Source organism: Triticum urartu, chromosome 2A (assembly GCF_056163025.1).
Source record: "Triticum urartu cultivar PI428250 chromosome 2A, HENAU_Tu73, whole genome shotgun sequence".
Taxonomy (NCBI): domain Eukaryota; kingdom Viridiplantae; phylum Streptophyta; class Magnoliopsida; order Poales; family Poaceae; genus Triticum; species Triticum urartu.
In genome coordinates this window covers 593,655,445-593,726,161 of record NC_141874.1, presented here as the reverse complement: position 1 = coordinate 593,726,161, position 70,717 = coordinate 593,655,445, and the positions used below count along the sequence as shown (strand labels likewise).

The window sequence follows — 70,717 nt, the reverse complement described above, 5'->3', positions numbered from 1 at the left end:
AGCAAATGGCCAGGGAGGTGGGCTCTCTCTTCTCTCTCTCTGACTCTAAAGAAAAAAACAAAACAGAGATAAGAAAGAAAAGAAAGGGAGGTTAGGGGAAGAAGTTGGACACGCGGATAATTTTCCCGGACTCGCAAAAATGTGAGGAATTTAAATAAAATGGCAAGAGGATTTTTGGAGAACAAAAGATTCGCACATGTTGAATTTAATTCAACATGTTTGAATTTTGAAACCCATTCGAAAGGACTCTAAATGGGCTGAGATTTTTTTGAGGAGCCTCGATAAAAGAGATGAGAAATATTGGCAAGGTTTGAAGGTCAAACTCGAAGAGGAATAGACATGGAAAATATTTTGCACGTGTGTTATGGGTAATTCCGAAGATGGAATATTTAATATAGCTCCCTAATATCGGGAGGATATGTTATAAAGAGAATCACCATGTGAATTCCCTCGATTTAAATGGATCAAAGATCCATGCCATTTATTTAGTTGAGTTAAGAAAAGAAATGACATGATGACATGATGCAATGCATATGATGCAATGATGAATGAAATGAACCAAACAAATCACACGACGAATCCCGAAAACCCTGGAAGGCATCTAAAACTCCGGTCTTGGGGCGTGACAGTCACCTCCTTCATTGCTTCCACACTACCACTGCACACTGTAGGACAAAATATGAGTATTATAAAAAACAAAATATGTATCTGGCACACATATCTTTTGGACACATCTAACTGGCGGTCGGCTGCCCACTAGTCCTTCGTGGTGGCCGGACGAAAAAGGTAAGTTTTTGTCTCCCTGACACATATTAGAAAAAGTAAATAGGTTTGGACATATGTGAAGAGGATAAATAATTGCAAAACATCCATATGAACGGATGGGAACGCACTTAATTCGTGTTTTCAGTTTTTTAAAAAAACCATAACTTTCAAATCGCGCACCAAAATTAAGATCCGCTTGCACTATTGGAACCCTCGCGAGACGTGCTCTTCAAAACAAGATCTCGCATGGGTATGTTTCGACGAAATTTTTTTTGTGCAATTTTCTTTCCGTTTTGTGCAACTGCCTAGCCGTCGATGTGCAACTACTTGATAGGGATGTACAACTTTTCTCCTACACCGTAGACGTGCAGTTTTCAATTATGGTACCTTCACCCCAAACTACCTCCTTATAGTGAGATATGCAACTTCGTCTGTTGCCCAGGTCAACTTCATGGTAGTTGATGTGCAACTTTCCCCTGCCCGTGGATGTGCTTCACTGTTTGCTGCATTGGTCAGCGGCCTAACAATGGATGTGCAACTTCGGATACTGCCACGGCCAACTATCTAATAGTGATGTGCAACTTTCTCTCGTACTTCCATGGATGTGTAGTTTCCCCGCTAGCACCCGCCCCATACCACCCCTGCTAGTGAGATTTGCAACTTTAGCACTCTCTTTATATGTAATTTTTCAATACCCTCATGAATGCCAATTTTTCATCATTCAATTGTCTCTGCCTATGAGGTGTGCAATTTCATATGTCGCTCTGGCCAACTACCTAGCAGACTATGTGCAACTCTGTTTGTCGCCCCCGCCAACTAAAAATACATGTCCACAAATAAGAAGGGCAATGAGTTGCACATTGACTAATAGGCAGTTGGCTTGAACAATAGACTAAGTTGCACATATCACTTGTGGGGGGGGGGGTAGGGTGTGCCAACAATGTAAAATTACACATCCACAAGTACGAAGAAGGGTTGCACATCGACTATTAGGTAGTAGGTCGGGACAGTAGACTAGTTGCACATCAAAGTTGTAATGGTTGCTAGATTGCAATCTTATAGGAAGTTAAATCATGCATATCCAAAAATTGGTTTTGAAAAAAATGCACGATGTAGTACTAAAGTTGCACAATACAGTACTAAAGTTGCACCATATACCACCAAAGCTGGCATAAAAAATTCGTCAAAATATACCCATGCGGGATCTAGTTTCAAAGATCTCGTCGCAAGAGTTCAGCAGTGAAAACGGATCTGAATTCTGACGCGTGGTTTGAAAGATGTGACTTTTTAAAATTTGAAACTGAGCAAATAAATGTGTGTATCTGTTTTTTCAAAATGAGGTAATCAATGTAAACGCATTTAATGATAACAGCAACATGCATTAGAAGACAAAAAAATTAACACACGTATGCATACAAGACGAGCCGCTCGTTTCGTCTAGATGATGCACATGCATCGGGAAGAATTTGGGATATCTTTTTGGCAAAACTGTCAAACAACCTGAGGAACGTCAGATCTCTATCGTGCGATCGCGACTGAGTCTCCCGCATGCACTTTGGTTCTGCACGGTCGCGATCAAGGAGCAGTCCCCCAACATACACCCGCTCCGCTGGTCCACCTATACATCTGGTCCCTGCTGGCCACACTGCCTGCATGTTGCGCTTGCTAAAAAAATTGGCACATGAAAATTGAACACTGCATGAGAACTAGGCATCAGTCTAATGGTAAGGCTGGTCGTAATGGGAGTATCATAATTGGTATCATGCATGCCAACTAGGCAATTTAGATGATGTGGCATAGAATTAAATGAAGAAAGAGAAGATTGAGTATCATATTATGATACCGTATCATAATAAATGCTACAATACTATGTGTCATGCATGGTAATAAATAAAGTCATCTATGATACTACTATATGATACTATGCATTAGAGAGGTAGTATCATACACTAGTATCATATGCATGATACTAACTTATGATACTACCCATTACAAGCAGCTTAAGGGTGTGCAGTGGCGCACTCTACGGCTATAGTTTGACTCTCGTCGGAAGCAAATTCCTGGTTCCTCATCCGGATGGGCTGCCTCTATAATAATATTTCCTGGATGTTAGTGCACATGGATTTCATTAAAAAATATGGGAAATGCTAATAATCAACCGGCGGATCACTCGGCCGCATCCACCGCCTGCCCCAATCGTCATGCGTCTTTCTTTAGGCTACACTTAGTCTTATCTCCTTGACTCAGAAGAGTTGTGTGTTCGCTACAGTGAATTATCACCCAAGGTGCTTTTTGCCACACATGTTATGTTACAATGAGGTTCTGCACCAGAATCTATGTTGCAAAAAATGTGCAAAAAAAGTTTCGATTTTTTTCCGCAACTGGACCTCTGTTGCAAAAACACTATGCAACAAGACCTCTGTTGCAAAATTTTCTGCAATATGAGCTTTGTTGCAAAAGTTTCCGTAACATGACATTTGTTGTGAAAGTTTTTGCAACACAGTCGTTGTTGCAATTATAAGAACGCGTCTGAGTCATAAGTTGACACTAGATCTAACGGCTGCCGAGCCAGCAGATATTTTTAAAAAATTCGCCGGCCGACGCCTAGCGTCCCCCAAAAAATATACGCTGTATGCATCAAAGTTTTTTAATTGCTAAAAACTACACGGCCGGGAGTTTACCAGGATTCTAACCTGGACTGCACAGCGCCAGGTTGGCCTGAAATCAGAGGTTACCCCGGCGTGACGTGTGAAAGACGTGTGTGCAGGTGCCCTGCGGCTTCAGCAGTCCACGTGAATAAGGACTAGCAAAATAAGCCGTGTGTTGCAACAGAAGAAAAAAAATTCATAATCTCCAATGCCCATGATCATATTTTTCCGCATCACCGAGATACACTATCCCTCTCATTTTCGTGACATCGTGTTTTTTTTAAATCGTGAACACTTTTTTAAACTTGTGAACATATCTAAAATCATGAACATTTTTCAAATTCATGATTGTTTTACAGATTTCAAACATTTTCGCAAATCATGAACATTTTATACTATTTGAAAACATTTTTAATATATGTGAACAGTTTTTAAACATTTTTTTGAACAGGTGAACATTTCTAGAATCGAAGAACTTTTTTTGGAAATTGTTAGAATAATTTTTGAAATTCATGAACATTTTTTTGATTTAACGAACATTTTTTGAAATGCACGATCATTTTTTGGATCATCCAACATTTTATGAATCAATAAATACTCTATAAGTCACGAACAATTTTTAAATTTTTAGGATATTTTTCAATTCATGAACATTTTTTGAATTCATGATTTTCTTTCAGTTTCATTCACATTTTTAATACGTGATTTTTTAAAAAAAATCTCATGATCATTTTTTGATTTTCACAGTTTTTTTCAGAATGGCGTACATTATTTGAATATGTGAACATTTTCTAAAAATCACGAACATTTTATGAATCCACAAACAATGAATTATTAAACATTTTATTTCAAAATATTCGGTTTATTATGTTTTGGAGGTTTGGAAGTTTTTTGTAGTCCCAAATGATTTAAAGTAGAAAAGGCAAATACGGAAGTGGAAAACGAAAAATAAAAAGTAAAATGTAAAAACAGGCCACCCGGACATATGCCGGCCCAAACAGGCGCGTTGTGTCTTCTACGAGCGTGCAGAACACGGTATAGAAGGTTCCTACTGCATGGGCCGGCCCATGCCGGGATTCCCCTATGAAAACCGTTTTTGTCACTTATAGGTAGCATCAGTGGATAATATTTTGCAACCTTGGGAGTTTCGGTGACGTACCGCCAGAAGCAAGAGTCTCTTTATTATTATTACTTTTTTGAAGTAATTTAATATTATTAGTTAGAAATATAATAAGGCACAGTTTGTTTCTGCCCGTTCACTGACATTAAAAGTGTCCTAAAAATGATAATATTTACCCCCACTGCCATCCGTAAGTGGCAAAAAATATTCCTTTTTTTCGTTAAATTCACCGCCCATTGCGTTTGGTTCATGTAGACAGCTATCACATGATAAATCACAAGTGCACAGGCGTCCTATTGGCAAGAGCCTTACATTAGTACCCGGGAGACTTGAGTTCTATCTCTACTTTCTTCCTTTTTTTCTCCCTTTCTCCTTGATTTCTGGTTGGCGTAAGAAAGAGCTGGCTACTTTCTTTTAAAGTTTTCTTTTTTTGGCAGATTCAAGTATTTTTCAGGAAAAACTATCTTTCAAAACCTAACTTTAAATTTAAAATGTTATATATAAAAATCGCTTAGAAAAATGTGTAGATTCCAAATATGGTATTATCTTGCATGTTAATTATTTCTAAAATTATGTTATGTTGCACCCTTGATTAATACTTATTTTTATATGAAGTAGATTCCAAATATGATATTATTTTGCATGTTAATTATTTCTAGAGTTTATATGGGTTATTTTGAAAATGCATATTCATTATGCATGTTCTTACAGATTGATTGTTTTGGGGGGAAAAATATTATATGTTTGTAACCACATTAAGTCTTGACTTGGATTACAGTTGGAAACACGTATATCAACAAGACAAAAATAATGCTCCTATGCACATGCTTCATTGAGTAGTAAAGTGTGCTTTGCTATTTTCGGCCTAATGCACTGTTTGTTGAGTATCACTGAGGAGGAACATAGCAAAGACATGAATTGATACTGGCAGCTAGGTAGATATATTTGTTGTCTAATGAATTGGACACAACTTCTGTACACTTAAAAAATCGTCCAACCATTTATGTTTGTGCACAACACCACTTATTATGTTGTTTCTTGTATGGCGCCGCGAAAGATTTCAAGTGATTTGTTGATGTCGTCGAGTGTGTGTATGAGAAACGGTTTTTTTCCTCCCGTTGCAACGCACGGACATGTTTGCTAGTTAGATATAGAGATCTTAACCGTCCGACTCCCATGGATTGTTCAGCTGAAGAGATGGCTGTATTTTTTTCAGTTTTCACCTGACCAACACAGAGCGTGCCCCTTTTCACATTGGCTGACAAACCAAACACCTTTATGGATTTTCTTTCGTGGGGACACCTTTATGGCTTTATCATTTTTTAGAAGAAAAGGGCCCAGCCCCGACTCCATTGCATAGCAAAGAAATCAAACCAGTACATCGAAGGATCTACAGTACTAACAGACTACAGCAAACTAAGTATCAGAAAAAGAAAGAGAGCGACTAGCTGCCCAGCTATTACAAGGAAGACAGACTCACATAGAGCTAGGAAAAGAAACTAGCCACCTCCCCTGTCCAGCTACAAATAACAGAGCCACATACTCAACATTGGACAGGAGAAAACTACCACAAACTCCTCAGCCTGGATCCGGCCACATCAGCGGTAACGGAGCTTTGATCAGGATCTCCAGCTCCGGTACCATGTCCTGGATTTGTTTTTTAACAGGGTCTGCAGCCAGCGGTTCCCAACGAGCAGCGTATGAGGCAGTCTTGCGCCATAGTACCTGTATATTAGTCCATTTGGCGCGGTTAAAAATCAAATCATTTCTGGTATTCCAGATGGCCCAAAGGTTGGCTGCATGAACGATATTAGTAGCACTTAATTTATTTCCTCTAGACCAGCAGTCCGCAAAGGATAACATGTAGGTTGTCCCTCTATATCCAGTAATACTAGAAATGTTTCTTCAGAATTCAGTCGCAACATCACAACCAAAAAATAAATGATGGCAAGTTTCGTTACACGAACAAAAAGGGCAAGAAATGTCAGGGACATTTTGTCTTTTACCCAAGTTGACTTTGGTTAAAATCTTGTTGTTGACCACCAACCAAAGAAAAATATGAATCCTGGCAGGGATCTTAATTTTCCACACATCAGGAGTATTATGAGGCAACACACCCCTAAAGTTAACTATATTATACAGGGATTTAACAGAATAAACCCCACTGGAATTAAGGTTCCAGATTAGAGAGTCTTCTGTCTCAGAAAAGGTAATGGATTTAGCAATCTCCAAAAGTTCAAACCAGAGAACAAGAAGCTCACTAGAGAAACATCTCCTAAAAGTAATTTTGAGGTCAGAGCCATCCCACACTTGATCTAAGGTGCAATCATGTTCATTGGCAATATTGTATAAGTCCCAATAAATAGTAGCTAGTGGGGCCGAGCCAAACCAATGGTCCTCCCAAAACCTAACTTTCTTACCATTGCCAATATTCTAGGAGTATCCAAACTTAGTAGCTTGGGCAACCCAAAGAGCACCCTTCCAAAAAGGTGAAGCACCTAGAGATGGACAAGTAAAAATGTTGGGGGACTGGGTGTTGTACTTAGCACCTATTATACTTCTCCAGATCTTTCCCTCATCTCTATTATATCTGCTGACCCAAGAAGCAAGCAGACATAAATTCATATCAGAGAGGTCAGTGATCCCCAACCCTCCATAGGCTTTCTTCATAGTTAATGTCCCCCAGCTAGCCAGATGGTATTTGTGATGCCCTTCATAATCATCCCAAAAGCAATGAGCTACTTGAGAGTTAATGAGCTTAATAGCCCACTTAGGGAATTTGATATAGCCCATAAGATAAGAAGGGATGCTGGCTAGACAAGCTTGGACAAGAATCAGCCTCTTACCAAAAGATAACAGTCTCCCTCTCCAACTAGCAGCTCTTTTAATAACTGTGTCTACCAAAGGCTGGAGTGTTGGGGAACGTAGTAATTTCAAAAAAAATTCTATGCACACGCAAGATCATGGTGATGCATAGCAACGAGAGGGGAGAGTGTTGTCCACGTACCCTCGTAGACCGAAAGTGGAAGCGTTAGCACAACGCGGTTGATGTAGTCGTATGTCTTCATGATCCGACCGATCAAGTACCGAACGTACGGCACCTCCGAGTTCAGCATACGTTCAGCCCGATGACGTCCCTCGAACTCTGATCCAGTCGAGTGTTGAGGGAGAGTTTCGTCAGCACGACGGCGTGGTGACAATGATGATGTTCTACTGACGCAGGGCTTCGCCTAAGCACCGCTACAGTATTATCGAGGTGGACTATGATGGAGGGGGGCACCGCACACGGTTAAAAGATCAAGAGATCAATTGTTGTGTCTTTAGGGTGCCCCCTGCCCCCGTATATAAAGGATCAAGGGGGGAGGTGCGGCCGGCCTAGAGGGGGCATGCCAGGAGGAGTCCTACTCCTACCGGGAGTAGGACTCCCTCCCTTTTCCTTGTTGGACTAGGAGAGGAGGGGGAAAGAGGAGGGAGAGAGGAAGGAAAGGGGGGGCGCCGCCCCCCTCTCCTAGTCCTATTCGGACTAGGGGGGAGGGGCGCGCGGCCTTGCCCTGGCCGCCTCTCCTCTTCTCCACAAGGCGCACTATGGCCCATTAAGCTCCCGGGGGGTTCCGGTAACCTCCCGGTACTCCGGTAAAATCCCGATTTCACCCGGAACACTTCCGATATCCAAACATAGGCTTCCAATATATCAATCTTCATGTCTCGACCATTTCGAGACTCCTCGTCATGTCCGTGATCACATCCGGGACTCCGAACAACCTTTGGTACATCAAAACATATAAACTCATAATATAACTATCATCGAAACGTTAAGCGTGCGGACCCTACGGGTTCGAGAACTATGTAGACATGACCGAGACACGTCTCCGGTCAATAACCAATAGCGGAACCTGGATGCTCATATTGGCTCCCACATATTCTACGAAGATCTTTATCGGTCAGACCGCATAACAACATACGTTGTTCCCTTTGTCATCGGTATGTTACTTGCCCGAGATTCGATCGTCGATATCTCAATACCTAGTTCAATCTCGTTACCGGCAAGTCTCTTTACTCGTTCCGTAATACATCATCCCGCAACTAACTCATTAGTTGCAATGCTTGCAAGGCTTAAGTGATGTGCATTACCGAGAGGGCCCAAAGATACCTCTCCGACAATCGGAGTGACAAATCCTAATCTCAAAATACGCCAACCCAACAAGTACCTTCGGAGACACCTGTAGAGCACCTTTATAATCACCCAGTTACGTTGTGACGTTTGGTAGCACACAAAGTGTTCCTCCGGTAAACGGGAGTTGCATAATCTCATAGTCATAGGAACATGTATAAGTCATGAAGAAAGCAATAGCAACATACTAAACGATCGAGTGCTAAGCTAACGGAATGGGTCAAGTCAATCACATCATTCTCCTAATGATGTGATCTCATTAATCAAATGACAACTCTTTGTCCATGGTTAGGAAACATAACCATCTTCGATCAATGAGCTAGTCAAGTAGAGGCATACTAGTGACACTCTGTTTGTCTATGTATTCACACATGTATCATGTTTCCGGTTAATACAATTCTAGCATGAATAATAAACATTTATCATGATATAAGGAAATAAATAATAACTTTATTATTCCCTCTAGGGCATATTTCCTTCAGTCTCCCACTTGCACTAGAGTCAAAAATCTAGATTACACAGTAATGATTCTAACACCCATGGAGCCTTGGTGCTGATCATGTTTTGCTCGTGGAAGAGGCTTAGTCAACGGGTATACAACATTCAGATCTGTATGTATCTTGCAAATTTCTATGTCTCCCACATGGACTAAATCCCGGATGGAATTCAAGCGTCTCTTGATGTGCTTGGTTCTCTTGTGAAATCTGGATTCCTGTGCCAAGGCAATTGCAGCAGTATTGTCACAAAAGATTTTCATTGGACCCGATGCACTAGGTATGACACCTAGATCGGATATGAACTCCTTCATCCAGACTCCTTCATTTGCTGCTTCCGAAGCAGCTATGTACTCTGTTTCACATGTAGATCCCGCCACAACGCTTTGTTTAGAACTGCACCAACTGACAGCTCCACCGTTCAATGTAAACACGTATCCGGTTTGCGATTTAGAATCGTCCGGATCAGTGTCAAAGCTTGCATCAACGTAACCGTTTACGATGAACTCTTTGTCACCTCCATAAACGAGAAACATATCCTTAGTCCTTTTCTTGTATTTCAGGATGTTCTTGACCGTTGTCCAGTGATCCACTCCTGGATTACTTTGGTACCTCCCTGCTAGACTTATAGCAAGGCACACAGCATTGCATACATGATAGAGCCTATGGCTGAAGCATAGGGAACATCTTTCATTTTCTCTCTATCTTCTGCAGTGGTCGAGCATTGAGTCTTACTCAACTTCACACCTTGTAACACAAGCAAGAACCTTTTCTTTGCTTGATCCATTTTGAACTTCTTCAAAACTTTGTCAAGGCATGTGCTTTGTGCAATTCCAATTAAGCGTCTTGATCTATCTCTATAGATCTTGGTGCCCAATATATAAGCAGCTTCACCGAGGTCTTTCATTGAAAAACTCTTATTCAAGTATCCCTTTATGCTATCCAGAAATTCTATATCATTTCCAATCAACAATATGTCATCCACATATGATATCAGAAATGCTACAGAGCTCCCACTCACTTTCTTGTAAATACAGACTTCTCCAAAAGTCTGTACAAAACCAAATGCTTTGATCACACTATCAAAGCGTTTATTCCATCTCCGAGAGGCTTGCACCAGTCCATAAATGGATCGCTGGAGCTTGCACACTTTGTTAGCTCCCTTTGGATCGACAAAACCTTCCGGCTGCATCATATACAACTCTTCTTCCCGAAATCCATTCAGGAATGCAGTTTTGACATCCATTTGCCAAATTTCATAATCATAAAATGCGGCAATTGCTAACATGATTCGGACAGACTTAAGCATCGCTACGGGTGAGAAAGTCTCATCGTAGTCAATCCCTTGAACTTGTCGAAAACCTTTCGCAGCAAGTCGAGCTTTATAGACAGTAACATTACCATCAGCGTCAGTCTTCTTCTTGAAGATCCATTTGTTCTCAATTGCCTCCCGATCATCTGGCAAGTCAACCAAACTCCACACTTTATTCTCATACATGGATCCCATCTCAGATTTCATGGCCTCAAGCCATTTCACGGAATCTGGGCTCACCATCGCTTATTCATAGTTCGTAGGTTCGTCATGGTCTAGTAACATAACTTCCAGAACATGATTTCCGTACCACTCTAGTGCGGATCTTACTCTGGTTGACCTACGAGCTTCAGTAATAACTTGATCTGAAGTTCCATGATCATCATCATTAACTTCCTCACTAATTGGTGTAGGTATTGCAGAAACTGGTTTCTGCGATGAACTACTTTCCAATAAGGGAGCAGGTATAGTTACCTCATCAAGTTCTACTTTCCTCCCACTCACTTCTTTCGAGAGAAACTCCTCCAGAAAGATTTCAAATTTAGCAACAAAAGTCTTGCCTTCGGATCTGTGATAGAAGGTGTACCCAACAGTCTCCTTGGGGTATCCTATGAAGACACATTTCTCCGATTTGGGTTCGAGCTTATCAGGTTGAAGCTTTTTCACATAAGCATCGCAGCCCCAAACTTTCAGAAACGACAACTTTGGTTTCTTGCCAAACCATAGTTCATAAGGCGTCATATCAACGGATTTCGATGATGCCCTATTTAACGTGAATGCGGCCGTCTCTAAAGCATAACCCCAAAACGATAGCGGTAAATCAGTAAGAGACATCATAGATCGCACCATATCTAGTAGAGTACGATTATGACGTTCGGACACACCATTACACTGTGGTGTTCCGGGTGGCGTGAGTTGCGAATCTATTCCGCATTGTTTCAAATGAAGACCAAACTCATAACTCAAATATTCTCCTCCACGATCAGATCGTAGAAACTTTATTTTCTTGTTACGATGATTTTCAACTTCACTCTAAAATTCTTTGAACTTTTCAAACGTTTCAGACTTATGTTTCATTAAGTAGATATACCCATATCTGCTTAAATCATCTGTGAAGGTGAGAAAATAACGATATCCGCCACGAGCCTCAACATTCATCGGACCACATACATATGTATGTATGATTTCCAACAAATCTGTTGCTCTCTCCATAGTTCCGAAGAACGGTGTTTTAGTCATCTTGCCCATGAGGCACGGTTCGCAAATACCAAGTGATTCATAATCAAGTGGTTCCAAAAGTCCATCAGTATGGAGTTTCTTCATGCGCTTTACACCGATATGACCTAAACGGCAGTGCCACAAATAAGTTGCACTATCATTATCAACTCTGCATCTTTTGACTTCAATATTATGAATATGTGTATCACTACTATCGAGATTCAACAAAAATAGACCACTCTTCAAGGGTGCATGACCATAAAAGATATTACTCATATAAATAGAACAACCATTATTCTCTGATTTAAATGAATAACCGTCTCACATCAAACAAGATTCAGATATAATGTTCATGCTCAACGCTGGCACCAAATAACAATTATTTAGGTCTAATACTAATCCCGAAGGTAGATGTAGAGGTAGCGTGCTGACCGCGATACATCGACTTTGGAACCATTTCCTACGCGCATCGTCACCTCGTCCTTAGCCAATCTTTGCTTAATCCGTAGCCCCTGTTTCGAGTTGCAAATATTAGCAATAGAACCAGTATCAAATCCCCAGGTGCTATTGCGAGCATTAGTAAGGTACACATCAATAACATGTATATCACATATACCTTTGTTCACCTTGCCATCCTTCTTATCCGCCAAATACTTGGGGCAGTTCCGCTTCTAGTGACCAGTCTGCTTGTAGTAGAAGCACTCAGTCTCAGGCTTAGGTCTAGACTTGGGTTTCTTCTCCTGTGTAGCAACTTGCTTGCTGTTCTTCTTGAAGTTTCTCTTCTTCTTCCCTTTGCCCTTTTTCTTGAAACTGGTGGTCTTATTGACCATCAACACTTGATGCTCCTTCTTGATTTCTACCTCCGCAGCCTTTAGCATTGCGAAGAGCTCGGGAATTGTCTTATTCATCCCTTGCATATTATAGTTCATCACGAAGCTCTTGTAGCTTGGTGGCAGTGATTGAAGAATTCTTTCAATGACGCTATCATCCGGAAGATTAACTCCCAGTTGAATCAAGTGATTGCAGTACCCAGACATCTTGAGTATATGCTCACTGACAGAACTATTCTCCTCCATCTTGCAGCTGTAGAACTTATTGGAGACTTCATATCTCTCAATCCGGGCATTTTCTTGAAATATTAACTTCAATTCTTGGAACATCTCATATGCTCCATGACGTTCAAAACGTCATTGAAGTCCTTGTTCTAAGCCGTAAAGCATGGCACATTGAACTATCGAGTAGTCGTCTGCTTTGCTCTGCTAGACATTCTTAACGTCGTCAGCTGCATTTGCAGCAGGCCTGGCACCCAGCGGTGCTTCTAGGACGTAATTCTTCTGTGCAGCAATGAGGATAATCATCAAGTTACAGACCCAGTCCGTGTAATTGCTACCATCATATTTCAACTTTGCTTTCTCAAGGAACGTATTAAAATTCAACAGAACAACAGCACGGGCCATCTATCTACAATCAACATAGACAAGCAAGATACTATCAGGTACTAAGTTCATGATAAATTTAATTTCAATTAATCATATTACTTAAGAACTCCCACTTAGATAGACATCCCTCTAATCCTCTAAGTGATCATGTGATCCAAATCAACTAAACCATGTCCGATCGTCATGTGAGATGGAGTAGTTTCAATGGTGAACATCACTATGTTGATCATATCTACTATATGATTCACGCTTGACCTTTCGGTCTCCGTGTTACGAGGCCATATCTGTTATATGCTAGGCTCGTCAAGTTTAACCTGAGTATTCCGCGTGTGCAACTGTTTTGCACCCATTGTATTTGAACGTAGAGCCTATCATACCCGATCATCACGTGGTGTCTTAGCACGAAGAACTTTCGCAACGGTGCATACTCAGGGAGAACACTTATACTTTGATAATTTAGTGAGGGATCATCTTATAATGCTATCGTCAATCAAAGCAAGATAAGATGCATAAAAGATAAACATCACATGCAATCAATATAAGTGATATGATGTGGCCATCATCATCTTGTGCTTGTGATCTTCATCTCCGAAGCACCGTCATGATCACCATCGTCACTGGCGCGACACCTTGATCTCCATCATAGCATCGTTGTCGTCTCGCCAATCTTATGCTTTTATGACTATCGCTACCGCTTAGTGATAAAGTAAAGCATTACAGGGCGATTGCATTGCATACAATAAAACGACAACCATATGGCTCCTGCCAGTTGCCGATAACTCGGTTACAAAACATGATCATCTCATACAATAAAATTTAGCATCATGTCTTGACCATATCACATCACAACATGCCCTGCAAAAACAAGTTAGACGTCCTTTACTTTGTTGTTGCAAATTTTACGTGGCTGCTACGGGCTTAGCAAGAACCGTTCTTACCTACGCATCAAAACCACAACAATAGTTTGTCAAGTTGGTGTTGTTTTAACCTTAGCAAGGACCGGGCGTAGCCACACTCGGTTCAACTAAAGTTGAAGAAACTGACACCCGCCAGCCACCTGTGTGCAAAGCACGTCGGTAGAACCAGTCTCGCGTAAGCGTACGCGTAATGTCGGTCCGGGCCGCTTCATCCAACAATACCGCCGAACCAAAGTATGACATGCTGGTAAGCAGTATGACTTATATCGCCCACAACACACTTGTGTTCTACTCGTGCATATGACATCTACGCATAAAACCTGGCTCAGATGCCACTGTTGGGGAACGTAGTAATTTCAAAAAATTCCTACGCACACGCAAGATCATGGTGATGCATAGCAACGAGAGGGGAGAGTGTTGTCCACGTACCCTCGTAGACCGAAAGCGGAAGCGTTAGCACAACGCGGTTGATGTAGTCGTACGTCTTCACGATTCGACCGATCAAGTACCGAACGTACGGCACCTCCGAGTTCAGCACACGTTCAGCCCGATGACGTCCCTCGAACTCCGATCCAGCCGAGTGTTGAGGGAGAGTTTCATCAGTACAACGGCGTGGTGACAATGATGATGTTCTACTGACGCAAGGCTTCGCCTAAGCACCGCTACAATATTATCGAGGTGGACTATGGTGGAGGGGGGCACCGCACACGGTTAAAAGATCAAGAGATCAATTGTTGTGTCTCTAGGGTGCCCCCTGCCCCCGTATATAAAGGATCAAGGGGGGAGGTGCAGCCGGCCTAGAGGGGGCGTGCCAGGAGGAGTCCTACTCCTACCGGGAGTAGGACTCCCTCCCTTTTCCTTGTTGGACTAGGAGAGGAGGGGGAAAGAGGCGGGAGAGAGGAAGGAAAGGGGGGCGCCGCCCCCCTCTCCTAGTCCTATTCGGACTAGGGGGAGGGGCGCGCGGCCCTACCCTGGCTGCCTCTCCTCTTCTCCACAAGGCCCACTATGGCCCATTAAGCTCCCGGGGGGTTTCGGTAACCTCCCGGTACTCCGGTAAAATCCCGATTTCACCCGGAACACTTCCGATATCCAAACATAGGCTTCCAATATATCAATCTTCATGTCTCGACCATTTTGAGACTCCTCGTCATTTCTGTGATCACATCCGGGACTCCAAACAACCTTCGGTACATCAAAACATATAAACTCATAATATAACTATCATCGAAACGTTAAGCGTGCGGACCCTACGGGTTCGAGAACTATGTAGACATGACCGAGACACGTCTCCGGTCAATAACCAATAGCAGAACCTGGATGCTCATATTGGCTCCCACATATTCTACGAAGATCTTTATCGGTCAGACCGCATAACAACATACGTTGTTCCCTTTGTCATCGGTATGTTACTTGCCCGAGATTCGATCGTCGGTATCTCAATACCTAGTTCAATCTCGTTACCGGCAAGTCTCTTTACTCGTTCCGTAATACATCATCCCGCAACTAACTCATTAGTTGCAATGCTTGCAAGGCTTAAGTGATGTGCATTACCGAGAGGGCCTAGAGATACCTCTCCGACAATCAGAGTGACAAATCCTAATCTCGAAATACGCCAACCCAACAAGTACCTTCGGAGACACCTGTAGAGCACCTTTATAATCACCCAGTTATGTTGTGAAGTTTGGTAGCACACAAAGTGTTCCTCCGGTAAACGGGAGTTGCATAATCTCATAGTCATAGGAACATGTATAAGTCATGAAGAAAGCAATAGCAACATACTAAACGATCGAGTGCTAAGCTAACGGAATGGGTCAAGTCAATCACATCATTCTCCTAATGATGTGATCTCATTAATCAAATGACAACTCTTTGTCCATGGTTAGGAAACATAACCATCTTCGATCAATGAGCTAGTCAAGTAGAGGCATACTAGTGACACTCTGTTTGTCTATGTATTCACACATGTATCATGTTTCCGGTTAATACAATTCTAGCATGAATAATAAACATTTATCATGATATAAGGAAATAAATAATAACTTTATTATTCCCTCTAGGGCATATTTCCTTCATGGAGGTCCTCTCTTCTAAGCTTTGAATAATGGAGATGGGCACCAAGATACTTAATAGGGAAAGTACTTAGTTTACAACCTAGAGAGTGAGCAAAACTAGTAGCCTCATCTCTATCTATGTTAATAGGCACCAGATCACACTTATGGAAGTTGATCCTCATGCCAGAAAGTTGCTCAAAACAGAAGAGGAACCACTTTAAATTTCTAGCATGGTCTAAATTATTATCTAGAAACAGAAGGGTATCATCCGCATATTGCATGTGAATGACCCCAGCTGGGTTAGAAGGAGGAAAAACCCCAGCAATCATGCTCTGATTAGCTGCTTTTGCTGGTATTCTAGTGAATACATCAACTGCAATATTAAAAGGCAAAGGGGAGGCAGGATCCCCCTGCCTCACACCTTTGCCAGCAATAAAAAACTCACTATTGGTGTCATTAATCCTGACCCCAACAGAGCCATTGTGGAGTAGAGAGCCCAATTTGTACATCCATTTTGGGCCAAAGCCTCTTCTCCTAAGCATGTCTAATAGGAAATCTCTATTCACCATGTCATAAGCTTTCTCATAATCAAGCTTAAAACAAAACCCCTAAAGGTGGTTGCTAGCTACAGCATGCATCACCTCATGGGCAGCTACAATACTCTCTAGAATAAATCTGCCTTTAATAAAAGCAGTTTGGTTGGGGGAAATCAAGTCATTGCAAACTGGGCCTAGCTTACTAGCAGCGCACTTAGCAAAAATCTTGAAACTACAATTGATCATTGCAAGGCGTCTGAATCTGTCCAAAGAAACAACATTAGGTTCTTTAGGGACAAGGGTCAGAAGGGAGAAGTTAAGTCTATAAAAGTCCAACTTCCCATTCTCCCAATCTCTAAAAAAGTGCAAACAGATCACTTTTGATGAGATCCCAGAAATGCTGATAAAATAAAAAAGGAAAACCATCAGGACCAGGAGCACCTTCAGCATAAGAGCCAAAAACTGCATTTTTAATTTCTTCTTCAGAAAAAGGTTTTTCTAAGTACTCAATATGTTCAGCAGTGGCCATGCTAGACTGGTCCCAAAAGTCATCAACTAACTTTAGATTAATAGAAGGAGAGTATCCAAAAATATTCTTATAATAAGCTACTGCATTGGCAATAATACCTTCAGTGTCTTCAACTGGGCCATTAGCAGTTTCCAGAACAGCAATATGCTTCTTCCTTCTCTTCTAGTTGGCCAGGGCTTGAAAGTAGTCAGAGTTCAAATCCCCCTCTTTTATGTCTCTCTCTAGCTCTCTGCCTGGCCTTGATTTCCTCTTTCTTCCATATCTCATTTAGATCACCTGCAATCACTTTCAATCTAGCTTTAGAAACAAGGGAAAAAGGTTGAGTTTCTGCAAGAATGTCTAAACAATTATATTCAGCAACTTAGCCTTGTTTTGAGAGGCCTCATAATTAAGGCTCCACCCTTTGGTGGCTTTCCTAGTATTCCTGATCTTAAACTGCCAAATATCTATGGCAGAGGAGAACTGACATTCAGCATTCCAAGCTTTGTGGACAATCTCATCAAAGCCAGGAATTTCTAGCCACCATTTTTCAAATCTAAAAACTTTATTTTTGGGAATAGCTATAGCATCAGAATTAAAAATAAGGGGGTGTGATCACTCCCAATTCTAGGAAGAGTTTTAACCTGGCTAGCAGGAAAAAGTCTTTCCCAGTCAGCAGGGACAAAAATTCTATCTAAAGCAGCTATGATTAGATTGTCTTGGTTATTGGCCCAAGTATACTTCCTACCAGCATTCTTAATCTCAATGAGTCCAAATTTATTAATCCAGTCATTGAAAAGATCAGCCCAGTGCTGATTAATAAGGCCAGTATTCTTCTCCTCAACAACTCTATTCAAATTAAAGTCTCCTCCCACAATAGTGGGACCAGCCCAGCTATCTAGGAGGTTGTGGAGTTCATTGATAAAATCAAGCTTAAGGTTGTCATAAGCAGAACCATAAACTGAGATTAGCCTCCAAACAGTGTTATTACACTTGTTCTTCAGCAAGCAGGAGATACTAAAAGTATGTGTATCATAAGCTAAAATCTCAAACTTATCTTCCTTAACCCCCACTAATAAACCTCCAGCAGTGTTATTAGCAGGCAACCAATTCCAGATAAAACCATTTCTAGAGTCTATAGCCTCTAGTTGATTAATGCTAAACTCAGTCTTTTTGGTTTCTGACAAACAAATAAAATTAGGGCAGTGAGAACTAATAATCTCCTGCACCTTAAGAGTTTTCAGGAGCATTCAGGCCTCTCACATTCCAAAAGCAGCCCTATCATCTAAACCTAGTAGAAATTTTAGCTTGGCACTTTTTTGACCTCTGACTTTTAACCTCCATCCATAAGGAGGCATCATCATACTCTCTATCCATATTTGAAGCAGAGTGATGGTCAGATTCAGTGTCAAGGGGGCAACATAATTATAAACAGTGCAGTATTCTTCCTTGGTGACATCAATGTCTCCAGGGAGGAACATATCAGGATTGTCCTGTTTAAACTTACCTAATCTATCCAACTCTAGTTTCTTAATAGCTTCAACATTATTGCTAACTTGAGAGGGATTATCTCCCATAACAATGCCAGCTTTGAGGGCTTTAGAAACTAGAACATCATTGTCCAGATAAGCAAAAGAATTATGGAAGATTTTGGGGTTATTACCTCTGGGAATCTCCAAGTTCTTCTTCTACTTAATCTCTTGAGCTTTGATCAAGGATGGTTTCCCATCTCTCTTGATCCTGTTACTCATCCTAGTGGATATAACAGGGCCCCATTTGTCTCCATCAACTTTAAGACTAGCTGTATGAGTAGGGCAGGGAATTAACCCCCCCCCCCAAGAGAAATAGGAATACAATCTTTGTTGGTCCCTCCATCCTTGATAGTAGCTTCAAATTCAGGAAGAAGAATAGTACCAAAATTCTCCACTGGAGTTCTCTTAACAACTTGCAGGTAGCTTTTAGTCAGGGGAGCATCTTGGATTTTCAAGAAAACTGATCTCTCCAAAGGGCTGTTATTATTCACATTCTTTTTGGAGAACAAATTAGGAGGAGAGATAGCAGCCAAGTTGTGGGTTTTGTTTCTAGACCCACTAGGAGCAGAGGCAGGTCTTGGCCTAAAGTTGGGGTTCTTCCTGTTGTTGTCAAGATCATGTTCCATCTCCTCTCCCAATAGTTCATCATTACTGAACTCATCCTCTACCCCCTACTTCTTGTTGTTGTCTTCCTCATTATTCTTGTGGTCAGGGGGATCAAAAGGGTTATCAGAATCCACAGGAGCTTCCTCATCAACTTTGAAAGTGAGCAAGAACAGTTCTTGCTGAATTTCAAAAAGCCTGTCTCTAGGAATCAGAGCAGGATCTCTAACATCAACCTGTACTCTCACCACTTCATAAAAGCTTCTGAAAATGCCATGTCAATCTATATTAGTAATGACACCCAGAGTAGCAGCAACTTGGGCAATTACAGAGCAAGAGCACCAAGCAGGAGGTAGGCCCACAATATCCACCCAAATCTCAGTCAAGGAGTCATAAGCAGGTAGCTCTCCATGCCAGTTCTTGAAGGAAATTGACACACCTTTCTTCTTGAGGTTGATGGAGTCATAAGCAACTAGGTCAGTGTGTTTTTTTGTTGGGAGAAAATCTGACTAGATATTGAGAATTATCGTAAGCTCTGATCTGCCAAGGCCAGTTAGTCTTCCACATACTAGTGAAGCAAGCACCTAGCTCCTCAGCAGAAATATCACCTTCTTCAATAACAACCAGACCCACATTTCCAAAGTTCAGCCAGCCACTGTTGTTTTTTTCTCCAGTCTCAAGATGAAAGAAACCCAGGCCATTCCCAGCACTACCCCAGAATTGAGCAGCTGGGCAAGGTTTTTACCACAAGGGGCAAGCATCCATATGCTGACACGAAACAGAACACATGAAGCAATTCTTTGGGACCTGGCACATACCTACATAGTGCCCAGGCAACCCGCAGTTGTAGCAGGTAGCGCCAATATACTTCGGGTCTACATTGTAAGAGTCAGGCTCATCAAAAGGCAAAGCAACCCGAGGAGCAGCAAGCCCAGCATATGTTTTCATAGGTTTCTTCTCTGCAGCATTCCTCTGCTTCTTCTTGTTTTTGCTCTGACCAGCCTGCCCATTACCAGAACCAGACCCACTACCAGCAGCCACGGGTTGTTGAATACCTTGAGGATATTGCATAGGAGCACATTGGTTGGGGGCCATGAAAGGGAATTGAAATTGTTGTTGATTTGGCCAAGGGTTAGCAGGATACTGTTGGAAACCAGGAGGAGGATATCTTGGGAACATCGCCCCCATCTGTGGATACATCATCTGCGAGCTAGAGGCCAAAGGGAAAATTGGAGGCTTGGCATAGATGGAGATAGGAGGGTTTTGCTGTTGTTGGGCCATAGGGGGGCGAACAGGGGGGCAGCAGGGGGGCAGCGGTGACCTGGGAAGGGGGCGAGACTCGTTCCGCCCCGGCCGCCATTGATTCTCCCACCTCCTCTTGCCCCCTGCCCCGCTCCAGCCATCTTGCGATCACCTTCGCATAGGTCTCTCTTCCTTCTCGCTTCGCCCAGAAATCGGCAGAGAAACTAAATCTCGTGGGGACGTGGTGTCTGTCGGCGGCACCAGCAGGGAAGCAATCAGCCTCCGTGAAGCACTCACTCCTGAACTTATCCTTCCTCACCCAGACTAAGGAAGAAGGAGGAGGGGGGCGACGCAGACGCCGACGAACCCTAGCAGCCCCTGGATCAGGCTCGCGGTTGGTAGGTTGGGGAGGATTGGGGAAAGTGCTTTCCCTTTTAGCACCATAGCAGCGGGCCCTGGTGCCATTCTCTCCCATGCCTTTGACCACCCGGGCCCTCCTAGACCCATCGCCCAACGCCGTGTTGACCAGTTTCTTCGGAGGCAAAACTGCGAACGGCGGCGGCGATGGCAATCTCCGGCGAGCAGCAACCTCTAAAATTGAAATAACAACAGCAGGGGAATGAGACTTACATCCGGAATCAGCCAATTTGAACTCCATCAGCGTGTTGCCCTTCGGAATGGCCTCCATCTCCTCCTCTGTTGTCTCGATGTGGAGGTCGCCTCCCCATCCGCCCACTGTAGAATCAAGGCAAGGGAGAGCTCCCGCCCCATCGCAAAGATGGAGGCTCGCTCTAGCTCCGTGGTGTTCGCCATTGCCCGCAGCGCGAGATTCATCTTCGCCACAGCCAGCGCCTGTGTCGCCTGCTCCGCCGCCCTTGTCGCTCGATCCGCCGCACGCTCTCTCCGAGCCACCTCCGCGAGCAGCCGGCGTATCTCCTGATCCGCCGCAGCTCCTTCTCCTCCATCCATCAACAGATCTGAGGATTTCCACCGCCCCCCGACTCTCCGCTTCGTCTGGATGAATCGCCACCGTCAAACCCGCACTAGCGCGAGTCTGCTGAACAAGAAAAACTTCCATTTTAAGAAATGCGCATCTAATTCTGTATCTCTTTTTACAAATTTCCACAACGCGCACGCGGGCGAAAACCAGAGGCGCGTAACGTTTCGTGTCAAGCAGATTAACCGCAAGATTTATGTGGCACAGCACGAGGGAGATGGTACCGTACGGCTCAATCCTCAATGGACAACGATGTGACATGGACGGACAACGGATCGGGAGAGCGACCTCACTGTACAACCCGCCACAGACCACAGAGAAGGCTCCCGGTGCCAAATCACGAAGCGACACCTCGGGGACAAAGCAATCGTGCACACTTTCACTTCTCGCTCGCCGCACACGCACCGTGGGCGCGCTTCCTTCCTTTGCGTGTATATAAAGAAGAGCAGGACTCGCGGGATCAAGCCGGAAAGTGTGGCGCACGCGCACAGAGGGTTTCATGGCGGAGGAAGCTAAGGCGCCCGCCGACGCAACGTCGACGGTGGCGGAGGCGGCGCCGGTGACGGCCGAGCGGCCGGTCCGGGCGGACCTGGAGACACACCTCCCAAAGCCCTGTGAGTGCCTGCCCCGTTTCTTCCGTTCGTACGTGCATGGTAGTTTCATCAGCAAGGCAGTAACTAGTAGTAACAGGCATGGATGCATGCATGCAGACTTAGCTCGAGCTCTGGTCGTGCCGGATGTGTACCATCCTGAAGGAGAGAGCGGGGAGGGGCACGAGCACGGGCAGAAGAGCGTGCTTCAGCAGCATGTCGCCTTCTTCGACCTGGACGGCGACGGCATCGTCTATCCCTGGGAAACTTACGGAGGTATGTATTTGTATATGTTGCACGGTGTGATGATGGCCTGCTCGTAAAATTCATGTGAAGAAGCTCAATTAGTTTCAAAGGATTAAGTGGCGGGCATTTAGCTGCAGCTTGGCCAGAAGCTATCAAAAATTCAAAACGTACTTTGTTTCGGTACACCCTCCTTAAAAGTAGTAGTATAGAGCAGATTAAATGTGAAGATTAGAAATTACCCCTTCAATAAAAAGAGAGGGTAAAATAGTCCTTGTATCCATGTCAATCTATTCAGTAAGTTTGATCTGCAAGCTAATATGGCGATATCCTTTTTAAATAACTTCAAGATTCGTGTAAACTTTTAAGGGGGGTCTGCTGAATTAAAACTCAAACTATATCGAAACTAAGATTCATTTTGTACTATTTTTCTTGAATCATGAAGAAAATAAGCATACAATCAGACATCATATGTAAAGTATCACATATATTTGACATACACATCTCCAGACATTAAAAAAAAACACAAACATGCTAATTCAGTAGCCAAGTGTTGCATCAATGCATCCTATATATCGAAAACAAGAAGAAAGAATGAGACAGATGGATGGCTTTATGGAACTCACTTGCGCTATTCCTCTGGCCACGACGGCTTAGCGGCGCTAAATAACTTCAAATTCAGCGCTGTGACGGAAATTAGTGAGTTACTAACCTCATATTTAGAGTAGTGTGAAATATGCATAGCTTCAGTGACATGGCTCTTCAAAAATTATATTTTAGAACCACAAAATTTGACAGTGGTTGCCGTAGTTTATGTACTTATATTGCCTGAATTCCAGGAATGAGGGCATTGGGCTTCAACGTGATCGTGTCGTTCGTATTCGCAATTGTCTTTAATATTGGTTTCAGCTTCCCAACTCTACCTGTAAGTACAAAAAGATTTGAAATATTTCCTTGAAAAGTTTCAGCAGGCTCTTATTCATCCTTACTTTTCATAATGGCTATATATAGAGCTGGATACCATCTCCCTTGTTGCCCGTATACATCAAGAACATCCACAGGGGTAAGCATGGTAGCGATTCCTCAACTTATGACACAGAGGGAAGGTAAATCCACACTCCAAACTTGCTTACTACTAGTTCAAAACTTTGTTACACCATCTTTCAGTTCTGAAAGAGGTACGTTCCAACTGTGAAACAAATATAGGTTCATGCCGGTAAATTTCGAGAGCATCTTCAGCAAGTATGCCCGCAGGGCGCCGGACAAGCTTAGCTTCGGCGACATCTGGAGGATGACCGAAGGCAACCGGCTGAACTTCGACTTCATTGGATGGTGAGCAGAGCACTCGCGAATTCTCATTTCATCGGCAGTTTACTTAGCAGTCAGTGATGCCAAATGAACTGCAGAAGCGTTGTTCCACTCATGTTTAGCCTGAACTGATATGTGTGTCCAGGATTGTGAGCAAGGGGGAGTGGATACTGCTGTACGTGCTTGCAAAGGACGAGGAGGGCTTCCTCTCCAGAGAAGCTGTTCGCCGCTGCTTTGATGGTAGCCTGTTCGAGTTCATCGCCCAGCAAAGGAGGGAAGCCCACGACAAGCAGCACTAGAGTTGCAACGCTGTCATCTTCGTGAGTAGGACTGTAGACCAGATGGATTACCTCATGTATGCCTATATATGAAATAAGAGAGGAACGAGTATGAAGTTCAGAGAATAAAGTTGTACACTTCTCAACTAAACTTGAGAACATAAGTACTCTGTACTGTGGTTGTTGAATTTACTGTGATTGTTGAATTTTCTTACTTTATTTAGGGGTAGTTGTACTACAGCTGTGACAATTAATTTGAATCGAAGAGAGTACTAACTCGATTTTCTTTTGAGACAAGATTTTTTTTTGAGAAGATTTATTTTCTTGAGGGAAGAGTACTAACTCGATTGTGTTTACGCTGCGGTGATTTCCCCATAAACGGCCCGGCCCAGCTAGTCAGACAAAAATATGGTCCATGTACACTCGGAAGGAAAAACAGATCGAAGAAGACCATTCACTCCTCGCTCTAAAAAAATGTTTTTTGGCCAGATCTAAATAACGAATTATTTAAAACACATCATGATTTTTTTAAAGTGGTGGATTTCAAAAAATATACTTACTAAATAAAATACTTGTGCATAATTAAAATAATCTTCGCAGACATTATTCTCATGAAGAATAACTGTGCATAATTTAAAAATGTTCACAAATTTTATAGATATTCATAAAAATATTATAAAATAATTTTGCGTCATTTAAAATGTGCAAAAAAAATTATAGATGTGCAAAAATATATTTTAAATTTTAGATTATATTTTTTTGGAAAACAGTCTTGCATTAAAAATTGGTGAATTTTAGTTGTGTTTGTAAATTGTAAAAATAATTCATGTATTGTAAATGACTAAAATACAAGAAAAATAATAACCAAATAATTAAAAGGATGAAAAATAAAGAAAGAAAAATTGAAAAAATTGGCAAAAGTTTGAATAGAAAATGAACAAAAAAGGAAAACTAGAATAAAACAAGGGGAACTAATATTCTATTTGTGCTCCTATGCGAAGAAAACTATTTTATTTTTTAGAAAATACACCTAAAAGGCGTGTTAAAACTGAGAATTGTCAATGAAGAAAGACAGTAGCCAATATAATGAAGATATAAATGGACACAAAACGACCAATAAATATACTCCCTCCGTTCCTAAATATAAGTCTTTCTAGAGATTGCACTATAAACTACATACAGATGTATATAGACATATTTTAGAGTGTAGATTCACTTATTTTGCTCTGTATGTAGTTTATCGTGGAATCTCTAAAAAGACTTATATTTAGGAACAGGGAGTATAATACATTGTAAATCATACTCACCATCTTTTTTCTTCAATTATACGCCATCTATCTGAGATTGAAAATTGCATTGAACCGGCAGAAAAGGAAAGGGACACCTGCAAACGCCCTCGCCATACCAGGCCTTGAAGACCACAATAACCACTCGCCACTTGAAATGAGACCTAGATTTCGCCCAAGGAACATCGATTGAGGCAACACCTCATGCAACAGGCGTCATATTCTTCACCACCATTCTATGGTGTTGGAAAATTGGATCACATCATCGAATGTATAATAGGATATTCCCATGTTAACATCATGAATGCAAGCTTGTGGTGAATAGAAGAAGAACAAATACACTTATTGCGGAGACAAATGTTTCTTTACCCCTCATAAATGGGATCCTGAAGTACTTGCTTTATTTATGTGTACGAGTAAATTCCAAAGACTAGGGCGGTCGTGGTATTCAAGATCACCAAGATAAAAAAACAGTTTGCTCAGCAAATACCTTTATAAGCTTTTGACAAAGGATGATGTATAGTAAACCCTTTTGCGCATCAAGTATCCAAGCTCAAATCCTTTTCCAAGGCATATAGGAAACCTGTAGACTGACATTTTTTGGCGTGTCTGATCACGGTGAAGAAACATCTCTTCCGTTTTGGATCTTTTGCAAAGGAATGGCTTGGAGATACATTTCGGAGAGGATACATGGTTGGGTAACACCACTCTTCGAGAACAATATCTAGCCCTAGACCATATTGCTCACGATAAAAGTAAGTGCAGTTGTTTTGAGCACATCTTCGCCTAATATTTATTTTAAGCAGGATTTGGTCGATCTCCACCTTGTGTCAAGGCACTTCCTCTTGGGGGACTGGTTGTGATCCAACTGATACAAGGCCAGGATGAATTCCGCTGGCACCTTACATAGAATGAAACCTTTACATAAGATTGCATGTACATGGCGCTTACACACTGAGATTACGCAATAACGAAAAGACTTGGATGTCAAAGGTACCACTAAAAATTAAAATTTCCTCCGATATCTTTCTCGAGGAGTGATCCTAACAAAGAACAACCTCGCTCGCCACAATTGGCTAGAGATTAATATTGTTATTTACGTCATCACGATGAGACTATTAAACTTTATTTTGGCAATGTGAATTTACGCATTCTATATGGTTGGTGATCCAAGTTGCCCCCAACTTACCTAGCCCCCCGCAATGTTTGGATGTTGGATGGGTGGAGTTCCACAAAATTTTTGCGTGTCTATTAGGGTGGGAGTGCCAACCCTGATTTGCTATTTGAGTTTTAGCGGTAAAAAATCCCCTCCCCTTAGGTTAATTTTCGGTTTACACACTAGCTCCGGTTGTGATGTTCTCTGGGGTGTTGTTTACAATGATGTCTGTGCGTGCGGGTCGGAGCATGTGAGCAAAGTGTTGTTACCCAACATTGTTGGTGGCATGGTCTTGGGATAGGTCTCCCACACTCTACGCCGTAGGTTTAGTTTTGCTTGCAATGGCTTTGCTTTTCTATTGCAGTGAATTATTGGTCTGTGCTCATTTGGGTTTGACTCTGTGGATCTTGGTTGTGTAGAGGCTGGCGTGTACTTATTATGTTTTCTATTTTCTTGATGCCACATTTTAAGTTAATAAAATACGCCTTTTATCAAAAATATGAGTGATTAAGGGAAAATCGGGATATCATTGAGACCAGGCCTCATGTTTATTTTGTAGTGCGGATTCAGCTGCTTGGTTTGGTTTCACTATATTTGGTATGCCAATTATTTAGATGCATCATAAGAGTTATTTTAGGATTTTTGCAATATCATATTTTTTGTATTTTTGTTACGGGATTGCTAAATCTCAGTCGACTGAGACTTAACCAAGTCTCAATCAATGCCATATTCATTTACATGAAGATCCGTTCAAAATTTTCTTTTTAGTCTTTTTTTCTTTTTTACTCCCCCGTCTTAAAATAAGTGATACATGTTATGTCACTTGACTTAGACTTGATTAAGTCTCGATCGACTGAGACCTAGACACTCCTTTTTGTTAGCATAATTGTACGTAAAGTAACCGATGAAGTTGTTTTGGGTTGTGCCCATGCCCAACGACAACGAAATGTATTCATGAACATAGAGACAACAGTAAACAGAAGATGCATAATACTATATCACTCGAAGAAGATAAGTCTTACATGTCGTAATGCATGTCACCCAGCATGATGATGGATGCAAAACTGCTAATTAGGGGAGAAACTACCGCACCCCTCTTTGGCTGTAATAAGTATCAAGCCGACTGACTTGATCAAACCTTCAGCTCTTATTTTGCCGTAGTAACTTTTTTTTTTGGAAAAGGGAGTACCCAGCCTCTGCATCACAATGCACAAAGCCATTTTTACCGTAGTAACTGAGGACAGCTTATTATACTAGAAGAACCAAATGCAGCATCCCCAGCACCAACTAAGATTAATTAGTTAATCAAGCTAGGTCCACCCTCAAGCTTAATTAACTAACCAATTAGTTAAGGTGGGTGATGCATGAAATGAGATCACTTGCATGTGGCGACGAGGACCCTCCTGGGCGCCAGCGACGGCCGGCGGCCGTGGAGCGTTGCGAGGTTGTCGAGGATGAGCACGTCGCCCTTCTCCCACCGGAACTGGATGCTCTCCTCCTCGATGATCTCGCCGCACCGGCGCACGAAGTCCGCCGGTATCTCGGAGCCGTCGGCGAACGTGGCGGAGCTGAGCTCCTTGCCGTGCATCCCCACCACCGTGTTGAACCACATCCGGCGGCCCTTCCGGCCCGGGAACACCCGCGTCAGCTGCCTCGGCCCGAGGATGGTCCTCACGCCGCCTTCCTCCGGCAGCCACTCCACGTCCATCCCCAGCGCGCGGGCTCTCTGCTCCGCCACGGCCTTGTCGGTGGTGGCGAAGGCGTCCTCCCACCCTCGCCCCCGCATGGACTTGGTGTCGTCCTTGCTCAGCGCGGTGAAGGTGTAGCGGAGCCCCTTGGCGTCCAGGTCCTCCACCATGTCCGGGAACTCCTGCAGCGCGCGCTCCGTCACCCGGAAGCTCGGCACGAACGGCGTCTCCCCGCCCTCCGGCGGTGGCACCTCGCAGAACAGGATCACCTTCCCCGGGAACTCCTTGATCTGCACGTCAATTCGTCACACAACAACACAGCGGCAATGGCGACGTCGCCGTCCGTCCATCAATCAATGGCGAACGAGCGATGGAAGCAAGCAAGATCGAGGTGCAGGAGTACTTACGAGGACCATCTCGTGGTGGTAGTAGATGAACTCCTCGAGGGGGCCCTCGTTGGCGGTCCAGATGCGGCCGTGGACGTGGGTGCGCGGGGCGGGGCCGACGTACCGGATGTCCGGCCACCCGAGCGCGTCCACGATGGCGTCGAACTCCACGGCGTCGCGCACGCCGAAGCCGCGCAGCAGCACGCCGCTGTTGGCCACCACCTTCTCCTCCACCCACTCCCGGTTGGCCACCAGGGCCGCCACCAGCGCCTTGTGGTCGTGGCCGCTCACCTCCTCGCTGCCCGGCGTCAGGACCAGTGGCACCTGCTCGCCGTCGATCTCCACCTGGCCCTTGCACTCGCCCAGGCCGAAGAAGCCGTCGCGCGAGGCGGCGACAACAGCTGCAGCTTCTCCCATGGCGCCGGCCTAGCTTCTAAGCTCCGATGCGTGGATTGATACTTGGTACTTGGTAGTGCGTGCCTGACTGACTGTGAATACAATGGATATTTATACAGCGATACGGTGACAGTTCGGAGGTGACCCCTAACAAGGTCTGTGATGGAAACCATGCAACTCTTTTGACCTCTGTGATGCTTGGTTACCGTGGGAGACACAAACAAGCTCATCAATCAACAACACGACAGTAAATATTCACGAAAGTTCCGTTTTCCTTTTGTCCGGATCGAGCACTGAGAAATGCGCCGCTGCTATTGACCGGGCGGACCGAGTGCGCGCGCTGCCATGTCGGGGTGACGCCCTGGCTGGCGTCCTTTGCATTGCATCGTGGGCGCCTCGCGCCATAGCGCAGTCCAAACTGACGGATCGATCGGAGTTCGGAGCCTTCAAAAACAGTAAAAACAAAAAATCCTAATCGAAGAGACAGTAAAACTGAGCCACGTAGGACCTACAGCCATTGACGTCATCAATCATCACATAAGCGGTCAATAATGTTAAAAATCCGACGTCAGGTTTTTTAGCTTGACAAATTGAACGTTTCTTATGACAATTTAGGTGTGCCGAGGATGCAATTTTTTTTATCAAGTATGGCAAATTCTGACAAAAAACTGAAGTGTCATGCCTGCTAAAGGAACATGCCCCTCGTGAAAACTAAATTTGCTATAAAAATGTTTGATTTCCATGCTGAGCATCAGGGGTTGTTTTGTAGCGAAATCGGATGCTCCACACCCTCTAGTCCTTCCATCCGGTGTTACGGGCCATGGCTCAATTTTGTCTCATCGTGACTCCGCCCTTACCATTCACCGTCACCGAGACGGAACCTTCTATTTAGCACGTAGCGTGCTGGACAACGAGCAAACGCGCAGGTTGGCGCATGCTATTGGGCAGTCCCACTTACCCAATATTCTTATATTTTTTCCGGTACGAAGCAGACTACACCGATTTATTAATTTCACAAAAAAAAACTAAAGTGGTTTTGAGCCAGTTTTTCCTAAAACAACAGTACTGCAACAATTTAAAAACATTCATGGTTTTCTAAAATTCTTCACAAATTTTAAAAAAGTTCACACACTAAAAAATGCTTGCAAATTCAGAAAAATTATCAATTTTAAAAAACTGTGCAAGAATTTTAGAAACAAAACAGAATTTCATAAAATATCCACCAATTCAAAAAATGCTCATCAATTCAAAAAAAATCCATACATTTCACAAATATGTTCTCCAATTCAAACATATATGTTCAAGAGTTTCAAAAACTGTATCAAAATTTCAAAATATGTTCTATGATTCAAAAAATAAGAATTTGCGAAATTCTTCATTGATTCAATAAATGATCACAAATTCATAAAATGCTCATGAATTACAAAAGAATTGTTCCCAATTTCAAAAAATGTTTGTATTTTCAAAAAACAAATCTAATACTCCAAAATTATTTCCAAATTTCAAGTAAACGGGAAAATTAAAATGGAAAAGAAAAGTCAAAAAATAGGGCTGATAATAGTAATAAAGAAAGCACATTAAAAAGAAAAACAGTGTTTAGGGGGGGGGGGGGTGAATAAGGCTAGTAGATTGGCATGCATTATTAAAAATAAATTCAAGAACAAAATTGAGAATTGAGAAATGGGTATATTTTAAAAATTTCCTAGTTTTTAGAAAACACAATTTTTTTTTGAAATTCCAACACTTTTCGAAAATACAACACTTTTTAAATTTAAGAACAAAATTTTGAAAACAGGAACAATTTTTGGAAAACACGCATTTTTTCTTAAATTCCCAAATATTTTTCAGAAGCACAAACAAGTTTTGAAATTACTGTACATTCATCGTAAACATGAACAATTTATGAATTTATGAAGAAATTTTGAAAACATAACATTTTTGGAAAATACTAAACTATTTGTGAAAAAAGTTTTTTAATCCGAACATTTCGCAGAAAAAAGATAACACTTTTGAAATTTTGAAAATATATCTGAAATTCCAGAAAATTGTTGGAAATTAAAAAATGACAGAAAAAACATTCAAATATCGGTTTAGTTTCCTTCTAGAAGGTTACCAAAACTAGTAAAACCGGAATGGAACCTTCAAGAAGGTTCCCAAAACCAGAACGACAAATTTGGTCATAATGCTAAAATGGTCAGCCTATTCCCAAAACCAGAATGACAAATGTTTTGGGTTTTATTTGTTCCTTTTCCGTTTTTTCACAAGAAGCACATCTGTGATTCCACAATAAGCACAGCCTGTGCGTCCATGAGAGAAGCACAATTGTGTCCCCCCCCCCCAAAAGAGAAAAACGTAGCTTGCGCTTCCACGAGATGTGCTTCTCGAAAATGGAAAAGCATAGCTCCCCTCGAGTGTTCTCTGTCGTTGACATTTGGCACCACTGTGCCAAATCGATTAGGCAGTTCATGCGTAGTTGTGGGCCTAATATGGCCATGGAGCTTAGGGCTCGTAAAGGAGCCCTTCTTGATCATATTAGGCCATTGGATGTGATTACAGGCGGCCTTGGCCTCTCTGCCAACGAGTGGCTCCAGCGTTACACCCTTGGAGCCTCCCTAATGGAGATCTTTAAGGGAGAAGATCTCTTTTGGCAGCGTAGGGTGGGGTTGGGGGGGGGGGGGGGGGGCTAGAATTGGCTTCTAGAGGGGGGCATACCGTCTATTTCCATGCCATTACGAATGCGTGGCGTCAGAAATGCTCTATCCCGTGTTTGTGGGATGGAGACGTCTCCTTGAGCAGTTAGGGCAGATCATGTCGCACATTTACTCCTTCTATAAGGAGCTCATCAAGGTGGGACCCCGCTCTAGGGTTTCTCTGGCAGAGGATTTGTTGGAGAGCAGAGGCCAATGTCTCGGCCATTGAGAATGGCGAGCTAACTTTTCCATTCTTGCCAAAGGAGGAAGGTCGGGAGATTGTTGTGATGGAGGCTAGTTCGTCCCCTAGCTCTAATGGCCTTCTGGGGGCCTCCTTCCAGAATTTCTTGTTACTACAAGTCTACAACCAAACATCTTATATTATGGACGGATGGAGTTCATTACATGATTCGTCCATGTCAGTTGTTGCGATAACCAAACATAGAAGACACCTCATGGATTAGGTGCATTACTGGAATGTGTTCAGGTGCCCCTTCCTGATTATTCCTAATTGTTATATTCTTTAGCTATTAAGAATTTCAGAATGGCTATGATTCTCTTTTTCTTTTGTGTATGAATATGGAGATTAACATTAAAGTTGCTCCAGGATCTCATGCTACTGCGAATAAGCCTAATAGATTGGCATGCATTATGTCTACAGCTTTACATTAAATTCAGTATTATGCGGTACATGAGTTCATGAGTTAATTGCATAATGAAAAAAAAAAAACCTTGAACTTTGCCTCATCCGAATAATTCTGTACATGTTATATTTTCCTTTTTGCTCTCGGTTGTAGCAAGTTCCTTTGTGATGGTTTTTCTTTTCGGTGGTCGGACTTGCTTACCATGTATAATCGCCTTCTTTTATTCCTTCGGCTCCACATTACAACTCTAAAATTTACTGAAAACAAAAATTGGTAACTTCAGCCAACTACGAATTAGTATTACACTGAAGTTGCAGCATCAGATTGTTCTGCGAGTAGTCTTGGCATCAAGGGCATATCAATCTCCTGTAGAACCTCGAGAACCCGACCGATCAAACTGATTTGTTTCCACTTCACCCATAGTAGACATACTTTTGCACAGCTTCAATAACTAAACGTTTGAGGTTCTGGCATTTTCCAAACATGTTTGACATGCTCCAATTTTCTTTCTTTCCCTGCAATGAACAGATGCTATAGAGCTATGGCTGGGATCTTGCCGGCTGCCATGGTGGTATCTCAATGTTGGCGAAACCGACCGCCTACATTGGCAAATCGTTCAACATGGACGGCTGCAACATCAGGGAAGCCATCCTCAGTTCCACTGGACTATGTATAAGTACCAGCAAATGGACCAGGATTCCGTACTTTTGCAGGTTCAGTTTTGCACCCGAGAGCGGCGAACTCGACCGGGCAATGGACTGCAGAATTCAGTTCAGGGGCTTGGTTCTCGGAGGCAATGTTCAGATGAGTGGTACTGGTAACTAGGGTTAAGTGAGTCGTCATCATGTAAAAAAACCCTGAAGAAATGTAATAACTTTCTACATTTTGTCTGCCTTGTTAATTCAAAAAGGAAATGGAATTTTCCTAATTTAATATTGGAGAGTGCTTCTGTTCTGGAGAACAGAGCCTTTATAAGTTGTCTAAGAAGATGCATCTTTTTTTTTCCTGGTGGTTGTGAAAACTTCTTACTTGGTGTCCATTTGATGGTCAGCTTTTTTTCCATCATGGAGAACTATTTTGTAGGCTGTCAAATATAATCGTCTCTGTAGTAGTGAATAAGCAGCTTACAAGTGACACATCTCTAAGATGAAGTAATTATTGGGAGTATCTTTCTCTCTTAACAAAGTAGTGGCATTTATTTCGCTACAATGCTTGCTCTATACCATATACAGTATAAGATAAGTAAATAACAGACGATTTGGAGACCGCTAGCTCGCCTCCTTCTTTTATTCCTTGTTCTCCACATCACAACTTAAAAAAAAGTACAAACTCTCTTTATTATTATTACATTGAAGTTGCAGCATCAGATTGTTCCATCATAGCTGCAAGGAGTCTTGGCATTGGGGGTATATCAATCTCCTGTAGACCCTCGAGAACACGGACCACTTCACTCATAGTCGGCCGATCAAACTCACTACCTTGGATGCACCAAGATGCAACTTTGCAAACCCTTTCAGCCTCTTCCAAATTGAAGTCACCATGCAATTGTGTATCCATTAAACTCTTCACATCTCCCTCGTGAAGCTTCTTGATGGCTTGCACAGGGAAATATTCGTGATGTTGGTAACTGTTGCTGCTGCTCTCAGTGCTGTGTGATATTTCCGGTGAGGAATTCCTCCTTCCTGATATAATTTCTAGCAGTACCATGCCGAAGCCATAAACGTCGACTTTCGGTGTGATCGCCACTCCGCTAAGCCACTCTGGGGCAAGATAACCTATCGTTCCTCTGAATGAAGTCAGAATTCGGCTGAAATCCCTCCCCACAAATGCTGCCAATCCAAAGTCTGCGACTTTAGGAACAAATGCTGCATCCACAAGTATGTTCTCTGGCTTAATATCGCAGTGTATGATGCACTCGCGACAACTCTGATGCAAGTAGGACAATCCTCTGGCAATTCCTAGGGATATCTGATATCTGGTGTTCCAGTTTAGCACAACAGCATCAACATTATTGCTCTTCTTAAACAGATGACCATCAAGAGAACCATTTAACATGTGCTCATACACAAGTAATCTGTGATCACCTTCGCAGCAGAAACCAACCAATTTTACTAGGTTGATATGTTGGATCAGTCCAATTGAGCTCACCTCGGCCCTGAACTGCTTCTCTCCTTGACGGGCACCATCAAGCCTTTTCACTGCTACAGTAGTCTTCGAGTCACTTAACACCCCCTTGTATACAGAACCAAAACCTCCACCACCAAGCTTGTCAGAGAAGTTTTTAGTAGCACGAACTAAATCAGTATATCTGAAGGCTATAATCCCGCCAACACTGCCTTGATTGTCATAGTATGATGAAAGAAAACCACACCACTTAAATCTGTTCCTCCAAATCAGTAACAGAAACATGAGCATGAGTAACCCAAAACCAATAATGCTTGCAGCGGTAACAACTCCAACGTTTGGTTTTCTTTTGTTTTTCCTCAAACTTGGCATGAAATCTTTGGCAGCAAGACGGAGATAAAGAACATCTTTAGAAGTGTATTCAATGCCATCACTAAGAGTTACACTAAGCAACTCCCCATTCCAGACAGAGCATTTGCTATCATTATAGGAATAAGCAGTGCAGGAGCAGGAACCGAGACAAGTTTCTTCGCATTCGCTCTGAGTGGTGGCAACGGCTATGATTTGTGGGTTGTAGGGCAATGTAACTTGAGCAATGGGCTGGAACATGTCTGTTGAACTTGTGATGTTTTTGTCACTAGTGCAATGTGAAGGTGTATTTCTGATGCATCCTCCTGTTCGATCTTGAAACTTCCAATCCTGCGGCGACTTCTGAGAGAAGCTCTCCATGCAGTCACATGATGGATTTGGATTGCCTCTGCACACTGTAAAAGGTCCACAGGCAGCAGGCGCGTTGCAGGGATCGTCAGGTTGGGCATATATGATTTGCCAAGACTGATTAGCTTGCGACCAGTGATTCAGCTTTATCTGACCAGACATGTCTAGTGAGACAAATACAGAAGGCGATGGTTCATTATGTGAAGTGTACATGTAGTACTCCTCTTGGTCATTATCAACATATACTAGGTTATATAAGCCTTTGGTCGGAGGATTGGAATCAAGCAGTGAGTTGAGTACTCGCACAAGATTGAATGATGATGTTGTGGAGGATGCATACTGCCAATACACTACAGATGGGTTGTTGCGGCGACTGAGGACAAGCCCCCTGGTGTCTTCTAATTCAATGCTGTATGAGCCGAGCCCCGGATCAATGAGACTCTTCTTTGAGATGGGTTGGCGAGTGAAACTAGTGACCTTGTTTCGGCCTAACTTGGCACCAGCAAGCACAACATCTGTTGGGTAGTCGAAGCTCTGCCATGCCAGTAGGTCAGATGACCGGCTCTCTTTGAGGACAAGGTTTCCACTGTTCAAGAGAACGGCAGAACTAGTGGCTTTGATGCTGCTGTGTGTCCTATTATTGACAATGTGAGTGGACCAAACAATGGATTCATTGTTGGCGGCATGGTTTACTATGACAAGATTGCCATCTCTTGATATCTTGAGCTGTGTTAGGTTGACATTGGGGTTGGTGATGGGCTGATCCCTATTAGCAATCCATACGGTTGTGAGAACTGGGATCTTATTGAACCATATGCCAAGGTACCACAAGCTGGGGCTGGGAGATGTGGTGTTGTGGGATGACTTACTGATGGTGCTTGCTGGATGGAACTGGAAGAAGCCAAGCGCGAACTTGCCGTTTCTCGAGACAAGCTTGTCACCGAAGGCCAGGTTTTGGCCTGCCATGAGAGTGTCATTGCTTGCAGTTGCAGAGGAGGAGCACCAAGGAGTAGTGTGCACAAAGAGAAGCCAGAGTGATAATATGTAGAGGGGAGGCATGGAGAAGAATGTGAATGCTCTCTGCTCTGCTATTCAGAGAAGGCAGAGAATGTGTATATATAGACAGAATGGGAGAGGCTGAGCCTAACAAGTAGTTAAGGATGCATGCATGTTCCGCTAACTGACCAGAGAATTCACTACAATCCACTTTGGACAAATTATTCAGAGACGGACAGCGCTAGCTACTAGCTATTTACCCACTTGGGCTGCAACTTGAACTCAAAGTTAGTACAGTATTAACATAAAAAGCAAGTGCTAGATTAGCTTATCAAGAAGGAGGACCTTGAATGAAGCTTCCACCAAGCGGGCTGCATAGAACCACCATGGACGACCAGGCTTCCACCAGGTCAAGGTCAAGTCAATCATGAGGCTTCCACCAGGCTTACCAAACAGATCCTTCAGTATTTTAGTTATATCAGGCATGTGCTAACCAACAGACAATTTTTTTAAATCCATCCTGCAAATCTTTGCTTCAATGAATATCAACACAAAAGACCAACAAAAATGAGACCACAGACGCAAACTTAAAACACATAAGAGAGCACCTAGAAAAGGAACACAAATTAACCACAAGGGACGGTGGTAGTACTGTCAATATCCTTTTTTACTAACCAACCCACAAAGATAAATGTTTTTGCTTTAGATAATGATAAAGATAAATGTTTGTGTTACAAATACAAATTCAACGGATATGAACACAAAGTCACCATGCGTAAGTGTGACCAGCGAAAGAAAAAACAACAAATGTTGTAAACTAAAGTTGGCAACTTAAAACACATACTTGGCAGAAAAAAAGGGTAACTTATAACACATAACAAAGAGCTAGGGGGAAAAAGCAGAAATTAACCAAAGGGGCGGCAGTATTGGCAATATCTCTGAACTGAAATTCAACTAATACATATACAAACCATCCCAGGCTCATTGGACCAAGGTCCTGTTTGGTATAGACTCGTCAATTCCTCTCGTTTGGTCGCTCACACGCTTACTGGAAGCAGTCAATTCTCTGCATCACATTTGAGTGCTAATCTACAGAACATAAGATGACTGACGCGGGGAAGTCAAGATTGGTGACTACAGCGGTACTAGCTACATACCCACTTGGCATGGCAACTTGAGATGGGCAGCTGTACACCCATTCGGTGCTATCTATCTCTCTATATATAATGGAGCTTCCACCAAGTGGCTGCATGGAGCCAGCCATGGTCACAGTCAAGTCGATCATGAGGTTTCCACCAAGCTTACCAGGCAGATCTTTCAATATTCTAGTGCTATATGGCAAGTGGTACCTTGCCATACAATTTTTAAAATCCAACCCCCGAATATTTGCTACAATGAATATATTACAAATGCAAATTCAACAGATATCAATGCAAAAGACTAACCAAAACTCCCCCAAAAAAAAAGGCGACCAGACAGAATTATAATAAAAAGTTGGAAGCTAAAGTTGGCAAACTTAAAACATACAAGAGACGGTGGCTGTAGTGCCAACATCAGAGTACCAGACTCACGTCTGCAGGACTGAAATTCAACTTATACTTGACAAGCTATGGGACCGTGTGTCCCAGGCTCATTGGACCAAGGTCTCTTCAGTTTCAATATGAGTTCATTGAACTATCTACTCCGTCACTCTCATTTGGTTGATCACACGCCTATTGTGAAGCCAGTCGATTCTCTGTGTCATGCTTGTAAGGGCAATGGTAGCTAATTCTACAGAATGTCAGATAGAAAGCTACTTACTCAGGAACCTAACTGCCAAACTTTTTCCCTTATAGCATTTCCAAGTTTAGGATAAAGGAAATAATGCATAGCACTCGTAGAGTAGAATAGGCTGCCTATTCTACATTGGCAGAATAAGAAAATAGCAACAGACATAATTAGGCACAGTCTGAAAACAATTATTTAATCTACACCTGGCATCTTGACTAAGCATGCTAATAGTAACCTATCCACGGTAATTAGAAGTTCTGAAGTTACCATCCCATGTCTATAAAAAAACACCTGAACTATCACCTAGATGTTTTTATTGGGGATGATTCGCTGCAGCTTTTGTTCTAGGCAATTTGGTATGAACGCATAAGCATAGTGCAATTCAGTACCTTGAAAAGCATGTGCTTTATGCCCACTTCCAGATGCCTATGCTTTCAAAGGAAAACACCTAAACACAGAGCATAAATTCATCAAAGCATTTCCAAACAGTAGAAATTTTTAAAAAAATGTGGCAATCAGAATAGAAACAGTTCTTTGCTGCTTGGTGGGGAATCTATAACAAATTTATGAAATGCATATAATAACCTCACAATTAGACATTGGAGCAAATCATTCTAAAGAAAGAAAGATGCACGCTTGTCAATGAGAGACCTGACATTGTCAAGTGGGCGAAAGCAGGGACGGTCTGATTGGTGGCGCTTCTTCTGGTGGTGCCTAGCGCTTAGGAGTGTAGCGTTGTAATTTTTGGGTGTTGCCCTTTATAGGGCATGTACATAACTTTTTCTACTGACAATGCATCATGACACAAAACTTTTGCATTTTCATGAAAAAAAACACTTCGAAGTTTAGGATAGAGCAAATAAAGCATAGCACCCATAGATAAGAATAGGCTGCCTCTTTTACACTGGTAGAATAACAAAAGGCCTCTGATAGAAATTTGGATATACCAAGCGATTATACAGTATATGCGGTCTCTTGATTAGGTACAGTTTGAAATCAATTATATAATTTTCTAGAAAAAAATTTATTTAAACTATAGCTGGCATCTTGCCTAAGCAAGCTATTAGTAACCTGTCCCTGCATTGTAATTAGAAGTTCTGAAGTTACTATCCCAAGTCTGAAAAGAACACCTCAACTTTCACCTAGATGTTTTTATTGAGGATGACTGGCTGCGCTTTTGCTCTCGGCAATTTAATATGAGCAGGCAAAAACAGTGCAGTGCAGTGCCTTGAATAGCCTGTGCTTCATGCTCCTTTCCAGATATGCAAATACTAAACGCGGCACATATATTCATCAAAACATTTGCAAACTATACAAAAGGAGAAAAAATTGCGGCAATCAGAAGAGAAACAGTTGTTTGTACTGGTGGGGAATCTTTAACAAATTTGCAAAATTTAGGAGGCTTAAAACCAAAGGTGTTGTCCAGTAGGAGGATGCTTCTTCATTGCTTTGTCACCATGGACTGAATGTCACTTGTTATGCTCTCTCTAGCAGGGTTATGAACCTTACTGTCATCTGCGGTTGCTTTCATCTAGGGGACTGAATGTAATAGCCTCATGACCTTGGAGCAAAATCATTCTACAGAAATAAATAATAGTGCAATCACATTCCTTGTCTTACATAGTATGGTGTATATGAAATAAGAATTCTATCATCACTATAATCTCCAAGAAACTCAAAAGGCAATCATATCCTCAAGAGAGATGGCGATGGCAGAAAGTTCAGCAGACATTAAGTGAGTTTATATGTAGCAATAGTCAACATATTACATACCGTCATGTCACCTTTGACCGTCTTCAAACCTGGATTCCTTCATTTGTACCCATATTTTCCTTCGCATCCATGCCGCACTGGAGCCTGCCGCAATTTTGTCGCGCAGGTGTAGGGTCAGGCCACTCGGTTTTGTACCAGAACACCACACCATCGAGTGAGCATGAGGGATGACCAGGCCATGCGTACTCTTGATCAAGAATGGGTTGTGGCATACATGTACATTGACATCTTCCTTCGATTTAAAGATAGGTATCAAACTATCCCATCAACAAAACATACACATATTTCTAGGTCTGCCATACTTTGCTACAACGCTTGATTACATACGGCACTAAATAAGAGATAATTTAATTAGCATACCAGCTTTGCCTTCCTTTATTCCTTCCGCTCAACATTACTAAAACTCTAAAACTTGCTGAAATTAACACATATTATTAGCATCGACTGCTAGTTATTATTACATTCAAGTTGCAGCACCAGGTTGTGCCGTTATAGCTGCAAGTAGTCTTGGCATCGGGGGCACATCAATCTCCTGTAGACCCTCGAGAACCCGGACCACTTCACCCATCGTTGGCCGATCAAACTCATTATCTTGGATACACCAACCTGCAACTTTGCAAACCCTTTCAGCCTCTTCCAAATTGAAGTCACCATGCAACCGTGGATCCACCAAACTCTTCACATCTCCCCCATGAAGCATGCTGATGGCTTGCACCGAGAAATATTCAACATGGTAACTGCCGCTGCTGCTAGTGTTGTATATTTCAGGTGAATTCCTCCTTCCCGATAAGATCTCCAGCAGGACCATGCCAAAGCCACAAACATCAACTTTCGGTGTAGTAGCAACTCCGGTAAGCCACTCTGGGGCAAGATAGCCTGCAGTTCCTCTGAATGTAGTTAGAATTCGGCTAAAATCCCTTCCTACAAACGCTGCCAGCCCAAAGTCTGCAACTTTAGGAACAAATGATGTGTCCACAAGTATGTTTTCTGGTTTAACATCACAGTGTATGATGCATTCGTGGCAACTCTGATGCAAGTAGGACAACCCTCTGGCAACTCCTAGGGTTATCTGATATCTGCTGTTCCAGCTTAGGACAGCAGCATCAGCATTATTGCTCTTCTTAAATAGATGACCATCAAGAGACCCATTTAACATGTGTTCGTATACAAGTGATCAAGGTTGATATGTTGGATCAGTCCAATTGAGCTCACCTCGGCCCTGAATTGCTTCTCTCCTTGCTGAGCACCATCAAGCTTTTTCACTGCTATAGTAGTCTTCGAGTCACTTAACACTCCCTTGTATACAGAACCAAAACCACCTCCTCCAAGCTTTTCTGAGAAGTTTTTAGTAGCATGAACTAATTCGGTGTATCTGAAGGCTATAATCCCACCAGCACTACCTTGATTGTCGAATAAAGGGGAACCACACCACTTGATTTTGTTCCTCCAAATAAGTAAGAACACCATGAGCATTAGTAACCCAAAACCATTGTTGAGGAAATCGTTAACTGGTAGCTGCTCGGTCGGCTGGTGAGTAGGGGATTAATAGGCTAATCGGCAAGTTAATCGGCCATTTAATCAATTAATCGGACGATTTATCGGGTAATCGGCTACTCGGGGACCCTATGAGTAGGGATTAATCGACAAGATAACTGGTTAATCGGATGAATTCTTGAACAGGGCCCAAAACCAAAAATGCTTGCAGCAGTGACCACTCCAACGTTTGGTTTTCTTTTGTTTTTTCTCAAACTTGGCAGCAAATCTTTGGCGGCAAGGCGAAGGTAAAGAACATCTTCAGAAGTATTATCAATGCCATCATTCAGATTTACACTAAGCAATTCCCCATGCCAGACAGAGCATCTGCTACTGTTATAGGAATAAGCAGTGCAGGAGCAGGAACTGAGACAAGCTTCTTCGCATTCGCTCTGTGTGTTAGCAATGTCTATGCTTTGTGGGTTGTAGGGCAATGTAACTTGAGCAATGGAGTGGAACATGTCTGTTGAACTTGTGATGTTTTTGTTGTCACTACTAGTGTTGCAGTGTAATGGTGTATTTCTGATGCATCCTCCTGTTCGATCATTAAACTCCCAATCCAGAGGTGACTTCTGAGAGAAGTTCATCATACAATCACAGAATGGCTGTGCAATGCCGTTGCAGACTGTGAAAGGTCCACAGGTAGCAGCCGGAGTGCAGGGATCGGCAGGCTGGGTATATATAATTTGCCAAGATTGGTTGGCTTGTGACCAAACATTCAGCTTTATCAGACCAGAGATGTCTAGTGAGACAAATGTGGGAGATGATTCATCCGGTGAAGTGTACGTGTAGTACTCCTCTTGGTTGTTATCAACATATGTTGTGTTAATCAAACCTTTGGTCCGTGGATCCAAATCCAGAATGGAATTGAGTATTGGTATAAGACTCAACGATGATGTTTTGGAGGATGCCCAATGCCAATACACTACCAAGGGGTTGCGGCGCTTGAGGACGATCCCCTTGGTTTCTTCTAGTTCAATGCTGTATGAGCCAAGACCCGGATCAATGAGGCTCTTCTTTGAGATGCTCTGATGAATAAAGCCGGCGACCTTGTTCCGGCCAAACTTGGAACCAGGAAGAAAAATATCTGTTGGGTAATCAAAGCTCTGCCACAACGGTAGGTCAGATGATGATGGGCTCTCTGTGACTGTAAGGGCAAGGTTTCCACTGTTCAAGAGAACGGCAGCACCAGTGGTGGTGTTTATGCTGCTGGTTTGTGTCCTATTATTGACATTGTGAGTGGACCAAACTACGGAATCGTTGTTCGCGATGACAAGATTGCCATCGCTCGATATCTTGAGCTGTGTTAGGTTGAGGTTGGGGCCAGTGATGGGCTGGGCCCTATTAGCAACCCACACAGCAGTAAAAACTGGGATCTTGTTGAACCATATGCCAAGGTACCAGCTGGAGCTGGTGGTGTCCAGGGACTTACTGATTATGCCTGCTGCTGGCTGAAAGAAGCCGAGCGCGAACTTGCCGTTTCTTGAGACGAGCTTGCTGCCGACGGCGAGCGATTGGCCAGCCGTGAGGGTATCGCTTGCAGCTGCGGACGAAGGGCACCAATGAGGAATGTGCAAGAGGAGGAGAAGCCCGAGCGAAAATGCGTAGAGGGGAGGCATGGAGGATAGTGTGAATGTTGCTTTGCTCTGCTATTTGGAGAAGGAAGAAGAGGGTGGATATAAAGATGAAATGGAAGAGGAACAAGAGTGTGAACAAGCATGGAGGCAGGGCAAGTCAAGATTGGTGACTACTGACTAGGACAGCACTAGCTACGTATACCCACTTGGGCTGCCACTTGAGCTGGGTAGTTGCATGCCCACTTGGACTTGGGGCTATCATCTCTGTATACAATACAAGGAGCAAGGCGCTAGCAGCATTGCCATGAAAACCGTGTGCTGCCCGGCATGAGGCACACCATGGTTGACTTCCAATGAAGCTTCCACTACACTGATCGACTGGAGCCACTTCTGAGTGCTCACTGGATTCACCCCTTCATGACTGAATATGAAATCCAACTTCCCTCATAGTGCAGAAGGTCAGAAAGCAACTCAGAAACCTAACTGCAGGCAAGCTTTTCGTCTGTAGCATTTCCAAGTTCAGGGCAAAGGAAATGAAGCATACATCGGTGTACATCGGTATATATTGACAGAATAGGAAGAATGGCAACACATAAAGCAGCAAGTAATAAACAAAATCTATCCTTTTTTCAGAGAGAGAAGAAATAACAATCAACAGGCTGATGTAGAACAGGATGATATGTAAGAGCCTGAGTAGTTTAACTTTCTTTGTAGAGGAAGAGAATATAATATTGACAGAAGAGAAAGCTCACCAGCAGCAGCCATTGTTCAGCTTGTAGAACCGAATCAGGGAGGCCGCCGCCGCCGTGAACCACCGGAATGGAAGTAAATGGAGCCCGCATGACGGAGACTCGCCAGCTCGCCGTCCCGATGTCCGTTCCCTATTCCCCTCGCCGGCCTCTCGATTGTTCCGCCGCCAGCCAAGCCTGAATGTCACCGCCTGCCGTGGTGTGGCCCGTCCCCCGCCTCCACGCCTCCACTACCGACGGTTGCCACCCCCGCCCCCGCCACCCGCGTGATTCGCAGCGTCGGCGCCGCCGGCCACCGGCAGAAGGTGATGTGAGGGTGAGGTCCGGCGGCCGTCAGAGGGAGAGCGGCGGCAGACTGAGCCCCACGGTGATAAATGATTTTTACCGATTGGTTCACAGCCGTCGGATGGATGAAACTAATTAAAATTCATGTAAATGATGTGCAATACACCACTCCATTGTTTTTTTCGGGACTCCATTGTTTGTATCCCTTGCTTAAGAAAATAAGTACAGTTAGGGCATTTTCAAACCCATGCATCAAAATGTTTGTAAATGTCCATACAATATGATTCGAACCCGTTGTCTCCGCTTTGGTCGCGGTTGCCACCCACCCAGTTCCCGCCCATTTCTCGTCCATCGCCACGATGGAGCCGGAGGTATTGGTGGAGATGTTCACAGTTCCGCCAGGCCCGGAGCCGGAGGACCTATCGGTGGTGGTCACCCATCTTTTTTGTTTGAACTTTTTTATTTCATGTTTGACTTTTTCGTTGTTTTTTGAAATCGCCTCAATTTGTCAACCTCTTATTCTTATTGATCCATCTGATGCCTTTTAAGATCTGGTTTGGATAGCAGAAAAGTTCCCTATCTTTTCTTAAAGAGTAATTCCGAGTTATCGAACCCATAAGAGGATGTGCACTACGACAAAGACTTTGACAAGTCTATGTTAAATCAGACCTTTAACAATTAATCTTAGAGGTGTAAACACTAAAATTAAAACATGCATGACTATGAGGTCTTACTCTCACAACCCTAGATTTATACTCGGGGTCATCATGATATTAATTTATGCATTGGAAAACACCTATTAGGATGTGCTTGCGACGCGATAATGTGAGGGATGTATCCAAAATACGTCTTGACCGGTGCGCGACCTGGATCAAGAGTCAACTGTTCAACCACATGCACTTATCGCGAACCAACCTGTGGTTAGATGGTTAGAGGGACTGTGGTATCTCCAGCCCACCAGGGTTCAAATCCTGGTGCTCGCATTTATTCCTGAATTTATTTCAGGATTTCCGGCGATGCGCATTCAGTGGGAGGAGACGTTCCCGTCGACGACGAGGTGCCTACGGTGACTTCGTAAATTTTAAGATGATATACCGACTCAGTCTTTCGAAGGCCCTCATAGGGGTAGGATGTGCGTGTGTGCGTTCATAGGGATGAGTGTATGCGCGTGTATATGAGCGCTTGCGTCTGTACTGTGTTCAAAAAACCACATACACTTATCACCGTGCGGCATTACTTCGGTTATTAAAAATAAATTGTTTGGACAAAAGTGTTGGAAATATGCCCTAGAGGCAATAATAAATTGATTATTATTATATTTCCTTGTTCATGATAATCGTTTATTATCCATGCTAGAATTGTATTGATAGGAAACTCAGATACATGTGTGGATACATAGACAACACCATGTCCCTAGTAAGCCTCTAGTTGACTAGCTCGTTGATCAATAGATGGTTACGGTTTCCTGACCATGGACATTGGATGTCATTGATAACGGGATCACATCATTAGGAGAATGATGTGATGGACAAGACCCAATCCTAAGCCTAGCACAAGATCATGTATTTCGTATGCTAAAGCTTTTCTAATGTCAAGTATCATTTCCTTAGACCATGAGATTGTGCAACTCCCGGATACCGTAGGAGTGCTTTGGGTGTGCCAAACGTCACAACGTAACTGGGTGGCTATAAAGGTACACTACAGGTATCTCCGAAAGTGTCTGTTGGGTTGGCATGAATCGAGACTGGGATTTGTCACTCCGTGTAAACGGAGAGGTATCTCTGGGCCCACTCGGTAGGACATCATCATGATGTGCACAATGTGATCAAGGAGTTGATCACGGGATGATGTGTTACGGAACGAGTAAAGAGACTTGCCGGTAACGAGATTGAACAAGGTATCGGGATACCGACGATCGAATCTCGGGCAAGTATCGTACCGCTAGACAAAAGGAATTGTATACGGGATTGATTAAGTCCATGACATCGTGGTTCATCCGATGAGATCATCGTGGAGCATGTGGGAGCCAACATGGGTATCCAGATCCCGCTGTTGGTTATTGACCAGAGAGTTATCTCGGTCATGTCTGCATGTTTCCCGAACCCGTAGGGTCTACACACTTAAGGTTCGATGACGCTAGGGTTATAGGGAATAGATATACGTGGTTACCGAATATTGTTCGGAGTCCCGGATGAGATCCCGGATGTCACGAGGAGTACCGGAATGGTCCGGAGGTAAAGATTTATATATGGGAAGTCCTGTTTTGGTCGCCGGAAAAGTTTCGGGGTTTATCGGTAACGTACCGTGACAACCGGGAGGGTCCCGGGGGTCCACCAAGTGGGGCCACAAGCCCCGGAGGGCTACATGGGCCAAGTGTGGGAGGGGACCAGCCCCAGGTGGGCTGGTGCGCCCCCCCCCACAAGGGCCCAAGGCGCCAGGGAAGGGGGGCAAACCCTAGGGCAGATGGGCCCTAAGGCCCACCCTAGGTGCGCCTCCCCCTCTCCCCCTTGTGGCCGCCACCCAGATGGGATCTGGGGGCTGCCGCCACCCCTAGGGAGGGAACCCTAGGTGGGGGCGCAGCCCCTCCCCTCCCCCTATATATACTTGAGGTTTGGGCTGCCCAACACACATGAGTTCTTGACCTCTCCCTGGCGCAGCCCTACCCCTCTTCCTCCTCGTCTCTCGTAGTGCTTGGCGAAGCCCTGCTGGAGTCCCGCGCTCCTCCACCACCACCACGCCATCGTGCTGCTGTTGGATGGAGTCTTCCCCAACCTCTCCTTCTCCCCTTGCTGGATCAAGGCGTAGGAGACGTCACCGGGCTGTACGTGTGTTGAATACGGAGGTGCCGTCCGTTCGGCACTAGGATCATCGGTGATTTGAATCATGACGAGTACGACTCCATCAACCCCGTTCACTTGAACGCTTCCGCGTAGCGATCTACAAGGGTATGTAGATGCACTCTCCTTCCCCTCGTTGCTGGTTTCTCCATAGATAGATCTTGGTGACACGTAGGAATTTTTTTGAATTTCTGCTACGTTCCCCAACAGTGGCATCATGAGCCAGGTCTATGCGTAGTTTCTATGCACGAGTAGAACACAAAGTAGTTGTGGGCGTTGATTTTGTTCAATATGCTTACTATTACTAGTCCAATCTTGATTTGGCGGCATTGTGGGATGAAGCGGCCCGGACCGACCTTACACGTACTCTTACGTGAGACTGGTTCCACCGACTGACATGCACTAGTTGCATAAGGTGGCTAGCGGGTGTCTGTCTCTCCCACTTTAGTCGGATCGGATTCGATGAAAAGGGTCCTTATGAAGGGTAAATAGCAATTGGCATATCACATTATGGTTTTTGCGTAGGTAAGAAACATTCTTGCTAGAAACCCATAGCAGCCACGTAAAACATGCAAACAACAATTAGAGGACGTCTAACTTGTTTTTGCAGGGTGTCCGTCTCACGTGATGATCGGACACGGCCTAGTTGACTCGGATCATGTAATCACTTAGATGACTAGAGGGATGTCTATCTGAGTAGGAGTTCATAAGATGAACTTGTTTATCCTGAACATAGTCAAAAGGATTTTGCAAATTATGTCGTAGCTCGCGCTTTAGTTCTACTGTTTAGATATGTTCCTAGAGAAAAATTAGTTGAAAATTGATAGTAGCAATTATGCAGACAGTAAAAGGCTTATGTCCTTAATGCACCGCTCAGTGTGCTGAACCTCGAACGTCGTCTGTGGATGTTGCGAACATCTGACATACACATTTTGATAACTACGTGATAGTTCAGTTAAACGGTTTAGAGTTGAGGCACCGAAGACGTTTTAAAACGTCGCGAAACATATGAGATGTTTCGAGGGCTGAAATTGGGATTTCAGGCTCGTGCCCACGTCAAGAGGTATAAGACCTCCGACGATTTTCTTAGCCTGCAAACTAAGGGAGAAAAGCTCAATTGTTGAGCTTGTGCTCAGATTGTCTGAGTACAACAATCGCTTGAATCAAGTGGGAGTTGATCTTCCAGATGAAATAGTGATAGTTCTCCGAAGTCATTACCACCAAGCTGCTAGAGCTTCGTGATGAACTATAATATATCAGGGACATATATGATGATCCTTGAGATATTCGCGATGTTTGACACCACAAAAGTAGAAATCAAGAAGGAGCATCAATTGTTGATGGTTGGTGAAACCACTAGTTTCAAGAAGGGCAAGGGCAAGAAGGGATACTTCATGAAACGGCAAATCAGCTGCTGTTCTAGTGAAGAAACCCAAAGTTGAACCCAAGCCCGAGACTAAATGCTTCTGTAATAAGGGGAACAGTCACTGAAGCAGAACCACCCTAGATACTTGGTAGATGAGAAGGCTGGCAAGGTCGACAGAAGTATATTGGATATGCATTATAATGTGTACTTTACTAGTACTCCTGGTAGCACCAGGGTATTGGATACCGATTCGGTTGCTAAGTGTTAGTAACTCGAAACAAAAGGCTACGGAATAAACGGAGACTAGCTAAAAGGTGAGATGACGATATGTGTTGGAAGTATTTCCAAGGTTGATCAAATATCGCACGCTCCTTCTACCATCGAGATTGGTATTAAAACCTAAATAATTGTTATTTGGTGTTTGTGTTGAGCATAGACATGATTGGATTACGTCTATCACAATACGGTTATTCATTTAAGGAGAATAATGGTTACTCTGTTTATTTGAATAATACCTTCAATGGTCTTACACCTAAAATGAATGGTTTATTGAATCTCGATCGTAGTGATACACATGTTCATGTCAAAAGATATAAGATAGTAATGATAGTACCACCTACTTGTGGCACTGCCACTTAAGTCATATCAGTATAAAACGCATGAAGAAGCTCCATGTTGATGGATCTTTGGACTCACTCATTTTTGAAAGGATTGAGACATGCGAACCATGTTTGTTGGTAGATATGCATGAAGAAAATCTATACAGATGGATCATTTGGACTCACTTGATTTTGAATCACTTAAGACATGCAAATCATACCACATGGGCAAGATGACTGAAAGCCTCGTTTTCAGTAAAATGGAACAAGAAAGCAACTTGTTGGAAGTAATACATCTTGATGTGCGCAGTCCAATGAGTGCTGAGGCATGTAGTGGATATCGTTATGTTCTTACTTCACAGATGATTTGAGTAGATACTGAGTATATTTACTTGATGAAACATAAGTCTGAATTATTGAAAGGTTCAAGTAATTTCAGAGTGAAGTTGAACATCGTCGTGACAAGAGGATAAAATGTCTATGATATGATCATAGAGATGAATATCTGAATTACGAGTTTGGCACAGAATTAAGACATTGTGGAAATTGTTTCACAACCAATACAGCCAGGAACACCATGGTGTGATGGTGTGTCCGTACATCATAACTGCACCCTATTGGATATGATGCATACCATGATGTCTCTTATCGAATTACCACGATAGTTTATGGGTTAGGCATTAGAGACAACCACATTCACTTTAAAAAGGGCACCATGTAATTCCGATGAGATGACACCGTATGAACTATGGTTTAGAGAAACCTAAGCTGTCATTTCTTAAAAGTTTGGGGCTGCGATGCTTATGTGAAAAAGTTTCAGGTTGATAAGCTCGAACCCAAAGCGGATAAATGCATCTTCATAGGACACCCAAAATAGTTGGGTATACCTCCAGTCTCAGATTCGAAAGCAATAAGGGATTGTTTCTAGAATCGGGTCCTTTCTCGAGGAAAAGTTTCTCTCGAAAGAATTGAGTGGGAGGATGGTGGAGACTTGATGAGGTTATTGAACCGTCTCTTCAACTAGTGTGTGGCAGGGCACAGGAAGTTGTTCCTGTGGCACCTACACCAATTGAAGTGGAAGCTTATGATAGTGATCATGAAACTTCAGATCAAGTCACTACCAAACCTCGTAGGATGACAAGGATGCGTACTACTTCAGAGTGATACGTAATCCTGTCTTGGAAGTCATGTTGCTAGACCTACGAGCTATGGAGAAGCGATGGTGGGCCTGGATTCCAAAATGGCTCGAGGCCATATAACCCGAGAGAGGATCCATATATGAAAACAAAGTGTAGACTTTGGCGGAACGGCTCGATGGTCGTAAGGCTGTTGAGTACAGATGGATTTTTAAAAGGAAGACGGAAAATGATGGCAAGTATCACCATTAAGAAAGCTCAACTTGTCGTTAAGATGTTTTCCGACAAGTTCAAGGAGTTGACTACGATGAGACTTTCTCACTCGTAGCGATGCTAAGAGTCTATTGGAATTATATTAGCAATTACTCCATTATTTATGAAATCTTGCAGATAGGATGTCAAAACATTGTATCCTCGACGATTTTTGAGGAAAGGTTGTATGTGATACAACCGGAAAGTTTTGTCAATCCTGAAAGATGCTAACAAGTATGCAAAGCTCCAGCAATCCTTCTAAGGACTGGAGTAAGCATCTCGGAGTTGGAATGTATGCTTTGATGAGATGATCAAAGTTTTGGGTGTATACAAAGTTTATGAGAAACTTGTATTTCCAAAGAAGTGAGTGGGAGCACTATAGAATTTCTGATGAGTATATGTTGTTAACATATTGTTGATCGGAAATGATGTAGAATTTCTGGAAAGCATGCAGAGTTATTTGAAAAGTGTTTTTCAATGGAAAGCCTGGATTAAGCTACTTGAACATTGAGCATCAAGATCTATAAGGATAGATCAAAACGCTTAATGGTACTTTCAAATGAGTACATACCTTGACATGATCTTGAAGGTGTTCAAGATGGATCAGTCAAAGAAGAAGTTCTTACCTGAGTTGTAAGGTATGAAGTTAAGACTTAAAGCTCGACCACGGCAGAAGAAAGAGGAAGGACGAAGGTCGTCCCCTATGCTTTTGTCATAGGCTCTCTATAGTATGCTATGCTGTGTGCCGCACCTGAAGTGTGCCTTGCCATGAGTCAGTCAAGGGGTACAAGAGTGATCCAAGAATGGATCACAGGACAGCGGTCAAAGTTATCCTTAGTAACTAGTGGACTAAGGAATTTTCTCGATTATGGAGGTGGTAAAAGAGTTCGTCGTAAAGGGTTACGCCGATGCAAACTTTGACACTAATCCAGATTATTCTGAGTAGTAAACTGGATTCGTATAGTAGAACAGTTATTTGGAATAGCTCCAAATAGAACGTGGTAGCTGCATCTAGGAGATGACATAGAGATTTGTAAAGCACACACGGATCTGAAAGATTCAGACCCGTTGACTATAACATCTCTCACAAGCATAACATGATCAAACCCAGAACTCATCGAGTGTTAATCACATGGTAATGTGAACTAGATTATTGACTCTAGTAAACTCTTTGGGTGTTAGTCACATGGGGATGTGACCTTGAGTGTTAATCACATATCGATGTGAACTGGATTATTGACTCTAGTGCAAGTGGAAGACTGTTGGAAATATGCCCTAGAGGCAATAATAAATTGATTATTATTATATTTCCTTGTTCATGATAATCGTTTATTATCCATGCTAGAATTGTATTGATAGGAAACTCAGATACATGTGTGGATACATAGACAACACCATGTCCCTAGTAAGCCTCTAGTTGACTAGCTCATTGATCAATAGATGGTTACGGTTTCCTGACCATGGACATTGGATGTCATTGATAACGGGATCACATCATTAGGAGAATGATGTGATGGACAAGACCCAATCCTAAGCCTAGCACAAGATCATGTATTTCGTATGCTAAAGCTTTTCTAATGTCAAGTATCATTTCCTTAGACCATGAGATTGTGCAACTCCCGGATACCGTAGGAGTGCTTTGGGTGTGCCAAACGTCACAACGTAACTGGGTGGCTATAAAGGTACACTACAGGTATCTCCAAAAGTGTCTGTTGGGTTGGCATGAATCGAGACTGGGATTTGTCACTCCGTGTAAATGGAGAGGTATCTCTGGGCCCACTCGGTAGGACATCATCATGATGTGCACAATGTGATCAAGGAGTTGATCACGGGATGATGTGTTACGGAACAAGTAAAGAGACTTGCCGGTAACGAGATTGAACAAGGTATCGGGATACCGACGATCGAATCTCGGGCAAGTATCGTACCGCTAGACAAAAGGAATTGTATACGGGATTGATTAAGTCCATGACATCGTGGTTCATCCGATGAGATCATCGTGGAGCATGTGGGAGCCAACATGGGTATCCAGATCCCGCTGTTGGTTATTGACCAGAGAGTTATCTCGGTCATGTCTGCATGTTTCCCGAACCCGTAGAGTCTACACACTTAAGGTTCGATGACGCTAGGGTTATAGGGAATAGATATACGTGGTTACCGAATATTGTTCGGAGTCCCGGATGAGATCCCGGACGTCACGAGGAGTTCCGGAATAGTCCGGAGATAAAGATTTATATATGGGAAGTCCTGTTTTGATCGTCGGAAAAGTTTCGGGGTTTATCGGTAACGTACCGGGACAACCGGGAGGGTCCCGGGGGTCCACCAAGTGGGGCCACAAGCCCCAGAGGGCTACATGGGCCAAGTGTGGGAGGAGACCATCCCCAGGTGGGCTGGTGCGCCCCCCACAAGGGCCCAAGGCGCCTCCAAGAGGGAAGGGGGGGCAAACCCTAGGGCAGATGGGCCCTAAGGCCCACCCCAGGTGCGCCTCCCCCTCTCCCCCTTGTGGCCGCCACCCAGATGTGATCTGGGGGCTGCCGCCATCCCTAGGGAGGGAACCCTAGGTGGGGGCGCAGCCCCTCCCCCCCTATATATACTTGAGGTTTGGGCTGCCCAACACACATGAGTTCTTGACCTCTCCCTGGCGCAGCCCTACCCCTCTTCCTCCTCGTCTCTCGTAGTGCTTGGTGAAGCCCTGCTGGAGTCCCGCGCTCCTCCACCACCACCACGCCGTCGTGCTGCTGTTGGATGGAGTCTTCCCCAACCTCTCCTTCTCCCCTTGCTGGATCAAGGCGTAGGAGACGTTACCGGGCTGTATGTGTGTTGAACACGGAGGTGCCGTCCGTTCGGCACTAGGATCATCGGTGATTTGAATCACGACGAGTACGACTCCATCAACCCCGTTCACTTGAACGCTTCCGCGTAGCGATCTACAAGGGTATGTAGATGCACTCTCCTTTCCCTCGTTGCTGATTTCTCCATAGATAGATCTTGGTGACATGTAGGAAATTTTTTAAATTTCTGCTACATTCCCCAACAAAAAGCATTGGGCATATGGCTAGGAACTGATGATACGACAACGTTGTATGCATACACTAATGCAGAAAAAATATAATTTATGACTTAAATGCATGACTAACTTATGTTGCATCTATTAACCAATGGGTTGTATCAGGTTGTATATCTATTAAGAAATAGAGGATAAGTATTCCTTGTTTAAGAATTTGTCCAAATAACTAGTTAACTTGTCGATTAATTAGCGAATAGTCAATAAACTGATAAATTGACCAATTGATTGATTAAATGACCGATTAACTTGTCAATTGGCCTATTATTCCCCTACTCGCCAGCCAACCGCCCAACTACCAGTTAACTATTTCCTAACTTTTTTACATAATCACATTAATATATGGGTAGGTAAATCATGGATTAACCTACTACAATAATTATGCGATAGTTTTTAATAAACATACATATACATGAGGAAGGTTCATGCGTTGTGCATTTATGATGAGGCATGCCTTTGTAACCGCTTGTCTTTCTGCCCGTCGATACATGACCCCAGCAGCCGCGGATTGGAGAAGGAGGTCATGAAAGAAATACAAAGTCCAGCTCATAGAGTTTAGTAAAGTCTTAACTCCTATACTCCTAGATTCTCGTGATATGGATAGCAAACATCCATCGATAGGACTGCTCGTTCATGTCTCTTAGCTTCCAACGCTCTCTGAGTCGCAATGACGTGACTCAAGGATGAATCCCTACACATGATGTCACCGTGGGTGACCTAACCTAGGTGCTTGTTACTGGCCTTTGCCTCCCTCTCCACGTCAAGTTGCCGAAGCGGCTTCTCTGATGTGAGGCACCGGTGAGCACAAAGGACCCAAATGGGAAGAGTTGAAGCACTGCCATGAGAGAGATGTGGAGTGCTGAAGGAAAGGCGAGGAGGGCGCCACCTTGATCAGGGAGATGTGAGAGAAAGAGAGAGAGAGATGTCAGAATTTTCCAGATAATGCAAGATAAGTGCAGAGTGGCTGGAAGGAAATATCCAATGTTGATTGCAAAACATTTACCTCAGCCAAATCAAAGAAATCAATGTACAACAAATTAGGAGCAAAAACAGTTGTCAAGCGCTTGTTAATCCCATGACACCCCCCAAAAAATGGAGGAAATATGAATGCTACAGAGTTTAGTTTTGTATTATATTATATATTGTTTGTATTATATGGGCTATATAAGCAGGACGAGAATTCAAGAGGCCCACATCCTCAGCTTCAATGGCAAGAATCCCATGATGCCCTATGTGCCCTTAGACATTTACATTTGGGATGTAGGAAACGAGAAACCCATGGTTATAACTTCACCGTTTTTCTTGACTTCTGATGACCGCCAGAGTTATATCACAGAGGGAATCCTTTAGTCCCACCTTTGGCACGAGGTTAGTTGGCTAGCTCAGTACTGTAGTAGCCAAGAGCGGTTTTTTGAAGCTTTAAAGGACCGGTTCGGTCTAGTTTTAGAAGGTTTGTATTTCTTTCATTGGCATGAGGTTTGTGTTTTTCTTATCAGTTTCATCGGGTTTCTTTATTTCTTTTATCGTTGTTCTTCAGGGTTCTTCAAATTTTTGGTTTCTTGTTTTTTCAAATACATGTCCAATATTTTCAATACATGATCTACATTTTTTATACCCGTGGAACATCTTTTTGATACACGTTCAGCATTTCTCAAATGCATGATGAACATTTTTACTAATAGGTATTTGATTTTTGTTTGAAATAAATGCAAAAAAAATTAAAATATGCACCAAACAGTTTTTGAATGGTATGAAACATTTTTAAAGTAGGTGGACTTTTTAAACATTGTATAAACATTTTTGAAGGCCGCAAACATATTATTGGGATGCATGGACGTTCTTTTTAAATTTCAAAAATATTTTGTCGAATGGTAAAAATCATTTTTTTAACTATTTGAACATTTTTTACATTGTATCAATGTTTTCTTTGCAAATGTGACTAACATATTTTTGAAACGCGTGAACATTTTTTAATCACGCAAACATTTTAAACACGTGAACTTTTTTTTAACAGTATAAAAAAATTCATCCGCAAAAAAATTAAGTTTCACGAACATTAGAAACACCGCATTAACATTTTTAACGCGTCATGAACGTTTTGAAAAATTTAAGAAAACATTTTTTGAAGTATTTACACGTGGAATATTTCGAAATATAAACAGAGGCTGATGTGCGCGCTTATGGGGCTGGCCCATTTAAATAGCAGCAGATGCAACGGTACATACCTTTTCGCCAAAGGCGAGACAAAGCCGCCCCCGCTCGACGACGACGGAGTGCTTTACTCGAGCCCTCGAGATGCCATGAGAAACCTCGGGACACGACGATTCCGTGAGTAGGTGCGCCGCCCAGCGACACGTTACGGCCGAGCAGGGCGGCAGCGCCATGCACGCGCCCACGTCGTGCCATCGCCGCCACGTACCACGGGCTCTGAGCCGCTTTATATGGCTGCGCGGCCACGGCGCCACTCCCCACACACTGTTAACCTCGGTAGCAGAAGCAGCACTCCACAGCTTGCCGGCAAGTCATCTTTTCCACGATTCCGCTCACGGTTCATCGGTTGCCACCCGGTTCTGGTGCGCCGTCGCAGAGCGGCGGAGATGGCCACCAAGGGGCGCAAGGTCGTCGAGGTCCGTGACGCGAGCAGGACGGACGGGAAGGGCGACGCCGCGGACGTCCACGTCGTCCGCGAGGGGAAGAGCGACCACGACACCGCCGGCGGCGTCGGCCACCGTGGCGCGAACAAGACGGATGGGCATGGCGACGCGGGCAGCATGGTCGGGGACATCCGGGGCATCGACGGGAAGGACTCCCTGAAGATCGTCGCGATGCAGGCGCCGGTCACCGTGGAGCGCCCCGTCCGCGGCGACCTCGAGGAGCACATCCCCAAGCCCTGTGAGCAACGCATACGCACATCTGCCATTTCGGTTTTTCACTGGCATGTTCTGATGTTAGTAATAACTGGGCTGAGCAGACTTGGCGAGGGCTCTGGCGGCGCCGGACATGTACCACCCGGAGGGGACGACGGATGATCACCAGCACCACAACATGAGCGTGCTGCAGCAGCACGTCGCCTTCTTCGACCGCGACAACAACGGCATCATCTATCCCTGGGAGACTTACGATGGTACGTACTACGTGTGCTGCACCGCGCTTCGGATTGATTTGTGATTTCAGTTCGGCCGGTGCGGAGGACATTTAACGTCTTCCTTTTTGTCCATGTACCTACGATCGATGTAGGGTGCCGTGCGGTTGGGTTCAACGTGTTCATGTCCGCCTTCATCGCGTTTCTGGTGAACCTGGTCATGAGCTATCCCACCCTGCCCGTGAGTGAGCTATCAAAGAACTTCAGAAATCACACCGTGCTTCATTCAGTCTTTGTATATGTATTGACTGCGGTTTGTGGCCGTGGCTGTGCAGGGCTGGCTGCCGAATCCCCTCTTCCCGATCTACGTGCACAACATCCACAAGAGCAAGCACGGGAGTGACTCGGGGACCTACGACAAGGAGGGCCGGTATGTTGTAGTCGATCTAATTTACAGCAAGCAAGTTACACATGCGTGAGAAACTTCAGACATGTGTGTGTTGTGCAGGTTCATGCCGGTGAACTTCGAGAACATCTTCAGCAAGTACGCCCGCACGTACCCGGACAGGCTGAGCTACAGGGAGCTGTGGCGGATGACGGAGGGGTCCCGGGAGGTGTTCGACTTCTTCGGCTGGTAACTGACTATATATAATTACACGATCTTCATGAATGAAGCTTCAGTTTCAGTCGCTACATGCTGCGGCTATGTTGTTGTATAGCTAACTGGTGTGGGATGGGATGGGATGGATGGATGGATATCCAGGGTGGCGATGAAGCTGGAGTGGTCGTTCTTGTACGTGCTGGCTCGGGACGACGAAGGGTACCTGTCGAGGGAGGCCATCCGGCGGATGTACGACGGCAGCCTCTTCGAGTACATGGAGAGGCAGCGCATGGAGCACGTCAAGATGTCCTAGATCGCCGTGTGTCCGTCGTCGGTGGATCTCGCAGGGGCGGAGCTGCACCCACCTGTGATGCTTTCCGTGTCCTTGTGTGTATGTACAGCAGGCCACAGATCCATGTGGTGAAAACATAAATAACGCGATATGATATGCCATGTACTCTTGAATGTTCAGCCCCGTACGGTCTCCCGTCCTTCCCTGGTTCCTCTCTTCCCCCGGCCGGAGCGTCGACGGTCGACTGCAGATAGATACAGATATTCCCTTCTTCCCCCGGGCGGAACGTCGTCGATTGCAGATACGCAGATAGATAAGGCTGGCGCCGGAGCCTGGAGGGCCTCCGCGGTCGCTGTGGTGTACTAGGTCGTGCGTTGGAGGATCCGGAGCAGTCGGTGCGCGGCAGGTGAGGAACCTGCTTCCTTCACAATGGTTCCTCCGACTTTGTTTATATAAACATTTTCATCCCAACGTAGCAATAAGGCCTATTAGCTCAGCTGGTTAGAGCGTCGTGCTAATAACGCGAAGGTCACAGGTTCGAGACCTGTATGGGCCATCTTTTATTTTTGTATACGTACATCCTCAGAATTATTCCTGGCGACATAAAATAATTTCAACCTTATTTGCTTGGTTTTTAGTTACCGACAGCATGGCTCTTAGTTAGAAAACAAATTATTATGAAGCAGCACGCAATTTTCAGCATGTAGCAAATGTTTGCGCTGCTACAAATTTGTCACGAGCAAGCAATTCATACCCTAATTACTGAAAATACCAATGCGCGTACAAAACAACGTAGCAATAAGGCCTATTAGCTCAGCTGGTTAGAGCGTCGTGCTAATAACGCGAAGGTCACAGGTTCGAGACCTGTATGGGCCATCTTTTATTTTTGTATACGTACATCCTCAGAATTATTCCTGGCGACATAAAATAATTTCAACCTTATTTGCTTGGTTTTTAGTTACCGACAGCATGGCTCTTAGTTAGAAAACAAATTATTATGAAGCAGCACGCAATTTTCAGCATGTAGCAAATGTTTGCGCTGCTACAAATTTGTCACGAGCAAGCAATTCATACCCTAATTACTGAAAATACCAATGCGCGTACAAAACAACGTAGCAATAAGGCCTATTAGCTCAGCTGGTTAGAGCGTCGTGCTAATAACGCGAAGGTCACAGGTTCGAGACCTGTATGGGCCATCTTTTATTTTTGTATACGTACATCCTCAGAATTATTCCTGGCGACATAAAATAATTTCAACCTTATTTGCTTGGTTTTTAGTTACCGACAGCATGGCTCTTAGTTAGAAAACAAATTATTATGAAGCAGCACGCAATTTTCAGCATGTAGCAAATGTTTGCGCTGCTACAAATTTGTCACGAGCAAGCAATTCATACCCTAATTACTGAAAATACCAATGCGCGTACAAAACAATGTTGCTGCTGCCTCCGTCCTGTAATGTAAGTTTACAAGCTATAATGTAAGACGTTTAAAAGTGAAACTTTTTAACACAATGCAGAAGGCGCATATACACTCAACGAACACATACCCTACCACATTAGCCACCTATCAAACGCGCACATAGACCCTACCGCATTGAGCATATCTGAAAAACTAAGCCGGAATGTCATCTTCAGATTTTACTAAGCCGGCATAACGTCTACTTGCACTGAACGTAAATTCAGAAGCACTGAACGTAGATTCAGAAGAAGAAGAAAATGCAAGCATCAGAACTTAAACCCTATACTCTTACCTGGCTAAGATATCATTATCCTTCTGGCCTAAGATACCATTGTCCTTCTGGCCTAATGTTATACTGGCGTGTTAAGTTTTTTGAAGAAAAAATTTCATTTTTAAATATAAGACGTTTTGGCATTCCATCCTATATAAAAGTTGAAACATTTTTAATGAACATGGTCTAATGTTATACTCATGTGTTAAGATTCTCAAAGGGATCAGGTTTCACATGGAAGTTGATAATCAAATTTTATTTTTACGTTGATAGCATTATATTTATTTACTCTAGAAGAAAACATTGAAGTCATTTGTTAAAGTTCCATACGTGATCGCAACAAAAATAATATCAAAATTGTTGAAATTCTTATATTTTTTAAAATGCCTCAGGTGCCTCTAGACTTAATTCCCGACTGGAACGACTTTGAATACTAGTTCTTGAATGAAGTAAATAAAACGATAGAACTAGAGATGTGCCAACTCCTAGCGCTGTTGGTCTTTGATTATCCTCTTCACCCTTCTGGAGTTTTAAGTTTTTTTTGTCATGTGTTTAAGTTTTCCGAACGCAGTGCTTTAGGATAACCAAATAGCGCCTTCCCGACAGCCAAAGGATTTTTTTGTTCACGCTCCTGGTCATATTGGAGTTGAGCTTTGGAATCATTTAGATCCGAAAGCCAACAAAGGAGTACCTGAAAAAAAGTTGGATATTATGCATAAAGCTAATCTTAAATTGCACATTCAATTTGAATTGATACTCCTTGTATAAATCGGTGGTGCATTTTTTCAAAATTTCTTGGAAACAAAACATGTCCAGAGATGCTACGTCTTCTACACTGAAACATGTCTGACAATCCACACACACCCGAGTCGCCGGAATAATATAGTCGTCTTCTTTCTGTTCGAAAGTGGGAGCAACACATCTTGTGATCGAAATGTCATGGATATTCTCTTTTTTTGAGAAAAAAGGCATAAAGCCATCTTACATCGCCCCAAGGGCTGGATTACAATCTTTTGCTAGACTTGCTCTTAGATCCCGTGGGACATCTGCCACACAAATCACATCCCATGATCTTCTTGCCCAGGCGGCCAATTCATAAGTCATTTTATTTCAGTTCCGTTTGACGTTGTTGATCGATACCTCTTCGAAGTTCTGCATAAGGTGTCTCGCGTCAGTAGTCAAAAGGAACAGTGTGGAGAGATTTGCTTCTTTGCTACCTCTTTTAGCACTGCGTTGGTTTTTCCCCGAAGAGGAAGGGATGATGCAGCAAAGTAGCGTAAGTATTTCCCCCAGTTTTTGAGAATCAAGGTATCAATCCAGTAGGAGGCTACGCGCGAGTCCTTCGTACCTGCACAAAACAAATAAATCCTCGTAACCAACGCAAATAGGGGTTGTTAATCCCTATAGGGCCACTTACGAGAGTAAGATCTGATAGATATAATAAGATAATATTTTTGGTATTTTTATGATAAAGATGCAAAGTAAAATAAAGGCAAAGTAAATAACTAAGTAGTAGGAGATTAATATGATAAAGATAGACCCGGGGGCCATAAGTTTCACTAGTGGCTTCTCTCGAGAGCATAAGTATTCTACGGTGGGTGAACAAATTACTGTTGAGCAATTGACAGAATTGAGCATAGTTATGAGAATATCTAGGTATGATCATGTATATAGGCATCACGTCCGAGACAAGTAGACCGACTCCTGCCTGCATCTACTACTATTACTCCACTCATCGACCGCTATCCAGCATGCATCTAGAGTATTAAGTTAAAAACAGAGTAACGCCTTAAGCAAGATGACATGATGTAGAGGGATAGACTCATGCAATATGAAGAAAACCTCATCTTGTTATCCTCGATGGCAACAATACAATACGTGCCTTGCTGCCCTTACTGTCACCGGAAAAGGACACCGCAAGATTGAACCCAAAGCTAAGCACTTCTCCCATTGCAAGAAAGATCAATCTAATAGGCCAAACCAAACTGATAATTCGAAGGGACTTGCAAAGATAACCAATCATACATAAAAGAGTTCAGAGAAGATTAAAATATTATTCATAGATAGACTTGATCATAAACCCACAATTCATCGGTCTTAACAAACACACCACAAAAAGAAGATTACATCGAATAGATCTCCACAAGAGAGGGGGAGAACATTGTATTGAGATCCAAAAAAAGAGAAGAAGCCATCTAGCTACTAACTATGGACCCGTAGGTCTGAGGTAAACTACTCACACTACATCGGAGGGGCTATGGTGTTGATGTAGAAGCCCTCCATGATCGATGCCCCCTCCGGCGGAGCTCCGAAACAGGCCCCAAGATGGGATCTCGTGGATACAGAAAGTTACGGCGGCGGAATTAGGGTTTTTGGCTCCTGTTCTGATCGTTTGGGGGTACGTGGATATATATAGGAGGAAGAAGTATGTCGGTGGAGCAACAGGGGCCCCACGAGGGTGGAGGGCGCGCCTGGGGGGGTGGGGGGGTAGGCGCGCCCCTACCTCGTGGGCTCCTGTTACGTGGCTTGACGTAGGGTGCAAGTCTCCTGAGTTGTATTCGATGAGAAAATCACGTTCCTGAAGGTTTCATTCCGTTTGGACTCCGTTTGATATTCCTTTTCTTCGAAACCCTAAAACAGGCAAAAACAACAATTCTGGGCTGGGCCTCCGGTTAATAGGTTAGTCTCAATAATAATATAAAAGTAGATAATAAAGCCTAAGAATGTCCAAAACAGTAGATAATATAGCATGGAGCAATCAAAAATTATAGATATGTTGGAGACGTATCAAGCATCCCCAAGCTTAATTCCTGCTCGTCCTCGAGTAGGTAAATGATAAAAACAGAATTTTTGATGCGGAGTGCTACTTGGCATAATTTTAATATAATTCTTCTTAATTGTGGTATGAATATTCAGATCCGAAAGATTCAAGACAAAAGTTCATATTGACATAAAAATGATAATACTTCAAGCATACTAACTAAGTAATTATGTCTTCTCAAAATAACATGGCAAAAGAAAGTTCATCCCTACAAAATCATATGGTTTAGTCATGTTTCATTTTCGTCACACAGGAATGCTATCATCATGCACAACCCCGATGACAAGCCAAGCAATTGTTTCGTACTTTAGTAATCTCAAACCTATAAACTTTCACGCAATATATGAGCGTGAGCCATGGACATAGCACTATATGTGGAATAGAATATAATGAGGGGGTTATGTGGAGAAGACAAAAAAGGGAGAAAGTCTTACATCAACGAGGCTACTCAATGGGCTAAGGAGATGCCCATCGATTGATGTTAATGCAAGGAGTAGGGATTGCCATGCAACGGACACACTAGAGCTATAAATGTATGAAAGCTCAACAAAAGAAACTAGTGGGTGTGCATCCAACTTGCTTGCTCACGAAGACCTAGGGCACTTGAGGAGGCCCATTGTTGGAATATACAAGCCAAGTTCTATAATGAAAAATTCCCACTAGTATATGAAAGTGATAACATGAGAGACTCACTACTATGAAGATCATGGTGCTACTTTGAAGCACAAGTGTGCCAAAGGATAGTAACATTGTCCCTTATCTCTTTTTCTCTCATTTTTTGGAGGCCTTCTCTTTTTTATGGACTTTCTTTTTTTTTGGTCTTCTCCTTTTTTATGGCCTTTCTCTTTTTTTTATTCCTCACTTGGGACAATATTCTAGAAAATGATGATCATCACACTTCTATTTATTTACAACTCAATGATTACAACTCGATACTAGAACAAAAGATGACTCTATATGAATGCCTCCGGCGATGTACCGGGATATGCAATGACTCATGAGTGACATGTATGAAAGAATTATGAACGGTGGCTTTGCCACAAATACTATGTCAACTACATGACCATGCTAAGCAATATGACAATGATGAATATGTCATGATGAATAGAATGATGGAAAGTTGCATGGCAATATATCTCGGAATGACTATGGAAATGCCATAATAGGTAGGTATGGTGGCTGTTTTGAGGAAGATATAAGTAGGTTTATGTGTGAAAGATCGTATCATATCACGGGGTTTGGATGCACCGGCGAAGTTTGCACCAACTCTCAATGTGAGAAAGGGCAATGCACGGTGCCGAAGAGACTAGCAAAGATGGAAGGGTGAGAGTGCGTATAATCCATGGACTCAACATTAGTTAAAGAACTCACATACTTATTGCAAAAATCTACAAGTCATCAAAAACCTCGGTACTATGCGCATGCTCCTAGGGGATAGATTGGTAGGAAAAGACCATCGCTCGTCCCTGACCGCCACTCATAAGGAAGACAATCAAATAACACCTCATGTTTTAAATTTGTTGCATAACGTTTACCATACGTGCATGCTACGGGACTTGCAAACCTCAACACAAGTATTTCTAAATTTCACAACTACTCAACTAGCATGACTTTGATATTATTACCTCCATATCTCAAAACAATCATCAAGCATCAAACTTCTCTTAGTATTCAACACACTCATAAGAAAGTTTTATTATTAATCTTGCATACCAAGCCCATATTAGGATTTTAAGAAAATTACCATGCTATTAAGACTCTCAAAATAATCTAAGTGAAGTATGAGAGATCAATAGTTTCTATAAAACAAATCCACCACAGTGCTCTAAAAGATATAAGTGAAGCACTAGAGCAAAATTATATAACTCAAAAGATATAAGCGAAGCACATAGAGCATTCTAACAAATTCCAAATCATGTATGGCTCTCTCAAAAGGTGTGTAAAACAAGGATGATTGTGGTAAACTAACAAGCAAAGACTCAAATAATACAAGACGCTCCAAGCAAAACACATATCATGTGGCGAATAAAAATATAGCTCCAAGTAAAGTTACCGATAGAAATAGACGAAAGAGGGGATGCCTTCCGGGGCATCCCCAAGCTTTGGCTTTTAGGTATCCTTATATTATCTTGGGGGTTCCATGGACATCCCCAAGCTTAGGCTCTTGCCACTTCTTGTTCCATAATCCATCAAATCTTAACCCAAAACTTGAAAACTTCACAACACAAAACTTAAAGTAGAAAACTCGTGAGCTCCGTTAGCGAAAGAAAACAAAAGACCACTTCAAGGTACTGTAATGAACTCATTCTTTATTTATATGGGTGTTATACCTACTATATTCCAACTTCTCTATGGTTTATAAACTAATTTACTAGCCATAGATTCATCAAAATAAGCAAACAACACACGAAAACCAGAATCTGTCAAAAACAGAACAGTCTGTAGTAATCTGTAGCTAGCGCAAGATCTGGAACCCCAAAAATTCTAAAATAAGTTGATGGATGTGAGGAATTTATCTATTAATCATCTGCAAAAATAATTAACTAAATATCACTTTCGAAATAAAAATGAAAGCAGTTCTCGTGAGCACTAAAGTTTCTGTTTTTTACAGCAAGTTCAACAAGACTTTCCCCAAGTCTTCCCAACGGTTCTACTTGGCACAAACACTAATTAAACACAAAAAACACAACCAAAACAGAGGATATATAATCTATTTATTACTAAACAGGAGCAAAAAGCAAGGAATAAAAATAAAATTAGGCTGCCTCCCAGCGCTATCGTTTAACGCCCCTAGCTAGGCATAACAAGCAAGAATAGATCTAGGTATTGCCATCTTTGGTTTTCAACTTTTTAGTGGAATCAAGTTCGAATCTGGGAGGTTCTTTACGTTTCCCTTCATATTCTGAAATTTTTAGATCTAACTAATCCAACCGCTTATTGCAAAGGGTAATCAACATATTCATGCGGTGAATATTTCCACTAATGTTCTTAAGAGGTTCAAGAGATTTCTGCAAGATTTAGTAACTTCACAATTTTTTTCAAAAACTTGTGTCTCTTCCTGGGTAGGATGAGGCCTCTTTTGTTGAGGTAGTGTTCCCACTATACCTTCTATAATTTCAAGTGCAATATGGGGATCGATTTCAATAAAATTGCCTTTGGCAACACAATCCAAGAGTTGTCTATGAGACATATTTAATCCAACATAAAAATTGCGAAGCAAAATTTTCAGATTTATTTCAGAGGTACAATTAAGATGAGATTCCATTATTCTCAACCAGGCATCTTTTAAGTTTTCTCCTAACCTTTGTTTAAAGTGAAAGATTTCGAACTCAGGGGTCAACAGAGAAGATAAGGGACTAGCCATAACGACAAGCAAACAAACTAACACACTAGCAAACAAAAAGCAAGCTGACAAAAAAGGAGAATAGAGAGGGAGGATAGAGAGTGAGGGCGAATAAAATGGCAAGGGTGAATTGGGGGGAGAGGAAAATGAGAGGCAAATGGCAAATAATGTAATGCGGGAGATAAGGGTATGTGATGGGTACTTGGTATGTTGACTTTTGCGTAGACCTCCCCGGCAACGGCGCCAGAAATCCTTCTTGCTACCTCTTTTAGCACCGCGTTGGTTTTTCCCCGAAGAGGAAGGGATGATGCAGCAAACTAGCGTAAGTATTTTCCTCAGTTTTTGAGAACCAAGGTATCAATCCAGTAGGAGGCTACGCGCGAGTCCCTCGTACCTACACAAAACAAATAAATCCTCGCAACCAACGCAAATAGGGGTTGTCAATCCCTATAGGGCCACTTACGAGAGTGAGATCTGATAGATATGATAAGATAATATTTTTGGTATTTTTATGATAAAGATGCAAAGTAAAATAAAGGCAAAGTAAATAACTAAGTAGTAGGAGATTGATATGATAAAGATAGACCCGGGGGCCATAGGTTTCACTAGTAGCTTCTCTCGAGAGCATAAGTATTCTACGGTGGGTGAACAAATTACTGTTGAGGAATTGACAGAATTGAGCATAGTTATGAGAATATCTAGGTATGATCATGTATATAGGCATCACGTCCGAGACAAGTAGACCGATTCCTGACTGCATCTACTACTATTACTCCACTCATCGACCGCTATCCAGCATGCATCTAGAGTATTAAGTTAAAAACAGAGTAACGCCTTAAGCAAGATGACATGATGTAGAGGGATAGACTCATGCAATATGAAGAAAACCCCATCTTGTTATCCTCGATGGCAACAATATAATACGTGCCTTGCTGCCCTTACTGTCACCGGGAAAGGACACCGCAAGATTGAACCCAAAGCTAAGCACTTCTCCCATTGCAAGAAAGATCAATCTAGTAGGCCAAACCAAACTGATAATTCGAAGAGACTTGCAAAGATAACCAATCATACATAAAAGAATTCAGAGAAGATTAAAATATTATTCATAGATAGACTTGATCATAAACCCACAATTCATCGATCTCAACAAACACACCTCAAAAAGAAGATTACATCGAATAGATGTCCACAAGAGAGGGGGAGAACATTGTATTGAGATCCAAAAAGAGAGAAGAAGCCATCTAGCTACTAACTATGGATCCGTAGGTCTGAGGTAAACTACTCACACTTCATCGGAGGGGCTATGGTGTTGATGTAGAAGCTCTCCGTGATCGATGCCCCCTTCGGCGGAGCTCCAGAACAGGCCCGAAGATGGGATCTCGTGGATACAGAAAGTTACGATGGTGGAATTAGGGTTTTTGGCTCCTGTTCTGACTGTTTGGGGGTACGTTGATATATATAGGAGGAAGAAGTATGTCGGTGGAGCAACAGGGGCCCCACGAGGGTGGAGGGCGCGCCTGGGGGGGGGGGGGTAGGCGCGCCCCCTACCTCGTGGGCTCCTGCTACGTGGCTTGACGTAGGGTCCAAGTCTCCTGAGTTGTATTCGATGAGAAAATCACGTTCCCGAAGGTTTCATTCCGTTTGGACTCTGTTTGATATTCCTTTTCTTCGAAACCCTAAAACAGGCAAAAAAACAACAATTCTGGGCTGGGCCTCTGGTTAATAGGTTAGTCCCAAAAATAATATAAAAGTAGATAATAAAGCCCAATAATGTCCAAAACAGTAGATAATATAGCATGGAGCAATCAAAAATTATAGATACGTTGGAGACGTATCACTCTTCAGCAATGTAGCAACATTTGCACAGTCTGTCTCGATACATAACTTCCCCCAGTAGCGTTTCCTTAGTTCTGCTAAACCATAGAGAATGGCAGCCATTTCAGCTTCCTTGGCCGAGCTACACGGGGTTAGTTTTTTACAAATGGATAGAGCAACGCATTTATTCCCATCTCTGACAACAATACCAGCAAAGGTCTCTCCAGAACTATTTAAGAATGATGCATCGTTGTTCATTTTCCAGGTCCCGATTTTTGGCGGTAACCACACCTCAGTCTCCTCGGCACTTTCCGTCAGTATGGCATGATTGGGCCTATTTCTTCTGCTCATGCTTGAGTTAACAGTCATGGCAGTAGTAATTCCTTGGGACATCGGATGCTTCCCTTTAATTCTTGTGGATACAGCTTGACTCCCGCATGGGTCCACATCCACATTGGGAACCTGTGTAGCTGCCTCGGGATCAATGTTGCTCATGCTTGCTACACCCAGTTCCTTGTAGTATTTAGTTAGAAATTGGACTGAAGCCCCAATTTTCGCTCTCCCTTTTGCATGTACGCAGTTCTCACGTAGCCACCATGCACGCCACATCAAGAGCATGATTTTCTGCCTAACATCCACATTGCATGTATCCAGCAAGAGTTGCAGCCAATCCAGACCTATGTATTTGAACTGTTCTTCTGCTGGCAAGTCCCATACTTTTCCCATCTCCATGTGAAGAGCCCTGGCCTTGGTGCATGACACCGTAGCATGGTACTCATCCTCTGTTTACTTTCCACAGATATTACATATGTTATCAATCTCCAGTGTTCTTTACCATTTATTTTTCTTCGTGGCCAAGGTTTCAGTTGTGACTCTCCATCCAAAAATGTGAATTTTCTCTGGGCATTTGCATTTCCAGATTAAGTCCCAAATACTTCTGTTGTCCGCGTCACGTGCTGAGCTTGAAGCATCGGCTCCCACTAGCTGTTTGAGTTGGGATCCCAGTTTGTAAGCACTACGGACAGTGAATATACCATTCTTTTCACTGTGCCAGGCCACACAATCCTCCGCATCGGTATTGGGCAGTTTAATTTTGCATATTTCTTCCGCATCAAACTCATGGAATAGATCATTCACAAGGTTGACATTCCATTCATTGTTGTTGGGGTTTATGAGCTAGTTTACCCATCTCAAATGTGACCGTCTCTTGAATGTTGCCACTTTTAGTCCGCTTTTCCTTGGTATCCATTGATCCCTCTAGATTTGAATCTTTCTTCCATTGCCAACTCTCCAGATTAGGCCCTTTTTGAGGAGCTCCAGGCCGCGCTCAATACCTTTCCACGCTTGAGAGGCGTCCGAGGCAAAGGATGTGCCGAGGAGTTCCCATTTGGGTAGTATTTTGATTTTAATACCCTCGCACATAGGCTCTCAGGGCGTTGTAGCAGCCTCCATCCCTGTCTTTCAAGAAGAGCTTGATTAAAAATTTGCATGTCTCGGAAACCTATTCCTGTTGCCCTCTTCGGTTTCATCAGTTGGTCCCATGCCGTCCAGTGTACTTTCCTACGCCCTTCCTCCTCACCCCACCAGAATTATCTAATCAAACGCTCGTATTTGTCACAGAAGCCGACTGAGAGTTTGAACACTCCCATTGTGAAGACCGGAAGGGCTTGCACTATGGCTTTGGCATGTACTTCTTTTGCCGCAAAGGACATGGACCTTCCATCCGAGTCGCTACATATTTTCATGAACCTTTCCATGATCGGTTGGAAATTAGCATCTTTCATCCTTCCTTCCGGTGTGGGGAGCCAAGATATTTGCTCTCAAATGTTGATGTGTCTATGGCCAAGATACTTTAAATTTCCTTTTGCACTTCTGATGGGCAAAGTTCCATGAATAAGATTGAGCATTTGCTATTGCTAAGCAGTTCTCCCATACATCTCTGAGACAATGCCAATGCATCATTCACTGCCAAAGCTTGCTCTCTAGTAGCTTTGAAGAAAACGAGGCTATCATCTGCAAATAGTTGGTTCAAAATCCCGGGGCTATTACGTGCAATTTTGACTGGTGTGATACTCCCTCCCAACACTGCTTTCTTGAAGATATTTTCCAGACCGTCCGCCACAAAGAGGAATAGATAAGAGCTCATAGGGTCGCCCTGTCTAAGCCCCTTCGAAGGTGTGAATGGTTCAAGAACTTCCCCATTCATTCTCACTGAAAATCTCACTGAAGTTACACATTTCATCACCCAATTAATCCAAGCCGGACTGAAGCCAATCTTTTCCAGGGTACCTTGCAAGTAGTTCCAATCCACTCTATCATAGGACTTTGTGAGATCCAACTTGTATGCACAGTGGGTATTATGTGGGTTTTTGCTGTGTTGAATCTTGTGGAAGCATTCGAACGCGATGATAGCATTATCCGTAATCAGTCTACCTGGAATAAACACACTTTGGGTTTCTGAGATCAGCTCATCTAGGTAAGGGCATAGTCGGTTGACCAAGCACTTGGAAATGACCTTGTAAATAACGTTACAAAGACTGATTGGCCTGAAGTCCTTGAGACTTTGTGGATTCCTTCCTTTCGGGATAAGTACAATGATCGTAACATTTATGCCTTTAGGCATGATGCCATCCTCAAAAAACTTCAGAACAACTTCTAAAACATCCTTCTTAATTGTGCTCCAGTTTCGTTGGAAGAACTGAGCTGCAAAACCGTCTTGACCCAGAGCTTTTAGGGGGGCCTATCTAAAACAGAGCATCGCTCACTTCTTTCTTCGAGAATTTTCCTGTGAGTTTTATGTTCATATCATCTCGGATTGACCGGGGCAGCAGCTCAATCAGTTCAAACGGAACAACCTCATCGTCTTTTGTGTACAGTTTTTAAAGAAATCTGTAGCCATGGCGTTCAGGTCAGACTTCTTTTCAATCCATGTTCCCTCCTCATTCTTCAACTTTCTTATTTGGTTTTTCTTTTGCCGCCAAGTGGCTTTTTTGTGGAAATATCTTGTGTTTTGGTCACCTTCCTTTATCCAAGTCGCTCGTGATCGTTGTTTCCACATAATTTCCTCTCTGAAGAGTAGCCCATCAAGCTCACCAGACACTTTTTTAATGTGTTCTGTATTCTCTTCTGAGTTGGGCGTTTCATACAGTACCTTCAGTTCCTTCCGCTTCCTTTTAATACAACCAGTTTGGACCAAACCTGTAATGATTTTTGAACCCCTTTGAGTTTCTTTGCTACTGTAGCTAGCGAGGTGCCTGAACTGTTTCCTTCCCATGCTTCTTGTATTGTGCTTTCTAGAGAAGGGACTCACTCCCACATCATTTCATACCGAAATAGTGCAGGTTTTCTGGTGGTGTCTTCGGTCCCCAAAGACAGTAATAGGGGGAAATGTGTTGGGGAATGCAGTATTTCAAAAAAAATTCCTATGAACATGCAAGATCTATCTAGGAGATGCATAGCAACGAGAGGGGAGAGTGTGTCTACGTACCCTCGTAGACCGAAAGCGGAAGCGTTTATCAACGCGGTTGATGTAGTCGTACACCTTCTGAGCTTATCAGGCCGAAACTTTTTCACATAAGCATCGCAACCCCAAACTTTAAGAAACGACAGCTTAGATTTCTTGCTAAACCACAGTTCATACGGTGTCATCTCAACGAATTTTAGACGGTGCCCTATTTAACGTGAATGCAGTTGTCTCTAATGCATAACCCAAAAACGATAGTGGTAAATCGGTAAGAGACATCATAAATCGCACCATATCTAATAAAGTTTGGTTACGATGTTCGTACACACCATTATGCTATAGTGTTCCAGGTGGCATGAGTTTGTGAAACTATTCCACATTGTTTTAATTGAAGGCCAAACTTGTAACTCACATATTCGCCTCCGCGATCAGATCGTAGAAACTTTATTTTATTGTTACGATGTACTTCACTCTGAAATTCTGTGAACTTTTCAAATGTTTCAGACTTGTGTTTCATTAAGTAGATATACCCATATCTACTCAAATCATCTGTCAAGGAGAGAAAATAACGATAC

The 70,717-nt window shown here is 43.1% G+C and overlaps 5 protein-coding genes, 3 non-coding genes and 2 pseudogenes across 11 annotated transcripts; 5 read left to right on the top strand and 5 right to left on the bottom strand.

The window, feature by feature from the left end:
• Window positions 1–17,026: 17,026 nt before the first annotated feature.
• Window positions 17,027–20,502, bottom strand: LOC147986124 (uncharacterized; annotated as a pseudogene).
• Window positions 20,503–22,003: 1,501 nt separating this feature from the next.
• LOC125529478 (peroxygenase) lies at window positions 22,004–24,178 on the top strand. Of its 2 annotated transcripts, none has more exons than XM_048693895.2 (6): window positions 22,004–22,167; window positions 22,264–22,419; window positions 23,226–23,311; window positions 23,398–23,492; window positions 23,593–23,718; window positions 23,840–24,178. In XM_048693895.2, exons 1-6 carry the CDS (start codon window positions 22,053–22,055, stop codon window positions 23,991–23,993), a joined length of 732 nt encoding a protein of 243 aa, XP_048549852.2. In that variant the 5' UTR covers window positions 22,004–22,052; the 3' UTR covers window positions 23,994–24,178. The 2 variants fall into 2 exon arrangements, with proteins under 2 accessions (XP_048549852.2, XP_087400605.1); XM_087544479.1 differs by having other exon boundaries at window positions 22,019–22,167; window positions 22,244–22,419.
• A 3,243-nt stretch (window positions 24,179–27,421) lies between these two features.
• On the bottom strand, window positions 27,422–28,960 carry LOC125533723 (clavaminate synthase-like protein At3g21360). The gene is made up of 2 exons (XM_048697087.2): window positions 28,510–28,960; window positions 27,422–28,392 (listed from the first exon to the last, which is right to left on the bottom strand). Exons 1-2 carry the CDS (start codon window positions 28,903–28,905, stop codon window positions 27,790–27,792), a joined length of 999 nt encoding a protein of 332 aa, XP_048553044.2. The 5' UTR covers window positions 28,906–28,960; the 3' UTR covers window positions 27,422–27,789.
• A 4,505-nt stretch (window positions 28,961–33,465) lies between these two features.
• On the bottom strand, window positions 33,466–43,764 carry LOC125539012 (G-type lectin S-receptor-like serine/threonine-protein kinase At2g19130). 3 transcript variants are annotated; one of them, XM_048702369.2, is made up of 3 exons: window positions 42,564–42,699; window positions 39,599–39,682; window positions 33,466–39,403 (listed from the first exon to the last, which is right to left on the bottom strand). In XM_048702369.2, the coding sequence occupies exon 3, from the start codon at window positions 36,116–36,118 to the stop codon at window positions 33,563–33,565; it is 2,556 nt and encodes an 851-aa protein (XP_048558326.2). In that variant the 5' UTR covers window positions 36,119–39,403; window positions 39,599–39,682; window positions 42,564–42,699; the 3' UTR covers window positions 33,466–33,562. The 3 variants fall into 3 exon arrangements, with proteins under 3 accessions (XP_048558326.2, XP_048558325.2, XP_087400603.1); XM_048702368.2 differs by lacking the exons at window positions 39,599–39,682; window positions 42,564–42,699 and adding an exon at window positions 43,461–43,764; XM_087544477.1 differs by lacking the exon at window positions 39,599–39,682 and having other exon boundaries at window positions 42,564–42,679.
• LOC147986123 (G-type lectin S-receptor-like serine/threonine-protein kinase At2g19130 pseudogene) lies at window positions 39,832–40,998 on the bottom strand (annotated as a pseudogene).
• On the bottom strand, window positions 41,209–42,931 carry LOC125539013 (S-locus-specific glycoprotein S13-like). The gene has a single exon (XM_087544478.1). The coding sequence runs from the start codon at window positions 42,748–42,750 to the stop codon at window positions 41,209–41,211; it is 1,542 nt and encodes a 513-aa protein (XP_087400604.1). The 5' UTR covers window positions 42,751–42,931.
• An 11,683-nt stretch (window positions 43,765–55,447) lies between the features above and the next one.
• On the top strand, window positions 55,448–57,136 carry LOC125533721 (peroxygenase-like). Its single transcript, XM_048697086.2, has 6 exons — window positions 55,448–55,888; window positions 55,968–56,120; window positions 56,234–56,319; window positions 56,414–56,508; window positions 56,587–56,712; window positions 56,842–57,136. Exons 1-6 carry the CDS (start codon window positions 55,594–55,596, stop codon window positions 56,990–56,992), a joined length of 906 nt encoding a protein of 301 aa, XP_048553043.1. The 5' UTR covers window positions 55,448–55,593; the 3' UTR covers window positions 56,993–57,136.
• Window positions 57,137–57,453: 317 nt separating this feature from the next.
• Window positions 57,454–57,527, top strand: TRNAI-AAU (transfer RNA isoleucine (anticodon AAU)). The gene has a single exon. It is a non-coding gene; the product is annotated as a tRNA-Ile (tRNA).
• A 246-nt stretch (window positions 57,528–57,773) lies between these two features.
• On the top strand, window positions 57,774–57,847 carry TRNAI-AAU (transfer RNA isoleucine (anticodon AAU)). The gene has a single exon. It is a non-coding gene; the product is annotated as a tRNA-Ile (tRNA).
• A 246-nt stretch (window positions 57,848–58,093) lies between these two features.
• TRNAI-AAU (transfer RNA isoleucine (anticodon AAU)) lies at window positions 58,094–58,167 on the top strand. Its single transcript has one exon. It is a non-coding gene; the product is annotated as a tRNA-Ile (tRNA).
• Window positions 58,168–70,717: the final 12,550 nt, after the last annotated feature.

Bases quoted from the DNA above. Each gene is read 5' to 3' on its own strand.
- LOC125539012 (XM_048702368.2), bottom strand. From the start codon at position 36,118: ATGCCTCCCCTCTACATATTATCACTCTGGCTTCTCTTTGTGCACACT.
- LOC125533723 (XM_048697087.2), bottom strand. From the start codon at position 28,905: ATGGGAGAAGCTGCAGCTGTTGTCGCCGCCTCGCGCGACGGCTTCTTC. The intron at 28,393-28,509 runs GTAAGTACTCCT...ATTGACGTGCAG, and splicing joins ACCACCACGAGATGGTCCTC to ATCAAGGAGTTCCCGGGGAA.
- LOC125533721 (XM_048697086.2), top strand. From the start codon at position 55,594: ATGGCCACCAAGGGGCGCAAGGTCGTCGAGGTCCGTGACGCGAGCAGG. The intron at 56,121-56,233 runs GTACGTACTACG...CGATCGATGTAG, and splicing joins TCCCTGGGAGACTTACGATG to GGTGCCGTGCGGTTGGGTTC. The intron at 56,509-56,586 runs GTATGTTGTAGT...TGTGTTGTGCAG, and splicing joins ACCTACGACAAGGAGGGCCG to GTTCATGCCGGTGAACTTCG.
- LOC125529478 (XM_048693895.2), top strand. From the start codon at position 22,053: ATGGCGGAGGAAGCTAAGGCGCCCGCCGACGCAACGTCGACGGTGGCG. The intron at 22,168-22,263 runs GTGAGTGCCTGC...GCATGCATGCAG, and splicing joins GACACACCTCCCAAAGCCCT to ACTTAGCTCGAGCTCTGGTC. The intron at 23,719-23,839 runs GTGAGCAGAGCA...ATGTGTGTCCAG, and splicing joins AACTTCGACTTCATTGGATG to GATTGTGAGCAAGGGGGAGT.
- LOC125539013 (XM_087544478.1), bottom strand. From the start codon at position 42,750: ATGCCTCCCCTCTACGCATTTTCGCTCGGGCTTCTCCTCCTCTTGCAC.